At 43.2% G+C, this 71,878-nt stretch overlaps 3 protein-coding genes across 3 annotated transcripts; 1 reads left to right on the top strand and 2 right to left on the bottom strand.

The window, feature by feature from the left end:
- Positions 1-20,052: 20,052 nt before the first annotated feature.
- On the bottom strand, positions 20,053-42,056 carry LOC311129590 (succinate--CoA ligase [ADP-forming] subunit beta, mitochondrial). The gene is made up of 11 exons (XM_084161932.1): positions 41,957-42,056; positions 40,355-40,541; positions 36,095-36,194; positions 35,829-35,991; positions 33,238-33,366; positions 32,537-32,675; positions 27,523-27,684; positions 27,259-27,401; positions 25,054-25,174; positions 23,665-23,753; positions 20,053-22,968 (listed from the first exon to the last, which is right to left on the bottom strand). Exons 1-11 carry the CDS (start codon positions 42,038-42,040, stop codon positions 22,894-22,896), a joined length of 1,392 nt encoding a protein of 463 aa, XP_084018058.1. The 5' UTR covers positions 42,041-42,056; the 3' UTR covers positions 20,053-22,893.
- A 173-nt stretch (positions 42,057-42,229) lies between these two features.
- LOC311129387 (mediator of RNA polymerase II transcription subunit 4) lies at positions 42,230-46,921 on the bottom strand. Its single transcript, XM_084161671.1, has 7 exons — positions 46,837-46,921; positions 45,874-45,940; positions 45,285-45,455; positions 45,096-45,153; positions 44,902-44,988; positions 44,522-44,653; positions 42,230-44,359 (listed from the first exon to the last, which is right to left on the bottom strand). Exons 1-7 carry the CDS (start codon positions 46,905-46,907, stop codon positions 44,187-44,189), a joined length of 759 nt encoding a protein of 252 aa, XP_084017797.1. The 5' UTR covers positions 46,908-46,921; the 3' UTR covers positions 42,230-44,186.
- A 135-nt stretch (positions 46,922-47,056) lies between these two features.
- LOC311129876 (integral membrane protein 2B-like) lies at positions 47,057-64,404 on the top strand. Its single transcript, XM_084162396.1, has 6 exons — positions 47,057-47,360; positions 61,826-61,957; positions 62,173-62,385; positions 62,519-62,629; positions 62,838-62,988; positions 63,429-64,404. Exons 1-6 carry the CDS (start codon positions 47,280-47,282, stop codon positions 63,515-63,517), a joined length of 777 nt encoding a protein of 258 aa, XP_084018522.1. The 5' UTR covers positions 47,057-47,279; the 3' UTR covers positions 63,518-64,404.
- Positions 64,405-71,878: the final 7,474 nt, after the last annotated feature.

Raw genomic sequence — 71,878 nt, 5'->3', positions numbered from 1 at the left:
CACCGCCCGGGCAACGAAGGAGTGGCTTCGTAAGAAGCATTTCAAGGTCCTGGAGTGGCCTAGCCAGTCTCCAGATCTCAACCCCATAGAAAATCTTTGGAGGGAGTTGAAAGTCCGTGTTGCCCAGCGACAGCCCCAAAACATCACTGCTCTAGAGGAGATCTGCATGGAGGAATGGGCCAAAATACCAGCAACAGTGTGTGAAAACCTTGTGAAGACTTACAGAAAACGTTTGACCTGTGTCATTGCCAACAAAGGGTATATAACAAATTATTGAGAAACTTTTGTTATTGACCAAATACTTATTTTCCACCATCATTTGCAAATAAATTCATAAAAAATCCTACAATGTGACTTTCTGGATTTTGTCTGTCATAGATGACGTGTACCTATGATGAAAATTACAGGCCTCTCTCATCTTTTTAATATAATAATAATAATAATATAATATGCCATTTAGCAGACTCTTTTATCCAAAGCGACTTACAGTCATGCGTGCATACATTTTTGTGTAAGTGGGAGAACTTGCACAATTGGTTGCTGACTAAATACTTTTTTTCCCCACTGTATGCAATGACTCTATTGTTGTTATTTAATTTCTATTAATGTTTAAAAATACACTACATTACCAAAAGTATGTGGACACCTGCTCGTCAAACATCTTATTCCAAAATCATGGTTATTAATATGGAGTTGGTCCCCCCTTTGCTGCTATAACAGAGGCAGCCTCCACTCTTCTGGGAAGGCTTTCCACTAGATGTTGGAACATTGCTGCAGGGACTTGCTTCCCTTCTGCCACAAGAGCATTAGTGAGGTCGGGCACTGATGTTGGGCGATTAGGCCTGGTTCACAGCAGCATTCCAATTCATCCCAAAGGTGTTTGATGGGGTTGAGCTCAGGGCTCTTTGCAGTCCAGTCTAGTTCTTCCACACCGATCTCGACAAACCATTTCTGTATGGACCTCGCTTTGTGCACGGGGGCATTGTCATGCTGAAACAGGAAAGGCCCTTCCCCAAAGTGTTTCCACAAAGTTGGAAGCACAGAATTGTCTAGAATGTCATTATTCTAGACGTTTCTAGTTTCCCTTCACTGGAACTAAAGGGCCTAGCTCGAACCATGAAAAACAGCCCCAGACCATTATTCCTCCTCCACCAAACTTTACAATTGGCTCTATGCATTGGGGCAGGTAGCGTTCTCCTGGCATCTGCCAAACCCAGATTTGTCCGTCGGACTACCAGATGGTGAAGCGTGATTCATCACGAGCTTTACACCACTCCAGCCGACGCTTGGCATTGCGTATGGTGATCTTAGGCTTGTGTGCGGCTGCTCGGCCATGGAAACCCATTTCATGAAGCTCCAGACGAACAGTTCTTGTTCTGACGTTGCTTCCAGAGGCAATTTGGAACTCGGTAGTGAGTGTTGCAACCAAGGACAGACGATTTCTGTGAGCTTGTGTGGCGTACTACTTCACGGCTAAGCCGTTGTTTGTCCTAGACGTTTACACTTCACAATAACAGCACTTACAGTTGACCGGGGTAGCTCTAGCAGGGCATACATTTGATGAACTGACTTGTTGGAAAGGTGGCATCCTATGACAGTGCCACGTTGAAAGTCACTGAGATCTTCAGTAAGGGTATGCCAATTGTTGTCTATGGAGATTGCATGGCTGTGTGCTTGATTGTATACACCTGTCAGCAACAGGTGTGGCTGAAATAGCCAAATCCACTAATTTGAAGGGGTGTCCATATACGTTTGTATATATAATTTTTCTTCCATTTTCACATTATAGTATTTTGTGTAAATCGTTGACAAAAAATGACAATGAAATCAATTTTAATCTCGCTTTGTAACATGAAGAAATCCAAGTGGTCTGGAATTTTTGCAAGACACTGTATTTAGAGATCCTAAAATGGAGGAATTTTAAGTACAAAGAAAGGACCCCTGCTTACCTGGTGCAGAGCTGGCCAGCGACAAGGCTGGAACCCATGGTGATGCCGTTGCATAAAGACTTAATGAGGAAAAAAGACAATAACATTTATTATGACACCATAATCATACAGAATATGCGAACCACAAAAAAAAAAAAACTGGCCTTATACACTACCTATGTTTTATCTTTGTTCTCTCAAGTGTTGCCAGTGTTTTCTCTCTTGATACAGTAGTGACATTCTTGCCCTGAGTGAAGTAAAGCTATAGGAGAGCTTTTGATGGTTGCTCTTCAAACATAATTTCACACCAAGAATCTCTAACATTAAGTGTTTTAATAGGGCATTGGGCCACCATGAGCCACCAGAACAGCTTCAATGCACCTTGGCATAGATTCTACAAGTGTCTAGGAACTCTACTGGAGGCATGCGACACCATTCTTCCACAAGAAATTCCATAATTTGGTGTTCTGTTGATGGTGGTGGAAAACGTTGTCTCAGGCGCCACTCCAGAATCTCCCATTAGTGTTCAATTGGGTTGAGCTCTGGTGAATGAGACAGACACACAGACACACACACACACACACACACACACACACACCACACACACCACACACACACCATTTAAACCCCATATGCTCCTTTGAGACCCCTCTTCAGTCACTGAGATCTATTCTTGCCATGGTAGCCAAAATAATGGGCAACTGGGCATGACCCTAAGCATGATGGGATGTTAATTGCTTAATTAACTCAGGAACCACACCTGTGTGGAAGCACCTGCTTTCAATATACTTCGTATCCCTCATTTACTCAAGTGTTACCTTTATTTGAGCAGTTACCTTTATATTCCCAACACTCACTTCAAAAAGCTTCAGAAGATTGATCTCCCAGTTATCAGACAGACACCATTAGCTACAGTAGCATCTTCCATTTTAGATGCCATCTCTTTTACACAATCTGACTGCTGCACCACTATAGTCAGGACTGCGACCTTTTCACGAGCTGAGAATAGACTGTCTGACATTTACTCCAGAAATTGTCTCTCACAGTGTTTCTAATGTGTGTGAGTGTGTGTGTGTTTGTGTGGCTTCACTTCTGCATGCATGTCTGCATACTGTAGGGGCGAGAGAGAGAGAGAGAGAGAGAGAGAGAGAGAGAGAGAGAGAGAGAGAGAGAGAGAGAGAGGTGAAAACCCACCTGTGGACAAAAACACATTCACAGAGAAATCCTGCTGTGATGTGATTCAGTTAGAAGTAATCCTCTCCCCAGGAGCACTAAGGTAACAAGATGTCTCACACAAATTACAGCATGGAGAAGAACAAACGCATCATAAAGGAAGAGCCTCGCCAGGCATCATAAGTGGGTGTGTGTGTACTCCAAAATGACTTCTCCCAGGAAGTTATTGAAAATGCTGCTGTTTTGGCGTGGAGCAAGAGGGGGAGAACTGTGGGTGGGCCTCCACTGGTGGAGTGTGTGCGGGCATGCATGCATGCGTGTGTGACGAGTTAGTGTGAAGGCTCTATCTACTGGCAATTTCACACATCCATTTACTGCTGTTTCATTGTGGAGGAGAGAAAAATGACTCTCTCCAGAGTGAGTCATCATCTCATAGACTTTCTCCAGAGAATAGCTCTCTTCCTCCTGTTCGAAGACAAGGATATAGAGAAAAGAGAAAACAACAGTACTTTTCACAAGAGACTAGAATTGTTTACAGAGTACACATACACTGAGTGCAATGTTCCCTCTAAACTGCAAAACTGCCACGCAGCACCCTGGACTGCTGCAGAAATATTAGCCTACAGAGAGAAGCACTAGATTGAACTTCACTCAACTTTTTAGAGCAGTGGTCACCAACCGGTCAATCGCCAAACATTTCTGTAAAAATCCCAACGATAAAGCCTTGTGTTCCTATTTTCTGTATTTGTCTCGGGCTGTTGGCGGTAGGCACACCCGATTCAGCTGCCCTGTGCGCCGGGTAGACAACTGTTGCCATTTCATGTGTCTGAAGGTACAAACTCTGCCTACCCGGCGGGCCCAGAGAGCAAATCAAGTGCACTATAGGCCTACCACTGGCCAATTAGATGGCTCAAATTACCATGTCTGCAGTAATGTAGCAGGCATAAAAGAAAGCTACAGCAAAATTGATAATGTGAGATTTCAAAACGTTTAAAACCATGACTAGAGAGAGACTTTCAACGAATACAGCAAAGACCTGCTGTTTTTATGAGTGAGTTCTTACTCAGCATTGTCAACACTTTGTATTCAACACTTTTATAAGCCATAAAATGCACGTTCTTCCTATTTACACTCAGCGCTACAACAAGCACTGCAGCAGTAATGAATGAGTAGGAAAGTCTATCTATAGGCTTGCATTGTTGTTATTATTAGCAGCTTGGGTCTTTTTTAATATTGAGGAATATTTAACTTTCTCTTTTGATAGGAGTAACAAAAGGAATTTGTGCATGAGGCAGAAATAATGCGGTGCGACTCGAGTTATTTAAATGTATGCTCACTCATCTGTGCCTCACAAGTAATACAACAACAGATCTATTACCGGTGTGATCATATAGCCTACCTCAAATTTTGAAATATATATTTTTTTAAATGGCCCGAACAACAATGCATTGGCAGAGCAATTCAAGCAAAGCCAATATGCGGTGATAATGTATTGGGCCTATAGCTTATTGCACAAACCTCATTGCTACAGTACTGTTTTTAATTGGTTAATGTTGCATAGGCTTTTGTTTTTTAAGTCATGATAAAAAGAAATCTGAGCAGTAGATCTCGGCTTGCATTTTGACTCAGAAAGTGATCTTGACTCAGAAAAGGTTGCTGACCACTGTTCTAGAGTTTTCTCTGTTAACACTATCAACAGTTCCCTTTACTGTGGCAATTGGGATCTAATCAACGCAATATAAGACACTTTCAATGCAACATACCTGTCACGGATCCCCGGTACTGCTGCTCATTCCGTTCACCAGTTCCGGAGGTCTACGTCTCCGGCTTTCTAGGCGTCACTGACATGGATCATTACCACCAACCCCGACTGTCTTGTCTCATTACGCACACCTGGTTCCCATTCCCCCTGATTAGTATGTGTATATATGTGCCCTCTGTTCCCCATTGTTCTTGTCGATTATTGTCTAATGTCCGTTGGTCTCGTGAGTGCCGTGTATTGTGCGCTTGTTGTTTACAGGTACCGTGTATTGTGTAGAGGTTACATCTCGCTCTTTGTTTGGGTTACATCCCTTTGGTATATATGTATGTGTGTGTGTTAGGTGGCGTAAATAAAACCCCTAATACATATTCCTGCGCCTGTCTTCTAATCATTAAACAACGTGACAATACCAAAACAAACTACGCAAGATATTTTGTTGTAGGCAGAACATATCAGAGTAGGATTCTATTGCATTGACATGCACGACTCAGCCCGTACTCTACACAGACATAAACAATCAGAGCTGCAGTAGGCCTATACAGCAAGCAATGCAGATGTAAAAGCACGGTGGCTAGGAAAAACTCCCTAGAAAGGCAGAAACCTAGAGAGGAACCAGGCTCTGAGGGGTGGCCAGTCCCCTTCTGGCTGTGCCGGGTGGAGATTATAACAGTACATGGCCATTAAAGCCAGATTTTTCTCCAAGCTGTGAATGGGCAAGACAAAAGATTTAAGTGCCTTTGAACAGGGTATGGTAGTAGGTGCCAGGTGCACCGGTTTGAGTGTGCAAGAACTGCAACTCTGCTGAGTTTTTCAAGCTCAACAGTTTCCTGTGTGTATCAAGAATGGTCCACCACCCAAAGGACATCCAGCCAACGCATTGGAGTCAACATGGGCCAGCGGTTTTGACACCTTGTAGAGTCCATCCCTCTACGAATTAAGGCTGTTCTGAGGGCAAAAGTGGGTGCAACTCAATATTAAGTTTCAGCTCAAGAAAACACTTGCTATTTACTGGGGTGGGGGCTGGTCCAAAATAGGGGAAGGTTGTCAAACTTTTTATTTTGTTTTGGGGAGGGTTGTGTGTTTTTTTATTGGGCACAAATGGTTTACATTTGCTCTTTTGCAGGTTTTACTAGATTATTTATTCCATCCTATCCGAACTTCCTCATCCCCTTGCATGTGCCTCCCCAGAGAGGAAGCAGTGAAGCGAGGGATAACTGGGCCCAAAATCTATCTTCTCCAGCAGGTGGCTTTTTCATATTTTTTTCACTCGCCAAGCAATTTTTTTTGTTTCGTTTTTGTGTTTTGTATATATATATATTTTTAACCCCTTTTTCGTGATATCCAATTGGTAGTTACAGTCTTGTCCCATTGCTGCAACTCCCGTACGGACTCGGGAGAGGCGAAGGTCGAGAGCCATGCGTCCTCCGAAACACAACCCTGCCAAGCCGCACTGCTTGCTTAACCCGGAAGCCAGCCGCACCAATGTGTCGGAGGAAACACCGTACAACTGGCGACCGTGTCAGCATGCATGCGCCCGGCCCGCCACAGGAGTCGCTAGAGCGCGATGGGACAAGGACATCCCGGCCTGCCAAACCCTCCCCTAACACGGACGACGCTGGGCCAATTGTGCGTCGCCTCATGGGTCTCCCGGTCGTGGCCGGCTGCGACACAGTCCAGGATCTAACCCAGATCTGTAGTGACGTCTCAAGCACTGCAGTGCCTTAGACCGCTGCGCCTCTCCGGAGGCCAAGTGAGGAGTTTTTGTATTGAGGTCAATGAAAGAGTGTCGAATTTGGTTAACAAAAATGTAACGGCTTATTTGCTACGTGTGGCTTATTTGATCGAACAGAAGTTTCATAATGCTTAGCTTGTTATGAGTGTACTAATGTACAGTGCCTTCAGAAAGTATTTATACCCCTTGACTTATTCCACATTTTGTTGTGTTACAGTCTGAATTTAAAATGAATTAAATATTTTTGTATTTCTCACCCATCTACACAAAATAGCCCATAATGACAAAGTGAAAACATGTTTTTAGAAATGTTTGCTAAATTCTTAAAAAATAAATACAGAAATATCTCATTTACATACATATTCACACCCCTGAGTCAATACATGTTAGAATCACCTATGGCAGAAATTACAGCTGTGAGTCTTTCTGGGTAAGTCTCCAAGAGTTTTGCACACCTGGATTATTCTTTAAAAGATTCTTCAAGCTCTGTCAAATTGGTTGTTGATCGTTGCTAGGACAGCCATTTTCAAGTCTTGCTATAGATTTTTAAGCCGTTTTAACTCAACTGTAACTAGGCTACTCGGGAACATTTCAATGTCATCTTGGTAAACAACTCCAGCCTTGAGTTTTTGGTTATTGTCCTGCTGAAAGGTGAATTTGTCTCCCAGTGTCTGTTGGAAAGCAGACTGAACCAGGTTTTCATCTAGGATTTTGCCTGTGACTAGCTCTACTCCATTTCTTTTCATCCTAAAAAAATCCCTAGTCCTTGCCAATGACAAGCATACCCATAACATAACACAGCGGGGTGGTGGCACAGGAATCCTCATCTCTCCCAAGTGGACATTCTCTCTTTTTCCCCTGACCCATCTGTCTATCTCCTCATTTGAATTCCATGCTGTCACAGTCACTAGCCCATTCAAGCTTAACATCCTCGTCATTTATCGCCCTCCAGGTTCCCTTGGAGAGTTCATCAATGAGCTTGACGCCTTGATAAGTTCATTTCCTGAGGATGGCTCACCCCTCACAGTTCTGGGTGACTTCAACCTCCCTACGTCTATCTTTGACTCATTTCTCTCTGCCTCCTTCTTTCCACTCCTCTCCTCTTTTGACCTCACCCTCTCACCGTCCCCCCCTACTCACAAGGCAGGCAATACGCTTGACCTCATCTTTACTAGATGCTGTTCTTCTACTAATCTCACTGCAACTCCCCTCCATGTCTCCGACCACTACTTTGTATCCTTTTCTCTCTCGCTCTCCTCCAACACTACTCACTCTGCCCCTACTCAGATGGTAATGCGCCGTCGCAACCTTCGCTCTCTCTCTCCCGCTACTCTCTCCTCTTCCATCCTATCATCTCTTCCCTCTGCTCAATCCTTCTCCCTCCAATCTCCTGATTCTGCCTTCTCAACCCTCCTCTCCTCCCTTTCTGCATCCTTTGACTCTCTATGTCCCCTATCCTCCCGGCCGGCTCGGTCCTCCCCTCCTACTCCGTGGCTTGATGACTCATTGCGAGCTCACAGAACAGGGCTCCGGGCAGCCGAGCGGAAATGGAGGAAAACTAGACTCCCTGCGGACCTGGCATCTTTTCACTCCCTCCTCTCTACATTTTCTTCATCTGTTTCTGCTGCTAAAGCCACTTTCTACCACTCTAAATTCCAAGTATCTGCCTCTAACCCTAGGAAGATCTTTGCCACATTCTCCTCCCTGCTGAATCCTCCTCCCCCCCCCCCCCCCCTCCCTCTCTGTGGATGACTTCGTCAACCATTTTGAAAAGAAGGTTGACGACATCCGATCCTCGTTTGTTAAGTCAAATGACACTGCTGGTCCTGCTCACACTGCCCTACCCTATGCTTTGACTTCTTTCTCCCCTCTCTCTCCAGATAAAATCTTGCGACTTGTGACGGCCGGCCACCCAACAACCTGCCCGCTTGACCCTATCCCCTCCTCTCTTCTCCAGACCATCTCCGGTGACCTTCTCTCTTACCTCACCTCGCTCATCAACTCATCCTTGACCGCTGGCTATGTCCCTTCCATCTTCAAGAGAGCGAGAGTTGCACCCCTTCTCAAAAAACCAACACTCGATCCCTCTGATGTCAACAACTACAGACCAGTATCCCTTCTTTCTTTTCTCTCCAAAACTCTTGAGCGTGCCGTCTTTAGCCAACTCTCTTACTATCTCTCTCAGAATGACCTTCTTGAGCCAAACCAGTCAGGTTTCAAGACTGGTCATTCAACTGAGACTGCTCTTCTCTGTGTCACGGAGGCTCTCCGCACTGCTAAAGCTAACTCTCTCTCCTCTGCTCTTGTCCTTCTAGACCTGTCTGCTGCCTTTGATACTGTGAACCATCAGATCCTCCTCTCCACCCTCTCCGAGCTGGGCATCTCACTCTTGGATTGCGTCCTATCTGACCGGTCGCTCCTACCAAGTGGCGTGGCGAGAATCTGTCTCCGCACCACGTGCTCTCACCACTGGTGTCCCCCAGGGCTCAGTTCTAGGCCCTCTCCTATTCTCGCTATACACCAAGTCACTTGGCTCTGTCATATCCTCACATGGCCTCTCCTTTCATTGCTACGCAGACAACACACAACTAATCTTCTCCTTTCCCCCTTTTGATAACCAGGTGGTGAATCGCATCTCTGCATGTCTGGAAGACATATCAGTGTGGATGACGGATCACCACCTCAAGCTGAACCTCGGCAAGACGGAGCTGCTCTTCCTCCCGGGGAAGGACTGCCCGTTCCATGATCTCGCCATCACGGTTGACAACTCCGTTGTGTCCTCCTCCCAGAGTGCAAAGAGCCTTGGCGTGACCCTGGACAACACCCTGTCGTTCTCCGCTAACATCAAGGCGGTGACCCGATCCTGTAGGTTCATGCTCTACAACATTCGGAGAGTACGACCCTGCCTTACACAGGAAGCGGCACAGGTCCTAATCCATGCACTTGTCATCTCCCGTCTGGATTACTGCAACTCGCTGTTGGCTGGGCTCCCTGCCTGTGCCATTAAACCCCTACAACTCATCCAGAATGCCGTAGCCCGTCTGGTGTTCAACCTTCCCAAGTTCTCTCACGTCACCCCGCTCCTCTGCACACTCCACTGGCTTCCAGTTGAAGCTCGCATCTGCTACAAGACCATGGTGCTTGCCTACGGAGCTGTGAGGGGAACGGCACCTCCGTACCTTCAGGCTCTGATCAGTCCCTACACCCAAACAAGGGCATTGCGTTCATCCACCTCTGGCCTGCTGGCCCCCCTAGCACAGTTCCCGCTCAGCCCAGTCAAAACTGTTCGCTGCTCTGGCACCCCAATGGTGGAACAAGCTCCCTCACGACGCCAGGACAGCGGAGTCACTCACCACCTTCCGGAGACACTTGAAACCCCACCTCTTTAAGGAATACCTGGGATAGGATAAAGTAATCCTTCTACCCCCCCTTACCCCACCCCACCCCCAAAAAAAATAAACATATTGTAAAGTGGTTATCCCACTGGCTATAAGGTGAATGCACCAATTTGTAAGTCGCTCTGGATAAGAGCGTCTGCTAAATGACGTAAATTTAAATGTAAATGTAAATGTAAATGCAGCCACCACCATGCTTGAAAATATGAAGGGTGGTACTCAGTGATGTGTTGTGTTGGATTTGCCCCAAACATAACGCTTTGTATTCAGGACATAAAGTTAATTTCTTTGCCACATATGCCACATTGCAGTTTAAGTTTAGTGCCTTATTGCTAACAGGATGCATGTTTTGGAAAAATGTTATTCTGTACAGGCTTCTTTCTTTTCACTCTGTCATTTAGATTAGTATTATGGAGTAACTTCAATATTGTTGATCCATCCTCAGTTTTCTCCAATCACTGCCATTAAACTCTGTAACTGTTTTAAAGTCACCATTGGCCTCATGGTGAAATCCCTGAGCGGTTTCCTTCCTATCCGGCAACTGAGTTAGGAAGGACGCCTGTATCTGTGTAGTGACTGGGTGTATTGATACACCATCCAAAGTGTGTAATTAATAACTTCACCATGCTCAAAGGAATATTCAATGTCTTTTTTTTTCTTCATCTACCACTACCCTTCATCTACCCTTCTTTGCGAGGCATTGGAAAACCTCCCTGGTCTTTGTGGTTGAATCTGTGTTTGAAATTCACTGCTCGACTGAGGGACCTTACAGATAATTGTACGTGTTGGGTACAGAGATGAGGTAGTCATTCAAAAATCATGTTAAACACTGTTATTGCACACAGAGTCCATGCAACTTATTATATGACTTGGTAAGCTAATTCTTACTCCTGAACATATTTAGACTTGCCATAACAAAGGGGTTGAATACATTTAAGCTTTTCATTTTTAATTAATTTGTAAACATTTCTAAAGACATCATTCCAGTGACACAAAATCTAAATGTAATCCATTTTAATTTCAGGCTGTAACACAACAACATTTTGAAAAAGTCATTGGGTGTAAATACTTTCTGAAGACACTGTAAGTACGGCACATGACATCGAGGCAACTTTGAGAAAAAAACACATATCGGAGTTGTGCCTGTTGTTCAGACGCGTATAGCAATCTCATTTGCTAGAATGGTCCCACCTGATCTTGCCTCCTACGATGGCCTTCCATTTTGTAAGACATTTATTTTCATTGTTAGAGTGGCCGCTAGAGTATCTGGTCAAATTGATCATCTGTGGCCTCCCCTATCAAGGTGTTTTGGTCGTTGAACTGTCTATCCTGCCCTCTGGCCACCATTCATACGGGGGACCAGTATGAAAAATATATATATTCACTCACTAACTGTAAGTCGCTCTGGATAAGAGCGTCTGCTAAATGACTAAAATGTAAAAAGAGGATGATCCCATCAACTTTCTATAGACTAGGCCTACTACATTTATTTCTCAACTTTCCTAATATTAAGCACATTGTTTATCTTTACAACAGGAGTATAGCCTACCTGGCTGGCATGAAAATGAACCACAGGAAAAGCATCCTCCATTCGCTATTTAAGTGCATAGATGACATTTATTTTTTTCCCGCTGCCTCTGTTTCGAGACAGGTGCATGATAATGGTCCATTCTAAATCAAAACAAATTTCACACATATATATTATCACTTGTGAATGATGCCCAGCATAAGAAACTGCCTTTTTTTGTGTGCGACTTTTTCGAATCATAGTCGTACACCTCATGTAGCCTAGCCCATAGGCCTATATGTTTTGACAAGGTTTGTATCACAAACCAAATAACTTCTTAAAATTAAGCACATTAATCCGCTTTACAAGGGATTTAGAGCCTAACTGGCATACATAAGCAGCGTGTGAGTTTCAAGTTTGGGGAAGATCATTTTCACCATAGAAAATAGTCCCAGACTATGTTTGGAATATTTATTTCTCGCACAGAATAGAAAAGGCTGTCCTTTGTACTATGGGGGATAGTAGATTGACATAGGCTAGTGCTTTTGCTGTTCGTTAGGCCTACTCATCTTGTTGGCTGACGAAAAGTAAATGTGGACAGTTCTTCCAATATCTTCAATATGCACCTCGTAATTGGATAAAGACGCACGCAGTTGCGTCCCTGATGTGTCTGTCTTCACTTGTAGCCTGTGAGAAAGACCCGATCACGTGATGGAGAGCCATGTGAGTGAGAGGCGCTTCGGATTGCACAGAACTCAGGGAGAGGGGCACAACGCAACACTTCGGGCCAAGGGCACAAAAGGCATGGATTCTTTTAGGGTGCATTACGGCCACAAAAGGGATGCCGCTGTGAAATTCGAGGTGTTATCAAGTGCTTGTCAAATTGTGAATGAGAGACTAATGAAGTGTGTACAGCCTGCGCAAAAAAACAAAGCAGAGCTTATGCCTTTCAAGCGACTTATTTCAAATCATCATTAGAGTCGCATCATGCAGCCTTACAATGTATTAAAAATAAAAAGCATATAGCCCAACGTTTGTAGAACAACTAAAGTTACATTAATAACTCTAAATTAAGCATATAGGAGTACCTATTTCTTTGTTAACAGCTCAACACAGAATAGCTGCATGTGCGCACTCCCTCAAATTGTTTGGAGAAAATATTTATATTTTATTCTGCTTTGTTCAATTGTATTCTTCATACTATAAAATAATATAAAATAATGCCATGGAATTCTAAGCAAATCTTGTCTGCTAAATGAACTAGTGTAGCCCACAGCCATTTGGCATAGCCACATCAGGACAATGCTATTCTGTTCTTCTGAAATAGACTACATTGTCTTCATATCATGCTTCTTTAGACCTGTCTATAATAATAATAAAATAATGGATTTATTGTGAAGGTGTAGGCTATTATACATGGATTTATTAGACTTTTAAAATGTAGATGTTCCAAAGGTCTGCATCAGTGGCTTGTAGGCTATGTGTGGAAGGAAGGAGATGCTAAATGTGTTTATGTTAATTGATCAACAGTTATTTGCTTGACAATCACCGGCTGACGAAGTTTCGTGACCGCCACAGCCCTAGCTATGGACCAGCCAAAACAAGCTTGTAAGAATTGTACTTAAACCCCCCCCCTCATACTTATCTGGAGGTTGAGCATTTTAAGCAGCTAGGCTGGCTATCTGTGGAAAAAATAGTAGTATTAATTCAAAATGCGTTTTTCTGGATTTTTTGTTGTTGTTATTCTGTCTCTCACTGTTCAAATAAACATACCATTAAAATTATAGACTGATCATTTCTTTGTCAGTGGGCAAACGTACAAAATCAGCAGGGGATCAAATACTTTTTTCCCTCACTGTACAGACACATTACATAGATACAGACACATTACATAGATACAGACACATTACATAGATACAGACACATTACATAGATACAGACACATTACATAGACACAGACACATTACATAGATACAGACACATTACATAGACACAGACACATTGTATCGCTTGTATCTATGTAATGTGTCTGTGTCTATGTAATGTGTCTGTGTCTATGTAATGTGTCTGTATCTATGTAATGTGTCTGTATCTATGTAATGTGTCTGTATCTATGTAATGTGTCTGTATCTATGTAATGTGTCTGTATCTATGTAATGTGTCTGTATCTCTGTAATGTGCCTGTATCTCTGTAATGTGTCTGTATCTATGTAATGTGTCTGTATCTATGTAATGTGTCTGTATCTATGTAATGTGTCTGTATCTCTGTAATGTGTCTGTATCTCTGTAATGTGTCTGTATCTCTGTAATGTGTCTGTATCTATGTAATGTGTCTGTATCTATGTAATGTGTCTGTATCTCTGTAATGTGTCTGTATCTATGTAATGAGTCTGTATCTATGTAATGTGTCTGTATCTATGTAATGTGTCTGTATCTCTGTAATGTGTCTGTATCTCTGTAAATAAATCAATCAATCCAAACTGTGGTGCCACCATTTGGTGAATGGAAAGAGACTTTTGCTACAAAACACCAAAAAGTTTGATGACATTCGGAGATTGTCAACCCTTAGATACTGGGCAGGGAGGGATGTATTTTCTGTTTGTTGAGATTGACATAGTCTATTTATTGTGGTGTTGAAAACGCAAACCATGATATTGAAGCGCCCGAAGTCGGTATGCTTTGTTTATTGGTTGTGTGATGCATTGGCATAGAAACCTGTTGGTGGAAAATTCATTGCATATATTTTATAGAATAATACATATGGCATCAAAATGTAGAAAATCTGCTGATCAAAACAAGCTGATCATTGTCTGCAGCCGGCTCTGATCGTAGTGTAGGCCTAATGAAACAGGCAGGAAGAGTGAGCTCGTCCGTGGTGGTCGGTGAACCTTCAACCTTCTGGCCCGTAGCCCTGCGTGGCATCAACTGTGCCACAAAAGCATGCTGTAGTGGCAAAGTCAACATCCACGTTCATAAACACAGGGTTGCTACAGTTATTGAGTTAGTTATTCAAGTTCATTCTATGAGGGCGGAGGGTTTGCAAAATGTTTTACAGTACAAGGGGAGTGTCATGCGAAATATATTTGTAATGTTGTGGAGGGGGGAGCATTTTTTTATGACACCTTGAGTTGGACCAGCCATCCAGACTAAAACATTGAGACTGATACGTTACAACACACCTTGTCTCCTTAGTTGTGGGCCACACACCCTATCTGCCCATCAGAGGAGACTGGTGGGAGGAGCTATAGGATGACAGACTCATTCCATAGCTGGAATGGAATATATGGAATGGTATCAAACACATCAAACATGTGGAAACCACGTTTGACTCTGTTCCATGTATTCCATTCTAGCCATGACAATGAGCCCATCCTCCTACTAGCCTCCTCTGCTGCCCACCCACCCACCCATTCTTGACAGAAAGGGTCAGATTGATGCCCTTTATCACACATGAATAAGTGAACAGGAGGAAACGCTCTGCCCCATCACTCATCCCCAGCAGTTTGCCCATAGAGATGTAAACACTCCTGTCATATAGCACTGGAGATGGGGAGACAGACACACAGAGGGAAACAGAATGGAGGAGGGAGAGATTGAAAGGGAAAGTGAAAAAGAGAGAGATGTGTGAGAGGAGAAGAGAGGTGAAGAGGAGGAGAGAAAATAACTAGAACAAGACAGTGAAGGAGGGGACATTCTCACTCCCTCCCAGCCACTAAGATGCAGAGTTAGTACACCATGTACGCACAGTGAATGAGGTTTGACTGACGGCTATGAGTAACCCACATGAAGGATTTGACCGCTCTTCGCACCCTGGCATACCCCTCTGGGAAAGCAGTCTAAATGCCATCTCACATCAAGCTCAACCTGCTGACTAGGGCACATCTCCATAATCCTCCTCACAGAGCGCGGTGTGCCAAGGAACAGAACAGAAGGCTGGTGACCAGGCTTAGGATTACCACTGAAACCGGGAGACAGGGAAAGAGCTCTTCTACCTCAACCCAGCTGGTAATGGCGTAGCCGGCAGGTGTTTATCCTAATGGGAGAAAAGACAGATGTAACAACTGCTTCTCCACGCCCTCAGATAAGGACAACCAGTTTAGGACCTAATGTTCTAAGGTGTCTGGGTTTATTTTGTTTAGTTGAATGCACCAGCAGACAAGCAGGGATAATGCCCACCATTATCTACTTAATGGTGCTTTTCTTTGCTGAGTTGCTGGTTCAGACAGTTTAATAAAAGTGTTTGGGAGATATTTGTCTACATTAAGTGTGTTCATAGTCTTGATCTGTTCTTGGTACACAGCACCAGACACAGGAAGGTCAATGTATTAAAGTTTGTTAGGAGGGTGATATCAGCTAACTGGATAAGGTAAGGCAGATAGAACACAACCATATATTTACTTATATCTATAACTGCTTTACAATATCTATACATTGCAAAAGAAATGTCTGCAGTCAAATAATGATATTCCCATTAAAGATGATCAACGTTTTGTGATGCTATTGATGAGCCCAACACAGCCCGAATGTTACGAAACAAAGTAAAAGTCTGTGTGTGTGTGTGTGTTTGTATTTTATTGATGAATGTACTGCATTGTTGGGGGAGCCAGCACCTAAGCATGTTGCTGCTTAACTGTGAATGTGACAAATATATTTCATTTGATGTAAAATGCTATAGACATTTTACATGATACCCAAACCCGATGCATTTGTTAACATTCATGTTCGTTGTGTTCAATCAACTTCACATGGAAATGAGACAACTCATTTATTTTACATCAATGGCTGTTTATACTGGCAGCCACTGTCACATGTATGAAGCCATGAGAGACATGCCCTACCTTTAAAATATGAGAACATCTCCATAATTCTTGCCTTCTGTCTTCACATATTCTAATCCGGAATTTGAACAGGTTTATAAAGGACAGACATATATATATTTATATCAGGGTCCAGGCAGAGTCCAGTCTTCATAATGATCACTGTAATCAACTCAACTGCTAGAATTGATCACACAGTGTGTCTTTGACGCAGTCAGTAAACAATATCAAACTAACCCTACACAGCTCTTTAAGCCCTCATTTTCCTCCACAACCTTTAAAGTGTTATAAAAGACCCACTCCAGCAATCAAACCCCCATTACCTTGCAGCCAACAAGACCTTATTACAGTACGGTATAACAACTGAGTCCACCCACACAGTGATATCCCACTGGGTCACAGCCATTAGCTCCTGCCCTTTGAAGGTTCCAGACCCACAACAATCAAATCCGACACCCCCTCTCTACGAGGGTACAATCAGTGCCCTGTCTCCACAACATTATTTGAGGTAATGTTGCAGTGATTCAGCTGAAAACATCAAATCATTTCAAGCTCTAAATGAAAATTATAAATGAATCAGTAATGAGTGTGGACATCTGTTTGATTTGTTTTTCTTTCAGATAAGAGAAGCAGAGGCATGAAAAGTTTAAGAAAGATTGGATAGGTCAAGTGTACTCTTCTTCCTATTCTACCAAAAGTAGAGGTGTGGCTATACTCATTAAGAAACTACCCCTGAGTTGACATTTCTAAATCTTATACAGTTGTAGTCAGAAGTTTACATACACCTTAGCCAAATACATTTAAACTCAGTTTTTCACAATTCCTCACATTTAATCCTAGTAAAAAATTCCCTGTTTTAGGTCAGTTAGGATCACCACTTTATTTTAAGAATGTGAAAATGTCTGAATAATAGTAGAGAGAATTATTTATTTCAGCTTTTATTTCTTTCATCACATTCCCAGTGGGTCAGAAGTTTACATACGCTCAATTAGTATTTGGTAGCATTGCCTTTAAATTGTTTAACTTGGGTCAAATGTTTCGGGTTGCCCTCCACAAGCTTTCCACAATAAGTTGGGTGAATGTTGGCCCATTCCTCCTGACAGAGCTGGTGTAACGGAGTCAGGTTTGTAGGCCTCCTTGCTCGCACACGCTTTTCAGTTCTGCCCACACATTTTCTATAGGATTGAGGTCAGGGCTTTGTGATGGCCACTCCAATACCTTGACTTTGTTGTCCTTAAGCCACAACTTTGGAAGTATGCTTGGGGTCATTGTCCATTTGGAAGACCCATTTGCGACCAAGCTTAAACTTCCTGACTGATGTCTTGAGATGTTGCTTCAATATATCCACATAATTGTCCTTCCTCATGATGCCATCTATTTTGTGAAGTGCACCAGTCCCTCCTGCAGCAAAGCACCCCCACAGCATGATGCTGCCACCCCGTGTTTCACAGTTGGGATGGTGTTCTTCGGCTTGCAAGCGACCCCCTTTTTCCTCCAAACATAACGATGATCATTATGGCCAAACAGTGATATTTTTGTTTCATCAGACCAGAGGACATTTTCCAAAAAGTACGATCTTTGTCCCCATGTGCAGTTGCAAACCGTAGTCTGGCTTTTTTATGGCAGTTTTGGAGATGTGGCTTCTTCCTTGCTGAGTGGCCTTTCAGGTTATGTCGATATAGGACTCGTTTTACTGTGGATATAGGTACTTTTGTACCTGTTTCCTCCAGCATCTTCACAAGGTCTTTTGCTGTTGTTCTGGGATTGATTTGCACTTTTCACACCAAAGTACGTTCATCTCTAGGAGACAGAACGCGTCTCCTTCCTGAGCGGTATGATGGCTGTGTGGTCCCATGGTGTTTATACTTGCGTACTATTGTTTGTACAGATTAACGTGGTACCTTTAGGCATTTGGAAATTGCTCCCAAGGATGAACCAGACTTGTGGAGGTCTACAAAAAATGTCTGAGGTCTTGGCTGATTTCTTTTGATTTTCCCATGATGTCAAGCAAAGAGGCACTGAGTTTGAAGGTAGGCCTTGAAATACATCCACAGGTACACCTCCAATTGCCTCAAATTATGTCAATTAGCCTATCAGAAGCTTCTAAAGCCATGACATCATTTTCTGTAATTTTCCAAGCTGTTTAAAGGCACAGTCAACTTAGTGTATGTAAACTTCTGACCCACAGGAATTGTGATACAGTGAATTATAAGTGAAATAATCTGTCTGTAAACAATTGTTGTAAAAATGACTTGTGTCATGCACAAAGGAGATGTCCTTACCAATTTGCCAAAACTATAGTTTGTTAACAAGAAATTTGTGGAGTAGTTGAAAAACAAGTTTTAATGACTCCAACCTAAGTGTATGTAAACTTCCGACTTCAACTGTATGTAAGTGGTGTAAAAACTATTCCGAGAAATGTTCAGAGTTGTCGCTTAATGGATAATTTGATAAAGATAAGGTTAACCTCTACGGGATCGGTGTACTGTATACGGGACGGTTGAGCTAACGTGCGCTAATGTGATTAGCATGACTGTTGTATGTAACAGCAAACTTTCCAGGACATAGACATGTCTTATATGGACAGAAAGCTTAAATTATTGTTAATCTAACTGCACTGTCCAATTTACAGTAGCTATTACAGTGAAAAAAAAACATGCTATTGTTTGAGGAGTGCACAACAACAAAAAACGTATCACGGCAACTGGTTTGATACATTCACCTCTGAAGGTAAATAATGTACTTACATTCAGTAATCTTGCTCTGATTTGTCATCCTAAGGGTCCCAGAGATAAAATGTAGCATAGTTTTGTTTGATAAAATCAATTTTTATATTCAAATGTAGGAACTGGGTTCTACAGTTTGAACCCCTGCTGTCTCTGGCTCCACACCCACCCCGCCCGGCCATCTAGATGTGTGAAAGTTAGTGTATAAGCTAATGATCCATCATGTATGACATTCCTGGGAGTGTGTAAACTTACATTTTGTATTACCATATCATTGTTGTATGTTCTCTATAGTTATGCACTTGAAATTGTATCAATTGACCAATTCGGCACATTTGGGCAGACTTGATACAAAATAGTCCAGTATTGCGATGTTTCACTGGATCAATCTGAAACTTTGCACACACACTGCTGCCATCTAGTGGCCAAAATCTAAATTGCACCTAAACTGCAATATTATATTGTGGCCTTTCTCTTGCATTTCAAAGATGATGAAAAAAAAAATGTGTTTGTATTATCTTTCACCAGATCTAATGTGTTATATTCTCCTACATTAATTTCACATTTCCACAAACTTCAAAGTGTTTCCTTTCAAACGGTATCAAGAATATGCATATCCTTGCTTCAGGTCCTGAGCTACAAGTAGTTAGATTTGGGTATGTCATTTTAGGCGAAAATAGAAAAAAAGGGTCAGATCCTTAAGAGGTTAAAGCATTGTATGACTGTCTAAAGGCTCTATACTTATTCTTATGCAACTGAAATACATGTAGATTCTGGCATGTAGAAAATGTTGTAAGAATCTAACACTACTATGCGAATGTCAACAGAATAGAAGCTAATTTGGCGTCACATGAGCCTGGTCATTATTTATATTTGTGCTTGAGCAATTCCTCTGTTGTTTTTGTTGTCATGACTAATGCCAAACACAACCCAACTAGCCATAAGAGATGTAAACACATCTTTCACATTGTCAGTACAAGTACAGCAAAACTAAAACAAGATAACAAGCACATTTGGTGTTCTCTGTATTTATTATATTTATTTATTTATTTTACTCCCCAAGAGAAGCATAAATATTTTATAGAAGAGAACAGCGGTCTCGTTATTTACAAGATATAATAAATGTCTTACAACTCACAATAAGTGTGTTTCTGTGTTCTGAGGGCTGGGGAGTAACATATATAGAGGAGGAAGAGGGAGAGAGAGGGAGAGAGATATGGAGAAATAGAGAGAAGACAACTACAGTACAATCTTTTAACAGTTGAGTGGACACTGTCCACCTCCATTTTTGATGTCATATGAAGTACCTGAACAGAGTGAAAAAGGTTGTTCCTGTGACATGGTGGCAGACTACAGATATACTGTGGCAAGCTCTTATATAGGAGACCCTCCTATAGAGGGGATGGAAGAGACAAATACACAAACATGCAGTCAACCAGATAGGCAGTAATTTAGATATCACACACACTAAACACTCACACAAACAACTATTACTAGTTCAGGAGTAAAGGAGAGTACTCCAATGCTTTTATCCAGGTATTAGTCTGTTCTGATTCTGGCGAGAGAGACTATCCACTATTCAGCTATCCATTTCAAATTGCATGGAGATGAAATTATTGACATAAGAGGTACTCCTAACAGACATTTACATTCCATCGACTCTTTTCTTAGCTCAAGTGTTCGCCAAGCATTGGACCAGTGTCACAACCTAGCAGCTGTCATTACAGTGGGCAACTCCCCTTTAAACCCCCCTCATTCTTACCCCATCTCCCATTCTCAGACCACTCAACACAAGGCACTCCTGTAGGGGCAGATAGGAGATTTAAAGGGGGGGACTATGACTGACTGACATTGCATCCAGCAGTAACCCTCTCTAACCCACTGATCCAGGAGAATGAATCCTGTACAAAACCCCTCACACCTGGAGGGGAGCCTGCTCCTTATTGGTCGCCACACACCTCAGTCGACGGTTACCCCTTTAAATGCCCCCACCTGCAGTCATTAGTCCTCTTTCAACCATACCAGCAAGGAACCCAAGATATGTGTTTATTGACTAAGTATTGCAAGAATGTGGTGTGAAAATTCTCTTTAGCATTGTTGTAAATGTAACATAGACACTGAGTGTACAAAACATTAAGAAAGCCTGCTCTTTCCATGACAGACTGACCAGGTGAATCCAGGTGAAAGCTATGATCCCTTATTGATGTCATTTGTTAAATCCACTTCAATCAGTGTAGATGAAGGGGAGGAGACAGGTTAAATAATTATTTTTAAGCCTTGAGACATGGATTGAGTATGTATGCTATTAGGAAGGTGCAACTCAATATTAGGAAGGTGTTCTTAATGTTTGTACACTGTGTAGTTTGTATTTATCTCTTAACTAAGTGTTTAATTGATGGCTAATTGTATAGCATGCTCTTGCAGACATACCCATTGCGTTGCCTCCTACCCAGATTTTTAACTATTTTTCAAAGTGGAATTAGCTGTACCTTCAGACCCCAAGTTCCAGTAAATAGATATAGAAATACCACTCTCTCCCAGAAAAGAGCAAGGTTGGGGGTTTGTGCATTATAAGTAGTGCTATGCATTGTGGGAGCTGAGGGAGAGAGGTGGGTGGGCAGAGGTGTGAAGAGAAAGTAACCAAAACCCAACCAAAAAAATAATAATACTGGACTAATCTGGAGGAGCGCCCCCAGTGTCTGATCTGATAAGTGTGCTTGAATAAACAGACTAGCCACAGTAGGAAGCCCTGACACACATAACAAAACAGAGTGATGAAAGTAGATTAGGAGAGCTACCTGCCAAGACGCCTAGTACAGGTAACTGCCAAGACGCCTAGTCACTTTACCCGGTCTTCATGTACATGTCTACCTCATGCCTTGTACCTCTGCACATTGATCTGGTACTCCCTGTATCTAGCTCCATTCTTGTATTATATTTTATTCCTCATTACTATTTTTGGAGGGATGCTACGCCATTCTTCCATGAGAAATTCCATAATTTGGTGTTTTGTTGATGGTGACGGAAAACGCTGTCTCAGGCGCCGCTCCAGAATCTCCCCTAAGTGTTCAATTGGGTTGAGATCTGGTGACAGATAGACACACCATTTAAACCTCCTATGCTTCTTTGAGACCCCTCTTTCAAAGTCACTGAGATCTCTTCTAGACATGGTAGCCAAAATAATGGGCAACCGGGCATTTTTATACATGACCCTAAGCATGACGGGATGTTAATTGCTTGATTAGCTCAGGAACCACACCTGTGTGGAAGCACCTGCTTTTAATATACTTTGTATCCTAGCCTGATGACTCACACTAAATTATTCTGCTGCTCTGTCGTTCGCTACATATTACAGTCAGACTGACATCATTAAAGTAATTTGTGGTGACAAGGGGTATTGTACAAAACAAAGGAATCAGCGATTGGATCGTCTCTAACCAATCAGAGTATGAAAGTCAATTACATTTTCAAACCGCCGCTTTACACACGTGTGTTCTGGCTCTGGCCCAACTCATCGGTTTCTGGACCAATGAGACGGCCCTGAATGTGTTCGCATTTGGAGAAGGGTAGGGAAGGTACTCATATCCAGACTCATTGCGGAGAAGAAACTAACGTCCGTGGGTGCATTTGTATCCCTCATTTACTCCGTTTCCTTTAATTTGGCAGTTACCTGTATGTGTGTGTGTATTTTGGAGTCTTGCCACAGAGAGAGAGAGAGAGAAACAGAACTAACAGAGAGAAGTTGGTGGGCTGTGTTGTATTGGAGTATTCTCTCAGTAGTGAGAGGCTCTTCTTGCTGTTCAAGGGTGGGGTGTCGGGGTTCAGATGGGGTCGTAGGGTCAAGGGGCGTGGCTTAGAGTGGAAGCTGGAAAGAGATGTCAACATGAGCCTCCTGAGCCAGCGACACAATTTCAGAAAGCTTTACAACCTGCAAAGAGAGGAAACAGAGAGGAGGAGAGAGAGAAAAGTTTAAACACAAGCACAGCAGCAGGGTGAGTTGTCTCATTTAAAAACAGACAAAAACACTAAAAGTGAATAGTTTTAATTGCGGGGGGTTGTAACTGCCTCAGGGTGGTCATGCCAAGCTGCCATTGTGCTGGCTAACTGATACTTGTCTCTTTGGGGAGTAGAACACTCTAAAAACAAAGGAGAGCGAGTGGAGAGATGGTGAGAGTCAGTGAGAGCCAATCCAGACTAGTGGTAGAGGGAAAGATAGATGGAGGGGAGAGATAAGAGGAAGGGGGCCTCTGCTCTGACTCAATGTCACTGCTGCTAGCTCTGCCAGAAGTCAAAGCCATAAAACTCAGGCAGTGTCACTTCAGCCAGTCAGCTGCGTTTAAACTGTCACTATACCCTGACGGTGTCAATTGACACACACCGCGCGCACACACACACACACACACACAACCTACCCTGCTGGTGCCCCTTGTCTCACACACATGTTTACACATTGCCCTCAGATAGACCTCATTGCTCTTGACCCTCACAAACGGTGCCTGACATACCTTTTCACATTCACACACTTCACATAGACCTAGTGTACCACACACACACCACCCTCCATAACCCAGACAGGGTGCTTAGAGGGGTAGAGGTAGAGAAAGGGAGAGAGGTGTGTGTGTACCATTCTAGCTGCCTCGTCCAGATCGTCACAGGCCAGGAGCTTCAGTGGGCTAGCGGCGATCAGAGCTTTGGCATCGTCCACTCTGGATCCTGAAACACAGCAGAGCAGCAGTCCCTCTTTAGCCTCGATCTTTTAGAAAGCACTTTGGTTCTCTTTTATATAGCTTTTTATCTGCACTATTAGTGAGTTAAACTCATCAATTGCATAATTTCAGTCCTATTATATTTCCCAAACATGAATGATGGCGTTTGGTATACTGTACATGTGGTCTAGATTACATTTTATATTAGAGTAGGTGATTATTCTTGTTATGGACATTTGTCGTGCAGCATTGCACACATACAAGTAGAATGACCTTCAATATACATGCAAGGCATGAATGCAGGCGACTGAACAAACCATAGGCTAGATCATTGGAATAATAACCCTGCATCATGATTACAAAAGCATTCCATCAAAATAGCAGACTAAATAAATTAGAAGTTCATTATAAGTAACTAAACCATTTGTGAAGGCAATCATTTTAGTCCAATTACATCTAGTTTATGAGTGATTGAGTTCTGTATAACTTCACACATTCTATACATCCCTGTGTGTTTCAAAACGTGCCCAGAAGGGAGAGGCTGGAATAAGGCTGGGAGCTACAGGTTCCCACAGCGCTGGTTGTGTGCATGCATGCGTGTGTGTGTGTGTGTGTGTGTGTGTGTGTGTGTGTGTGTGTTAGGGCTGGGAATTATACGATACAATATTATCGTGATACTTAGGTGCCGATATGATATGTATTGCAATTCTCACGATTCTATATTTATTGCGATTCAATACTATGATTTTATTCCGATTCGATATTCCAAACATATTGCTCACCATATGTCTGCTGCAGAGAGACAAGAGAGCCATGAGAAAACGAGTTTATCAGTCATGGAAATAAAAGTGCTGAAAACAAATTGGTACCTTATTTAAAAAGAAGATAGAGAACAAGCTATGAAGGAAAAATACTGCAGTTCTGGTGCAGGCACAGCCAACTACCAAGAAAAATAATATTGCGATAGTGAAAACGATATTGTAAAAAATAATATCCCGATATGCAACTGTATCTATTTTTTGTCCCCCATCACTAGTGTGTGTGTGGGGAAGTATTAGAAGACCCTAATCCTGACAGACTGCTTGCTCTTTGACCTTTAAAAGGCCACGCTCCACTGTCGTCCCCTCCCTCTCTCCCAGCCCAGTGTGTGTGTGTTTGTGTATGTACGCCAAAATGGCAGTGCAGTAGCCTATGACTACATAACAAAGCTAAAATAGTTTTCACTGTAATTACCACAGGGTGGTCTTGCCAAGCTGCTATTGTGCTGGCTACCTGATGCTTGACTGTATAAGGGAGGTCAGTCTCACCTTGTAACCGCACCACAATGGGGATCTTCAGGTCCAAGTCTGTGACAGCCATGATGATGCCCTGAGCGATGATGTCACACCTCATGATGCCACCGAAGATGTTCACAAGGATGGCCTGCACCTGAGGACCACAAACAAAAGACGTTGACCATGAAAGCATGACCGAAGATATTGACCATAGAAACAAGACCAAATACAAAGCAATCACAAATCCATACAGGAACAATAACAAAACCAAACCTAAAAACTCCTATAAAATCAACATCACACTGTAAATGTAATGTGTATTATAAAACTATAGTGGTTTAAATGAACACTTATAAATACAACACCATTACTGTGGCTCCAAACCCCCAGTGGATAATAAACCACAGACGCCATTAGGACCACACTAAGCAGGTGTCAACACAGAGACAGTGATAGGAAATTAGCCACAAATCTCCCATGAGAGAGCTTTTAACCATCTATCAAAAACCTACTCGCACCCATCAATGAATGAATCACTAACTGTATGTCACACAGCAGGTGAGAACCCTCCCTGTACTCTCATAGGTGTTCCCTCTAAAGTCCTCCTCCATTAAAAATCCCCCAGATAAATGTCACCCCTTTTTTTTTTTCTTTCACCTTTATTTAACCAGGTAAGCCAGTTGACAACAAGTTCTCATTTACAACTGCGACCTGGCCAAGATAAAGCAAAGCAGTGTGATAAAAACAACAACAGAGTTACATATGGGGTAAACAAAACATAAAGTCAAAAATACAGAAAATATATATACAGTGTGGTCGAATGTAGTAAGTTATGGAGGTAAGGCAATAAATAAATAGGCCATAGTGCAAAAATAGTTACAATTTCGTAATTAACACTGGAATGATAGATGTGCAAAAGATGATGTGCAAATAGAGATACTGGGGTGCAAATTAGCTAAATAAATAACAATATGGGGATGAGGTAGTTTGGGCTAATTTCAGAATGGCTGTGTACAGGTGCAGTGAACGGTAAGCTGCTCTGACAACTGACGCTTAAAGTTAGTGAGGGAGATAAGAGTCTCCAGCTTCAGAGATTTTAGCAGTTCGTTCCAGTCATTGGCAGCAGAGAACTGGAAGGAATGGCGGCCAAAGGAGGTGTTGGCTTTGGGGATGACCAGTGAGATATACCTGCTGGAGCGCAGACTACGGGTGGGTGTTGCTATGGTGACCAGTGAGCTAAGATAAGACGGGGATTTGCCTAGCAGTGATTTATAGATGACCTGGAGCCAGTGGGTTTGGCGACGAATATGTAGTGAGGGCCAGCCAAAAAGAGCGTACAGGTCACAATGGTGGGTAGTATATGGGGCTTTGGTGAGAAAACGGATGGCACTGTGATAGACTACATCCAATTTGCTGAGAAGAGTGTTGGAGGCTATTTTGTAAATGACATTGCCGAAGTCAAGGATTGGTAGGATAGTCAGTTTTACGAGGGCATGTTTGGCAGCATGAGTGAAGGAGGCTTTGTTGCGAAATAGGAAGACGATTCTAGATCTAACTTTTGATTGGAGATGCTTAACGTGAGTCTGGAAGGAGAGTTTACAGTCTAACCAGACACCTAGGTATTTGTAGTTGTCCACATACTCTTAGGTCAGACCCGCCGAGAGTAGTGATTCTAGTCGGGTGGGCGGGTGCAAGCAGCGTTCGGTTGAAGAGCATGCATTTAGTTTTACTAGTGTTTAAGAGCAGTTGGAGGCTACGGAAGGAGTGTTGTATGGCGTTGAAGCTCGTTTGGAGGTTTGTTAACACAGTGTCCAATGAAGGGCCCATAGGTTCCACCAGTAGTAAAGCCCACCCCCAAAGTGAGCTCTCCTGCTGATATCTTCAGGTAACTCCAGCAATGTCTGTCAAAAGATGCACCTACTAACTAGGGGATGCATGTACTGAAAAGTTACTTTATACAACCGTAACCTTCCTGAAGATCCAAACATCAGGAATTCCTAATTAATCCCTACCCCCTAACTCCATCAAAACATCAATAGCATCAACTGCAGGCTGCTCATGATCCAGATACCCAGCCGTCCCGTTCCAGTTGGGGTTAGAGGTCAGGGTGAAGGACTGTGGAACACATGACATCTGGGCCTATTGGTGCCACAGTGAGAAGTGTGTGCCTACTGCAGCTTAATGCTTCTTCAAAGACAACCAGAGATGATAGGTGTGTCCCCCACTCCCAGTCCTTACCTTCCTGTCAGACGTGATGAGTTTGAAGGCCTCCATCACCTGGTGGGCTGTAGCTCCGCCCCCCACGTCCAGGAAGTTGGCGGGCGTGCCACCATGGAGCTTGATGATGTCCATGGTGGCCATGGCAAGACCAGCCCCGTTCACTACACACACACAGAGAATATAGAGTGAATACACAAAAAACAAAGATTTCTATCACTACTGCTACTACAAAGCTAGGTGTGTGGTGCTGTGAACCAGTGGTGGGTGTGTTGTGGCGCTCACCCAGACAGCCGATGGATCCGTCCAGGCCAATGTAGTTGAGGTCAGCCTTGGCTGCCTGTCGGTCCCTGGCGTCCTCCTGGGTCCAGTCCTGCATGTCAAACACCTTCTTCTGGCGATACGCTGCATTCGAGTCAAAGTTGATCTTGGCGTCCATGCACATCACTGTCAGAGGGACACACAGGAGACAGAGGCTGAGCCCAAGATGGCTGACATCATCGTTGGGCGACAAACCCAATGACCCTGTAACTTCTTTACGACAGCCAGAGGCAGATGTCCGTTTATACTTTGAGGGGACATTTTCCAATGCCTGGTCCAAGGTGCAACAGAGTATCTATACTGAACAAAAATATAAACACAACATGCAACAATTTCTAAGATTTTACTGAGTTACAGTTCATGTAAGGAAATCAGTCAATTGAAATAAATTCATTAGGCCCTAATCTATGGATTTCACATTACTGGGAATACAGATATGCATCTGTTGGACACAGATACCTTAAAAAAAGGTAGGGCCGTGGATCAGAAAATCAGTCAGTATCTGGTGTGACCACCATTTGCCTCATGCAGCGCGACATCTCCTTCGCATAGAGTTGATCAGGCAGTTGATTGTGGCCGGTGGAATGTTGTCCCACTCCTCTTCAATGGCTGTGCAAAGTTGCTTGATATTGGCGGGAACTGGAACACGCTGTCGTACATGTCAATCCAGAGCATCCCAAACATGCTATATGGGTGACATGTCTGGTGAGTATGCAGGTCATGGAAGAACTGGGGCATTTTCAGCTTCCAGGAATTGTGTACAGATCCTTGCGACATGGGCCCATGCAGAAACATGAGGTGATGGCGGCGGATGAATGGCACAACAATGGGCCTCAGGGGCTCGTCACGGTATCTCTGTGCATTCAAATTGCCATCGTTAAAATGCAATTGAGTTTGTTGTCCGTAGCTTATGCCTGCCCATACCATAACCCCACCACCACCTCTGTTCACAACGTTGGCATAAGCAAACCGCTCACCCACACGACTGCATTATGCTGTGTGACAAAACGACACATTTTAGAGTAGCCATTTATTGTCCCCAGCACAAGGTGCACCTGTGTAATGATTAGGGCTGACCCCATTTAGTCGACTTGTCGATTGTTTGGTCGATAGGCTGTTGGTCGACTGAGACTTCTTTAGTCGAGCAGTAGCAAAATACATTTAGAAAAATCATGGTGTGGCTTTATAAATCATCCATATACACTACCAGTCAAAAGTTTATACACACCTACTCATTCAAGGGTTTTTCTTTATTTTTACATTGTAGAATAATAGTGAAGACATCAAAACTATTAAATAACACATATGGAATCCTGTAGTAACCAAAAAAGTGTTCAAACAAATCAAAATATATTTTATATTTGAGATTCTTCAAATAGCCACCCTTTGCCTTTATGACAGCTTTGCACACTCTTGGCATTCTCTCAACCAGCTTCATGAGGTAGTCACCTGGAATGCATTTCAATGAACAGGTGTACCTTCTTAAAAGTTAAGAAATTCCACAAATTAATGTGTTTGAGCCAATCAGTTGTGTTGTGATAAGGTAGGGGTGGTATACACAAGATAGCCCTATTTGGTAAAAGACCAAGCTCAAATAAGCAAAGAGAACAACAGTCCATCATTACTTTAAGACATGAAGGTCGGTCAATATGGAACATTTCAAGAACTTTGAAAGTTTCTTCAAGTGCAGTCGCAAAAATCATCAAGCGTATGATGAAACTGGCTCTCATGAGGACTGCCACAGGAATGGAAGACCCAGAGTTACCTAGGCTGCAGAGGATGAGTTCATTAGAGTTACCAGCCTCAGAAATTGCAGCACAAATAAATGCTTCACAGAGTTCAAGTAACAGGTACATCTCAACATCAGCTGTTCAGATGGGACTGTGTGAATCAGGCCTTCGTGGTCGAATTGCTGCAAAGAAACCACTACTAAAAGGACACCAATAAGAAGATGAGACCTGCTTGGGCCAAGAAACACGAGCAATGGAGATTAGACCGGTGGGAATTTGTCCTTTGGTCTGGAGTCCAAATTGAGATTTTTGGTTCCAACTGCCGTGTCTTTGTGAGACGGTGTGGGTGAACGGATGATCTCCGCATGTGTAGTTCCCACCGTAAAGCATGGAGGAGGAGGTGTTATGGTGTGGGGGTGCTTTGCTGGTGACACTGTCTGTGATTTATTTAGAATTCAAGGCACACTTAACCAGCATGGCTACCACATCATTCTACAGCGATACGCCATCCCATCTGGTTTGGGCTTAGTGGGACTATCATTTGTTTTTCAACAGGACAATGACCCAACACACCTCCAGGCTGTGTAAGGGCTATTTTACCAAGAAGGAGAGTGATGGAGTGCTGCATCAGATGATCTGGCCTCCACAATCCCCCGACCTCAACACAATTGAGATGGTTTGGGATGAGTCGGACGGCAGAGTGAAGGAAAAGCAGCCAACAAGTGCTCAGCATATGTGGGAACTCCTTCAAGACTGTTGGAAAAGCAATCCAGGTGAAGCTGTTTGAGAGAATGCCAAGAGTGTGCGAAGCTGTCATAAAGGCAAAGGGTGGCTATTTAAAAAATCTCAAATATAAAATATATTTTAATTTGTTTAACACTTTCTGGTTACTACATGATTCCATATGTATTATGTCATAGTTTCGATGTCTTCACTATTATTCTACAATGTAGAAAATAGTCAAAATAAAGAAAAACCCTTGAATGAGTAGGTGTCCAAACTTTTGACTGGTACTGTAGATCTACAGAAATAAGACAGATCCTGCTTCTGTTGCCTGTTTGAGTGTTTGTTTAATAGCCTACTGATTCCGTGAGCACCAAGCATCACAGCCACATGTCGTTAGACCAGCCTCTCTGGTATTATTTATAATTGATTTAGTGTTATTTACACGGTTCCAAATTATCAGAAAAATTATATTTATAATAATAACCCTAATTTTCCCTTGATCTCCTTATTGTTATTATTACTATTATTATGATCATCATTATAATAATAAGTAATGTCATTAGTAGGCTTAGTATAGCAGCCTTGTATAACCACCATCGAGCTGTAGGCCTAAGAGCGCATGCTGTTTAGTTTTAATACCTTAACTTACTTAGGCCTATATTTCAATTTAAATAGGCTACTGTATCAATCAATAATTTATTTGTTCCTGTCATCACACAGCATACGAGCCATTCATGATTTTAAATGCAATCAAACATTTTAGTTTAAAAATAAAATAACAAAATCGACCATTGAATAATTAGCGTAAACAATAAATAGGCCTAAACCGTTCCATTTCGGAAATCGCATTCACAACTGTTTTTAGTCTTTGCTGTAATAAAGGCTTTACAACAGACTCTCTGGTACGCTTATAATTTACTGTTGTTTACATTGTTCTAAACGGTCAGAAAAATTATATTCTAATCTAACAGCACCTGTTTGGCACACATAGTATGGACGCAGCGCTTGCTCCTTACCTTCTTTTTCTTGATCTCCAGTATTTTCCACAACTAGTCACATTTATTCCACATATCTGACTTCCCGTCTACTTCCTGAGCAACCAGTAAACATTCCCCATTTTGAGTTTATTTGTCACGTCCTCTGCATCCATTTTGCTGTCACATATGTTACGGTGTTCAGAGTTTGTTATAACCAATTTATTGATGTGATTATGATATGCTATAGGTCACGCCCTATTGGCGATGCATACATGTGTCACGTAAAGAGAGCAAGGAATGAGGGAATAGGGAATGTTTTTCTTAAACAAATTAGGGTTAGAAATGGCTATAATTATGTTGCAGCTTCAGCAACACGGACAGCGTGATACACACTGCTGATGTTCTGTGGTGGTCGCTGCAGCAGGGAGGAGAGAGAGACAACGGGTGCTAGTCACATAGTCACTCGCTGTCTTTTTTAACACAGAAAGTCTGAGCCAGGCCCGGCACAATCAAATCAATAGCGGTTGGACTCACTCTAGTAATTTGTGTGTCTTAATTATTTCATTAAACCATGTGCTTAAAGCATCAGACAAGCTCAGTGCATATAGTTGATTTGATTAAAACACATAAGATGTGTCTATATATGGAAAAATACACCTTTTAACGTTTCAACCAATCGATTGGTCAAAATAACTCTTGGTCAACTAAGATTATTTTTTAGTCGGGGACAGCCCTAGTAATGATCATGCTGTTTAATCAGCTTCTTGATATGCCACACCTGTCAGGTGGATGGACTATCTTGGCAAAGGAGAAATTGTCACCAACAGGGATGTAAACAAATTTATGCACAAAATTTGAGAGAAATAAGCTTTTTATGCATATGGACAATTTCTGGGATCTTTTATTTCCGCTCATGAAACCAACACTTTACATGTTGCGTTTATATTTTTGTTGAGTATAGTTCTGTGACATAGCTTTACTGTGTAACCTTGGTTGGCTGTACTGTACATGTCAAGGACATATCTGGGTTGGTGACAGATAAGACAGAGACCACTACAGATGTTTGCTGATGTAGTAGGGTCAAAGGGCCAGCATAGGCTATTCCTGCTGTCAATCAACACTCCTGGTATGTATGGGGTTGGTCAAGTCAGCCCATAACCACAAGATCATTCAAAGTACATATCAGCACTGGAACGACTTACATTTCAAAGTTAAAATAGGGCCTCATATGTTACCCTTATCAGCCACCATACTCTACCATGTATGGCTATGATGTTGAAGACGGTTGGTTGTGCAATAACACCACCATTCCTTCAGTACTATGGGGTTTAGCTGCCTAATTGGCCCATCAGTTAAAAGTGCAGTGATTCACACTAGGGTTTTTCACTGGGAGTGCGTTAATGAGAATGATTGACAGTGAGTCATAGATCAATGGGAGAAGCCTTCAACCAAGCATTTAACACTGACTGGCAACACGCTCTCACCCAGCTCTTAACACTGGCGTGAATAACAACATCACTGGGAACGAAAAGCAAGTGTGTGTACCCTGGCCAGAGGCGTCCTCCACCATGGGGTTGATCTCCAGCATGGAGGCGTCGTACTTCATGAAGACGTTGTAGAGCTTGATTATGTTAGCAGCTGCGTCGTCGATCAGAGCAGCAGGGAAGCCCATCTTTGTGGCAATCTGGAGAGAGAGAGAAGATAGAGGGAGCGAAAGAAAGAAATGTATCAATATCAGTTCTTCAATCTACAGTGTTTCTGTAATTTCTTTCTACTTTAGCAACATTTACAAATCTATTACCAGCTTGTAAAACACTCTTGAATTCAATTGAAGGTAAGAGGAGTTGAAGGAGAGGAGGAACGCCTGACAATGAGGGGTAGAGTGAATGTGAGAGAGACGTTGTCAGGTCATGGTAACATTGCAGGCATTCTAAGTGACATGTAATGCGTGAGTTGGCATGTTGAGTGAGCATATCGAAGTAAAAACCTGACTTTTAAAGATATTACACTGTGTGAGGGGACATGCCTAACTAATAAGGTTCTGAGGCCCTTGTCTTTAGAGAGAAACTCAAGACAGACCTAATATGAATATAAATGTTGCCGCAAGTCGTTTGTTTAAACGTGTACCAAAATAGCTTTAAATTCAGGTCGAGTATTGTTTATTTCCCAGAATGTGTAGTGTTTCCTGTGATCTAAGAGACAAAGACAAATCAAGAGGTATTTTTACAACCCGATCTCAAATGTACCGAAACAGCTTGTTCCATCTTGATTCCCTCCATTATGTCAATTGGCTCCTTCACGATGGCGTCGGGATTCTCCGCTGCCACATCCTCGATGTTCACGCCCCCCTGAGAGCTGCCAATCAACACGGGGCCCTGTTCAGAGGGAGGGGCCGAGAGATTATGAGCACCAATCATTTTACACATTAATTGAGTGGCAATCATACTCAAAAATAGCAAACGAATGGAACATAGGTCTCACAGCAAATCAAATAGGTTTTGTCACATGCTTCGTAAACAACAGGTGTAGACCAACAGTGAAATGCTTGCTTACGGGCCCTTCCCAACAATGCAGAGAGAAAAATATAAAATAATAACACGAGGAATAAATACACAATGAGTAACGATAACTTGGCTATATACATGGGGTACCAGTACCGAGGAACGAGGTAATTGAGGTAAATACAGTTGAGGTCGGAAGTTTACATACACCTTAGCCAAATACATTTAAACTCAGTTTTTCACAATTCCTGACATTTAATCCTAGTAAAAATTCGCTGTTTTAGGTCAGTTAGGATCACCACTTTATTTTAAGAAAGTGAAATGTCAGAATAATAGTAGAGAGAATGATTTATTTCAGCTTTAATTTCTTTCAGCACATTCCCAGTGGGTCAGAAGTTTACATACACTCAATTAGTATTTGGTAGCATTGCCTTTAAATTGTTTAACTTAGGTCAAATGTTTCGGGTAGCCTTCCACAAGTTGGGTGAATTTTGACCCATTCCTCCTGACAGAGCTGGTGTAACTGAGTCAGGTTTGTAGGCCTCCTTGCTCGCACACGCTTTTTCAATTCTGCCCACAAATTTTCTATAGGATTGAGGTCAGGGCTTTGTGATGGCCACTCCAATACCTTGACTTTGTTGTCCTTAAGCCATTTTGCCACAACTTTGGAAGTATGCTTTGGGTCATTGTCCATTTGGAAGACCCATTTGCGACCAAGTTTTAACTTCCTGACTTGAGATGTTGCTTCAATATATCCACATCATTTTCCTTCCTCATGATGCCATTTATTTAGTGAAGTGCACCAGTCCTGCAGCAAAGCACCCCCACAGCATGATGCTGCCACCCCTGTGCTTCACGGTTGGGATGGTGTTCTTTGGCTTGCAAGCATCCCCCTTTTTCCTCCAAACATAACGATGGTATGAAAAAAAAAAAGATGTATGCACTCACTTACTATAAATCGCTCTGGATAAGAGCGTCTGCTAAATGACTAAAATGTAAATGTCATTATGGCCAAATAGTTCTATTTTTGTTTCATCAGACCAGAGGACATTTCTCCAAAAAGTACGATCTTTGTCCCCATGTGGAGTTGCAAACCGTAGTCTGGCTTTTTTATGGCGGTTTTGGAGCAGTGGCTTCTTCCTTGCTGAGCTGCCTTTCAGGTTATGTCGATATAGGACTCGTTTTACTGTGGATATAGATACTTTTGTACCCGTTTCCTCCAGCATCTTCACAAGGTCCTTTGCTGTTGTTCTGGGCTTGATTTGTACTTTTCGAACCAAAGTACGTTCATCTCTAGGAGACAGAACGCGTCTCCTTCCTGAGCAGTATGATGGCTGCGTAGTCCCATGGTGTTTATACTTGCGTACTATTGTTTGTACAGATGAACGTGGTACCTTCAGGCCTTTGGAAATTGCTCCCAAGGATGAACCAGACTTGTAGAGGTCTACAATTCTTTTCTGAGGTCTTTTGATTTTCCCATGATGTCAAGCAAAGAGGCACTGATTTTGAAGGTAGGCCTTGAAATACATCCACAGGTACACCTCCAATTGACTCAAATGATGTCAATTAGCCTATCAGAAGCTTCTAAAGCCATGACATCATTTTCTGGAATTTTCCAAGCTGTTTAAAAGGCACAGTCAACTTAGTGTATGTAAACTTCTGTGATACAGTGAATTAATTATAAGTTAAATAATCTGTCTGTAAACAATTGTTGGAAAAAGTACTTGTGTCATGCACAAAGTAGATGTCCTAACCAACTTGCCAAAACTATAGTTTGTTAACAAGAAATGTGGCGTGGTTGAAAAACGAGTTTTAATGACTCCAACCTAAGTGTATGTAAACTTCCGACTTCAACTGTATGTACATATATGTAGGGATAAAGTGACTACGCAACTGGATAGATAATAAAAAGCAGCAGCAGCATATGTGATGAGTCAAAAGAGTTGTGCAAAAAGGGTCAATGCAGATATTAAATAGTTAACCTAATAGTAGCTGGGCTATCATAAATAAAATTAACAAACGATTGAATTGATCCATTGGTCTTCAAATTCTCAATGACAACTGATGTCTCATCCTTTTGAGAGAACAGAACTACAACTGCATACAGCTGGACAACCAAGTCCCATGGAGCACACGCATTTCCAACATGTCCATGGCAATGTCCTTTACCACTACGCCATCTAGTGGTACCATCAAACACAACACTTTCAACATTCGAAATCAAGAATAACACAGCTGCCCAATTTGTCAAATTTGACGGCCTGACCCAGAATGGCGGAGCGTGATTTGTCAGCTGTTGTCACCAGAGAGGCGTGAAAGGGCGGGAATGACCTCACCTGAAAGGATCTCTCCATGGTGATGGCGAAGTAGTACTCCCTGCGGGGGTACCTGCGCTCACAGATGAAAACCTGGTTACAGATACGGCCCTGCTCGCCTGTCTGCTTGGTGTACAGCTTACGACCAATCATCTGAGAGGAGATGTCCCGGGCCTCCTCTGGCCTGTAGGAGAGTGGAAGAGAGACAGAAGAATTTACACATTGCCACATTCAGACAAGAGTAGAAATGTGGGTGCAGTTTGAGAGGAGATGTCTCTGACACTCACGAGTAGACAATCTTCACTCCTCCCTTCAGACCTCCCTCGAAGGTGCCTTTGCCTCGGCCTCCAGCCAACACCTGAGCCTTCACCACCAGATCCTTGGTGCCTAAGACACACACACACAGAGGGAGAGAGAGCGAGACCGTAACAGTTACAGGACATGCCCAACATTCCACTGCCATTTACACACACACACCGATAATAATGCAGACGTACAAACTGCACAAAACATTGTCAGTGCAAACACTATCTAACACAACCTTCCTAGCAAAGGCATGCACTCATGGCCCTAAATGACTAGGCTACTTCTGGACATTGTCAAGTTAATCTGTATCCACAACCAGAAAACGATGTGTTAGCATCAAGTAAGCTACATAGTGAATGGAGACATTGTTCTACATCATGTTTAGCCATACTCATTACCACAGAGGAATTCAGTAGGGCAGAGATGGTGACTGCGCAATTCAATTTAACTTTATTGATCTAGTACAGTAACATATTAACAAAGTTAGACAACAATACACTATTACAGTTAGTTACAGAGAGTAGGCTACCTAAAAATGACATGCCTAAAACCTCTATGTAAACACAGGACTACAGTCTGAATCAAATTAAACGATTATCCCTAGTCCAGAGCAATGCCATTTATCAAAAAGGCTAGTCCAAGAGTAGGGTTGAATGCTGTAACAGAATAAAACAATTAATAAAAGTCCCATGATGGTAGTGACTGCCCATTACTGCTTATCACTTATTAACCATTGTTTATTCACATTACTAAAAATAAAATCTTAATTGTTGTATATATTACATTTGTTTTATTTGATGACTTTATTATTTAATTCCAAGTCATCATCTCATCTCTATAGAGCTGCTGCCTATGCTGTCTGACAAAATCACTATTTTAGTAGTTCTTCAAAGTAAATAAGGCATACTTTTATGACAGCTGAATACCAACTATCAATCACTTAGATCATGTATTTTCAGGTAGAGATACTGTATCTTGCGAAGCAACTATTCTCTATCGCGCATTCATCTCTTTTCTCTCTCTCTGTCTGCCCCACAATAACCTAACATAGCAGGCGTAAAAGAAACCCACAGATCGGACAAGTAGGCACCCAATGGATTACAGTCATTGTAGTTGTTGTTTAAAAAACGAACAATATCAGACATTCTGGTTAATCGCTCAGCACTTTTGCTCCGTCAAACAACAATGAATAGGCCTATTGTATTTAGAACACACTACTCACTCACTACTACCTGGTCTGACATCAAAATCAAATGTTATTTGTCACATGCACTGAAAACAACAGGTGTAGACCTTACCGTGAAATGCTTACTTACAAGCCCTTAACCAAAAACGCAGTTTTAAGAAAATAGAGTTAAGAAAAGATTTACTAAATAAACTAAAGTAAAAAATAAAATAAATAAAAAAGTAACACAGTGGCTTGCGAAAGTATTCACCCCCCTTGGCATTTTTCCTATTTGGTTGCCTTACAACCTGGAATTAAAATTGATTTTTTGGGGGGTGTATCATTTGATTTACACAACATACCTACCACTTTGAAGATGCCAAATATTTTTTGGGGTGAAACAAACAAGAAATAAGACAAAAAAACAGAAAACTTGAGCGTGCATAACTATTCACCCCCCCGAAGTCAATACTTTGTAGAGCCACATTTTGTAGCAATTACAGCTGCAAGTCTCTTGGGGTATGTCTCTATAAGCTTGGCACATCTAGCCACTGGGATTTTTGCCCATTCTTCAAAGGCAAAACTGCTCCAGCTCCTTCAAGTTGGATGGGTTCCGCTGGTGTACAGCAATCTTTAAGTCATACCACAGATTCTCCATTGGATTGAGGTCTAGGCTTTGACTAGGCCATTCCAAAACATTTAAATGTTTCCCCTTAAACCACTCGAGTGTTGCTTTAGCAGTATGCTTAGGGTCATTGTCCTGCTGGAAGGTGAACATCCGTCCCAGTCTCAAATCTCTGAAAGACTGAAACAGGTTTCCCTCAAGAATTTCCCTGTATTTAGCGCCATCCATCATTCCTTCAATTCTGACGGTTTCCCAGTCCCTGCCAATGAAAAACATCCCCACAGCATGATGCTGCCACCGCCATGCTTCACTGTGGGGATGGTGTTCTCGGGGTGATGAGACGTGTTGGGTTTGCGCCAGACATAGCGTTTTCCTTGATGGCCAAAAAGTTCAATTTTAGTGTCATCTGACCAGAGTACCTTCTTCCATATGTTTGGGGAGTCTCCCACATGCCTTTTAATGAACACCAAACGTGTTAGCTTATTTTTTTCTTTAAGCAATGGCTTTTTTCTGGCCACTCTTCCGTAAATCCCAGCTCTGTGGAGTGTCCGGCTTAAAGTGGTCCTATGGACAGATACTCCAATCTCTGCTGTGGAGCTTTGCAGCTCCTTCAGGGTTATCTTTGGTCTCTTTGTTGCCTCTCTGATTAATGCCCTCCTTGCCTGGTCCGTGAGTTTTCGTGGGCTGCCCTCTCTTGGCAGGTTTGATGTGATGCCATATTCTTTCAATTTTTAAATAATGGATTTAATGGTGCTCTGTGGATGTTCAAAGTTTCTGATATTTTTTTATAACCCAACCTGATCTGTACTTCTCCACAACTTTGTCCCTGACCTGTTTGGAGAGCTCCTTGGTCTTCATGGTGCCGCTTGCTTGGTGGTGTTGCAGACTGGGGCCTTTCAGAACAGTTGTATACATACTGAGATCATGTGACAGATCATGTGACACTTAGACTTTATTTAACTAATTATGTGACTTCTGAAGGTAATTGGTTGCACCAGATCTTATTTAGTGGATTCATAGCAAAGGGGGTGAATACATATGCATGCACCACTTTTCCATTATTATTAATTTATTTGAATGAAGTTTTTTTTCTCCATTTCACTTCACCAATTTGGCTATTTTGTGTATGTCCATTACATGAATTCCTAATAAAAATTCATTTCAATTACAGTTTGTAATGCAACAAAATAGGAAAAACGCCAAGGGGTATGAATACTTTTGCAAGGCACTGTATAATGAGGCTATATACAGTGGGTACCAGTACCGAGTCAATGTGCAGGGGTACAGGTTAGTCGAGGTAATTTGTACATGTAGGTTGGGGTAAAGTGACTATGCATAGATAATAAACAGTGAGAAGCAGCAGTGTAAAAACAAATGCAAATAGTCCAGGTGCCCATTTGATTAATTGTTCAGCAGTCTTATGTCTTGGGGTAGAAGCTGTGAAGGAGCTTTTTGGACCTAGACTTGGCGCTCCGGTACCGCTTGCCATGCGGTAGCACGGCCTTCCTCTGACACCGCCTAGTTTATAGGTTCTGGATGGCAGGAAGCTTGACCCCAGTGATGTACAGGGCTGTACGCACTATCCTCTGTAGTACCTTACGGTCGGATGCCGAGCAGTTGCCATACCAGGCGGTGATGCAACCGGTCAGGATGCTCTCGATGGTGCAGCTGTAGAACTATTTGAGGATCTGGGAACCCATGCCAAATCTTTTCAGTCTCCTGAGGGGGAAAAGGCGTTGTCGTGCCCGCTTCACGACTTTCTTGGTGTGTTCGGACCATGATAGTTTATTGGTGATGAGGACACCAAGGAACTTGAAACTCTCGACCCACTCCACTACAGCCCTGTCGATGTGAATGGGGGCGTGCTCGGCCCTCCTTTTCCTGTAGTCCACGATCATCTCCTTTGTCTTGGTCACGTTGAGGGAGAGGTTGTTGTCCTGGCACCACACTGACAGGTCTCTGACCTCCTCCCTATAGGCTGTCTCATCGTTGTCGGTGATCAGGCCTACCACCGTTGTGTCGTCAGCAAACTTAATGATGGTGTTGGAGTCATGCTTGGCCACAGGGAGTACAGGAGGGGACTAAGCACGCACCCCTGAGGGGCCCCCGCGTTGAGGATCAGTGTGGCAGATGTGTTGTTGCCTACCCTTACCACCTGGGGGCGGCCCGTCAGGAAGTCCAGGATCCAGTTGCAGAGGGAGGTGGTTAGTCCCAGGGTCCTTAGCTTAGTCGGCACTATGGTGTTGAACGCTGAGCTGTAGTCAATGAACAGCATTCTCACATATGTGTTCCTTTTGTTGAGGTGGGAAAGGGCAGTGTGGAGTGCGATTGAGATATATACAGTACTTTCCGAACGCACTGTAATATAGGACTACTGCCAATTCAAAGTGTTCATCCTCAAGTTAGCCTACTCCAATTAATTTGCCCACATCCTATTAAGGCATGGCTTACCAATCTCCTTGGCAACAGAGTAGGCTTCATCGGGTGAGCTGGCAACCTTGCCCTCGGGCACACAGACGCCAGCCTCTTTGAGCAGGCCGATGCTCATGTACTCATGCAGGGAGAGGTTCCTCTGCTGCTGCTGAAGGTTGGGGGGCTGCTGCTGAGCCCCAAGAAGGCCGGAGGAACCACCCAGCACCTGGGGAGAGGGGAGGCGGAGGGGGATAGAGGAGAGAAAAGGTGATGGGGGGGGGGGGGGTGTACACGATGCAGTGACATGACAGTACCTACTCATATGTCAGGGGGAGAACATAGCACTCTGTGAAAGGACACAGAATAAGAATAGCCACACCCATACAAAACACTAAGAGGCCCATACACACAACAAAAAATGTGAAGTAGATGTGTGCAATACTGGAAGTTTGCAGATATGAAAGAGGAACACATCAAACATGTCATTTGGGCGTCAAATGAATAATTCTGTCAACATCAAACCCGTTTTTTCAAATCTAAAAAGGCCAACTTGGTTCCAAAAATGTCCCTTACAAATCTAGCTTTGTCCGTGCAAGTGAGCACGAACAGATGTGACAGCCTCAATGGCGCATATCCTCCATTCACCCCCCAGGGGCACCATGCACCCCAAAAATCAGAGGAGGCAGAAAGTATGTGAGGATGGCTGGGGGGCTGGAGAATTTAGAATTTTTTTCAAACACGTGAAACAGCTTTTACCTGCAATCTAGAGCCATAATAATTATACTTAATTCTATGTAAAAAAAAATATATATATATTTCAGCATATCTAAGCATACCTCTTGAGCTGTCTGTATCCTCCCGACTGTTGGTTCTTTTTTTAAAGAAACTAAATATGCTTCTCTGCATCTCTGCTAAAATCTGGGTAAAAGATCGAAAGTAATGTGAGTCTTATTCAGTACATTTAGTTATTGCCTTTCTAAAGTCTACCAACCTTGCCAGCAGGTATGCCAGTTAAGATGGTCAAGCTAGCCACTAACTTCATTGATAGCTTTAAATGGCTTCTTGGTAGCTAGTTATGAGGTTGGGAACCTATCTGGGCTAGCTAAAGCCAACTTCATAAAATTGCTTGGTGGATAGTAGTATTATAGCGAAGAAGAAAAAAAAAGGTTATTTTTTCATTATACAGGACAAATCTGATGGGGCACGTACCCCTGTGCCCCCTATGGGTATGACGTTCCTGGATCTCCCCCCCCCCGTCCTGACGTCTCTAGTGTATGACAGCTGTGTTGGAGGTCACTGTCTAAACAACTACTACTGTATGTGAGCGAAAAGCTCTTGTTAGCAAACACAAATCCCTGAACCCCCATAAGCTTGTTTTAATACATTGTTGTTTATTGATACATTCGTCTTGCCATCGCTAAAAAAGCAACGACGTTAGCTAGCGAGCTAAACATGAGCAATGTGGCTAGCTAGCCAACATAGCCAGTTCCCTAGCTACTACCTCAAAGGAGATGGGCGAATGTCAAATTTCACCCAGTCACTTCTCGGGGACTTCTTTGGACGTCGAAGATGGTGCAGCAGAAAAAGTATCACATGTACAGGCAGTCGGATTTCATAACGTTTTTCTCAATGTAGACTTACTTTGGATGCAGTGTTAAATGTCGATCTTGCCCCAGAATTTCTCAGGCTAGCCGACAGTCGGCCGCAAATCAGGGACGCCGCCATGTTCCCTTCTCAAGCTAACGAATTGGCCGCATGCGTAGTGACATACTAAACTGAGCGCCCCTTGCACAGGCTTGGCGCACATTCCATGGTCTTCACAATTTGAAGACAAGGCTATTAATACATACGGTCAACTGGACATTATATAATGCAAATGGTATTCTCTAAGATATGAGCACCACAAACGTATTTACTCAAAAGTGGTATTTATTTACAAGTTTGGAAAAACCTACAGTATATACAGACCTATTTACACATGGAGCAAACACTCAGTCAAACAAAAAAATACATTGATATGCCGATTTTCAATATAAAGAATATAAGGTGTGCTTGATGAAGCTTGGCCGACAAGTGTGAACTCGGGCGAGCTGAACCAAGTGCACCTACAAATTCAAAATCCACTCCTGGAGAGATGTTTTAACCAATAGCAGAGGATAAGGAGCACTTGGGTTCAAATCTGCAACACATTCTTTCAAAACAAAACAAAAAACTGTTGAAATTAAATACAGTTATATGTACTTTTCAACAGTATTCCCCATTGTCAGTCTCTAAAAAACATAAAAGAAACAAATGAAGGGTAGCCAGATTGACAACGAAAGGAATACGTCAGTGTTATCACTATCAGAGTTACGTAGTGCCAGACATTTCCCTGAACTGAATCAGCGTAACCATACAGTGGACTTTACAGAGAGACTGTACTACACTACATGACAAAAAGTATGTTGACACCTGCTCGTCAAACATCTCATTCCAAATTCATGGGCATTAATATGGAGTTGGTCCCCCCTTTGCTCCACTCTTCTGGGAAGGCTTTCCACTAGATGTTGGAACATTGCTGCAGGGACTTGCTTCCATTCAGCCACAAGAGCATTAGTGAGGTCGGGCACTGATGTTGGGCGATTAGGCCTGGCTCGCAGTAGGCGTGCCAATTCATCCCAAAGGTGTTCGATGGGGTTGAGGTCAGGGCTCTGTGCAGACCAGTAAAATTCTTCCACACCGATCTCGACAAACCATTTCTTTATTGACCTCGCTTTGTGCACGGGGGCATTGTTATGCTGAAACAGGAAAGGGCCTTCCACAAACTGTTGCCAAAAAGTTGGAAGCACAGAATCGTCTAGAATTTCATTGTATGCTGTAGCGTTAAGATTTCTCTTCACTGGAACTAAGGGGCCTAGCCTGAACCATGAAAAACAGCCTCAGACCATTATTCCTCCACCAAACTTTACAGTTGACACTATGCATTCTGGCAGGTAGCATTCTCCTGGCATCCGCCAAACCCAGATTTGTCCGTCGGACTGCCAGATGGTGAAGCGTGATTCATCACTCCAGAGAACGCGTTTCCACTGCTCCAGAGTCCAATGGCGGCAAGCTTTACACCACTCCAGCCAATGCTTGGCATTGCGCATGGTGATCTTAAGCTTGTGTGCGGCTGCTCGGCCATGGAAACCCATTTCATGAAGCTCCCGACGAACAGTTCTTGTGCTGACGTTGCTTACAGAGGCAGTTTGGAACTTGGTAGTAAGTGAACGCAACCGAGGTCAGACGATTATTATGCGCTACGCGCTTCAGCACTCGGAGGCCCCGTTCTGTGAGCTTGTGTGGCCTACCACTTCGTGGCTGAGCCGTTGTTGCTCCTAGACGTTTCCATTTCACAATTACAGTTGACCAGGGCAGCTCTAGCAGGGCAGAAAGTTGATGAATTGACTTGTTGGAAAGGTGGCATCCTATGATGTTGCCACATTGAATGTCACTGAGCTCTTCAGTAAGGCCATTCTACTGACAAAGTTTGTCCATGGAGATTGCATGGCTGTGTGCTCGATTTTATATACTTGTCAGCAACGGGTGTGGCTGAAATAGCTAAATCCACTCATTTGAAGGGGTGTCCACATACTTTTGTATAAATAGTGTATTAGATTGGGGATGACAGATAGTTTAGTACAAATGTTTCATCAACAAGCTGGGAAAAGAGAGGGTCAGAGTGATCAAACTCTGGCTTATCGTAAAGGTTATGGGTGTGATGGGTAGCTGGCTCTACGAGGTACTGGGAGTGTCCAATTCCCAGCACACAGTCAGCTGAGGATTCAGATATACACACACAGCTGGGCGGGCTGACGGACAGATGGACAGACACACACACACACACACTCAGTCAGTCCGAGTCGCTGCTGCTGCTGGATGAGTCTGTAGACATGGCTTCCACGTCGTCCTCGTTCTCCTTGTTGTGGCCGGGGGGCTCCAGCCCAAAGTCGTTGCCATGGTGAGGGGGGAGCATACCCACTGAGACGTCGGACGATTGCCAGGGGTACTGGGGGGTTAGCACATCTGAAGAGGGGAGGGAGGAAAGAGTATTTGAGCTGTGTGATAGGGTTACTATTATACAGTATAGTCCACAGAATCATATCAAACACACAGATCATAGGAGAATAAAAAAACGGTTGACTCCATTTGTAGAAGGAAGGAACCACACATACAACGAAAGCATACCTGGCAATCTCCCAGCAGCCAGTGCATCTCCAGGGAGGTGTCCGTTCACGCCATTGGTTGGCAGATTGCTCATGTGACCCAACATTCCACTGCGCATCTCCAGGTCAGTTGGGTAAGGTCTACGTGGATCACCTGTTATAAGGAATATGTCATCAAGTCAACTGAAGAGTAATTACAGTAGTATTGTGAATGCTAGTCACTGCTGTGATAGGGAATATTTTAACCTCAGCCACTATCACTACCAAGAGGAAATTCCAGTCTGAAGAGGAGGAACATGCAAGGAAAGGAGGATCTGGGGGAGGTAGGGATAGAAAAATTGGGGGAAAGAGGGCATCTAAGACAGCATACCAGAAGCACAAATGGGCAGAAAGAGGACAAACCTGGTACCCAGTTGAGAGGGGCACATACTGCATTGCTGGCACTGATCCTGTGGGCATATTTGATGATCTCTTCTGAGGAGATGCTCCCTGAAAGACAACAGTTATTTTAGTTTGACATCTATAATCTCTGGTGGTATTTATGTATCAGAAAGCTCTCCAGCTCCTCAGACGAATGCTGTGAAAATTAGGCTCACCTTTTCTGGCCTTATCAATAGATTTTAGCTTCTCCTTTGCTTGGTATACAGCAGTCGCCTAGAAGCAAAAAAAGGTTAGGTTGAATCAAAGTCATAAACAATGTGCTGTTGTGTTCCAATTTAGTAAAGGAGACACACTGTATAGTCTATTTAGGATTTCTTATCAGTCTCCAGCTCTGCTGTTCTCACCAGTATATGTTCAGCCTCCTTCAGCTGTTTCTGGAGCTGCTGGATGTCGCAGTCTCTCTTCTCCACCTCCTTCTCCAGGACCTGCATCTCCTGGTGTACCTTGCCCTGCTCCTGGGCCACCCTCATCAGCTCCTGGAACTCTCTGTCTCTCTGCACCAGCAGCTCCAGGATCTGCCCACAGCAAAATAACAATAATAATAATAATAATAATAATAATAATAATAAGCCATTTAGCAGACGCTTTTATCCAAAGCGACTTACAGTCATGTGTGCATACATTTTTACGTATGGGTGGTCCCGGGGATCGAACCCACTACCCTGGCGTTACAAGCGCCATGCTCTACCAATTGAGCTACAGAGGACCACACAAGCATTCAGACTTCTGACATCGACTGCACATTGTAACATATAGACTACTATTGAGTCAGAGTTGTGTTGAGAAAAGCAGTCTCAAAAACCTATTTCACAAAATACAAACTAAATGTGAGTGGTATAGTGCACACACATTTTATAATTGTGAATAGCTAGGATTGCAGATATTGTTGCTACATTTTGAAAATAGTGTTAGGTTGAATCAGATGCATGTTACCTGGGTGTCCTCGCCTCCTTGGGGGAGTTTTTGGCTCCTTGACAGTGCAAGCATCTCTATCAATTCCCTGAAATATGAGTAATATTGGGTTTAGTTGCCATGCATGATAATGGAGAGAAAACAGATGAACTTGAAAGATGATGCTTGACAGAGTAAGTGACCAACCAATAAATGACTGTCATCCATTGTGTTTGTAAAGATGAGCTAATAGCCCTCCTGACCATCCATTCAAAAAGTCCAACCTATAGTGGTGGGCCAGTCTGACTCCAGTAACTATACCCATATATTGTATATATAAATCTAACGTTATAGCCTATACAAATTGATCTGAATGGCGCCGGAGGAGATGGCTGCCGTTTTACAGGCTCCTAACCAATTGTGCTTTTGTGTGTGTTTTTTTGCGTTATTTGTGACTTATTTTGTACATAATGTTTCTGCCACCGTCTCTTATGCAACTAACCTGTGCCCCCGCACATCGACTCTGTATGTGTTATTTATTTTTACTTATCTATTTTTTTTAACTTAACACTTATTTTTCTTAGAACTGCATTGTTGGTTAAGGGCTTGTAAGTATTTCGCTACACCCGCTATAACATCTGCTAAACACGTGTATGTGACAAATAAAATAAAATGTGATTTGATTTGTAAGCATTTCACTGTAAGGTGACAAATACAATTTGATTTTAACAGTGGGTTCCCAACCTTTTTCGGTTACTGTCCACCAACTGAATTTTGCTCTGCCCGGAGTACACCTGATGTACCCCCTCATGTGCATTTGATCAGTAACCCTATGATCTCATGAGTCTTCTCAAGTATCCCCTGTGGATAGGCCAAGTACCCCACTGGCCTACAGCAGTACACTCAGAACACGAAACGTAGGAATTGTTGAATAAGCTACAAACTACATCATTTGAATGGCTGTTCAGGAAACAATTATTACGGGAAAAAATAATATATTCGTACCTGGATAACACTTCTAAATCGTCCAGTACCGATAATAACCGCTCTTTCGTAGATTTGTCAGTCACCGCCATTGTTGTTTCCACCCCACTGCGCAGAACAGGAAATAGAGCTGATATTTTGTTGTGTGGAAAGAAAGCTTGCTAGCGACGTCTGTTGGAAAGGAGTGAAAAGGCCTTCTGTTGGCGAAGTCACTGAGGCCAAAATAGAAAGAGGCGGAGCCACATCTATACTGAAGAACATAGTCTTCGCTGGAAGCTAATTAGGTGTTGTGCGCTCAGCTGTTGAGTTGAGGTGAATACTTGGTTGAGTCGGGCAGCACGAGCTGTGTGTGTTTATCTGCGACGTCGTAGGAGCTATCTACATCAGCAAGATTCCAAACAACTTCGACGTGCTAAACACACTCGCTCTGTTCTTTTGAAATCAACCAAAGTGCAAATTTGACGATGGTGAAGGTATCTTTTAATTCGGCCCTTGGGCAGAAGGACATGAAAAAGGACAGCGAAACCCTCATTCCCGAGGACAAGGTGAGTAAATACGACTCTGCGAATAGCTATCAAGGATAACAGTTGAACAGACACGGATGGCTAAATCTTCGATCACCTAGTTAGCTCCTTTAGCCATATCAGAGATTAGCCAGTACATTATATAGCTAGCTAATTGCCTAAATTAGATACATTTGAAAGTGAAAGTAATATTTGACAAAATGTGTCTAATTTAACGTTAGTTCTGAGACTTTTGCGTAATCAGCTCTCAACAATTCACTGACCACCATTATATAACGTTAAATTATAGCCTACAGGGGCTGCCAGTTATTGCTTTCTTTTCCCTTAATTGCAAATGGCAGGCTGACTGTCAATTCATGTTTTGAGTTTTGGAGATCAGCTGGGACTTGTTGGTCACTTGAAGCCTGCCCTTGTTTCAGTGTTCAGTCCCTGCTGCTTGCATTGATACACCCTCAACTGTTCTTTCTCATTCCAAGAACGGCAGTAGCGTTATGATAAGGGTTATCAACACGGAAATGTCATCATTCTGTTTGTCAGTGTTGGTTGGACCAAGAAGTGTACAGACACGTTAATTTCTAAGAACGGTATGATCCCAGGTCTGTAGAAATTATCTAAAATAAGAAACTTTGTCCACAGGGGGGACATTTCTCTTGGACATTGTAACTACACCATCTCAAAAATACATGAATAAATGGTATATGAAATATGCATGACCGAGGCCTACATGACACAATGCACATGCATCACATGCTCACAACTGATGGGAAGAGTTGGAGCTGTGAGACGGCACTCACTTATCATCAAATCCATGCCAATTGGGCAGGTTGCCCTTGAGAAGATGATGTGAAGTGGCAGGCAAGTCTGCATTGCAAATAACTCCATCTGTCTCCCCTCACTAACTCATACTATTCAATACATTTTTAAGTGCACAGTTCTGTCTATCCTTCCACCCATTCAGATTCTCCCATAGCCTAGATTGCTTCCCCTTGGGGAAATGTGTCTTGGGTCTCCCAACAAGCCCATCATTGTATTACATTTATCACAACACAAAACAATACAGGGTTTACATACAGTCAATATGGATAATGGAACCAATGTAACCTCCATACATTGGTCAAATCAAATCAAGCGTTAATAATACAGCACATTTCAGACATGGAATGCAACGCAATGTGCTTTACAGGAAAAAAAAAAAAACTGCACGACTAAAAAGCACCCTAGGGGAAAGCAAAGCTAAAAATATGTTTTAAGATCTCTTTTAAATATGTCCACAGTTTCAGCCTCTTCAGGTTCTCTGGCAGGCTATTCCAGAGGCTGGGGGCATAATAACTAAAGGCTGCCTCCATGCCTCTTGGTCCTAGGCTTTGGGGTAGTTAAAAGGCCAGTGCCAGAGGACCTGAGGGACCTACTGGGTAGATAACTTTAAAGCATGTCTGACATGTATTGGGATGCACAATTGTGGATTGATTTAAAAACCAATAGAAGAATCTTATAATTAATTCTAAAACTCACAGGCAGCCAGTGCAGAGACCTCAAAACTGGTGTAATGTGTGCTCTCCATTTTGGTCAGTACCCGTGTTGCAGCATTCTGTATGTTTTGCAGTTGACCAATAGCTTTCTTGGGTAGACCAGACAGGAGAGCAATACAGTAGTCAAGCCTGCTTGTAATAAAAGCTTGGATGAGTGTGTCTATCAGCCTGAAACCGAAACGGCTGCACCTTGGCAATGTTCCTCAGGTGATTAAAAAGCTATTTTGGTCACATTCCTGATGTGTGATTCAAAATGTAATTCATAATCTAAAATAACACCTAGGTTTTTTACCTGGTGTTTATTGCCTGTGAATTAAAATGTATGGCTAGATTCTCTCTGTGCTTTGGCTCCAACAATAAGTATCTCGGTCTTGTCTTGATTTAGCTAGAGGAAGTTGTGAGCCATCCAAGTATTTAAATCACTAATAGTCTAATAATTGATCCATGGAGCCAAAATCCTCTGGTGACACATGTAAAGTTGTGTATCATCTGCGTAGCAGTGAAAATCTATGCTGTGCTTTCTGATAACGCTGCCAAGGGGTAACATATCATTTATAAACTGAACAGTTCCGGACCCAAAACCGAACCTTGTGGAACGCCACATGATATGTATTTTCTCTGAGTTATGTTCACCAAGGGTGACAAACTCTCGACCAGTTAAATAGGTCCTAAACCTATTTCGAACTGGACCGTAGAGGCCAACCCTCCTCTCCAGTCTGTCCAGAAGGACATCATGGCCAACAGTGTCGAATGTTGCACTAAATCCAAGAGTACAAGGACAGAGAGCTGTTTGGCATCTGTGTTGGCTCTAAGATCATTTACCGCTTTAACTAAGGCTGTATCCGTGCTGTGGTGGGCATGAAAACCAGATTGGAATTTTTCAAAAATGGAGTTGGTACTTAAACAATTATTTAGCTGTTTGAACACCAATTTCTCCAGAATTCTACTTAAGAATGTAAGGTTGGAGATTGGCTGAAAATTGCGAAGAGCTGAATAATCTAGATTACTTTTCTTCAGAAGGGGTTTCACCATAGCAGTTTTTAGTGGAGTGGGGAAAGTGCCTGTGAACAGGGAGTGATTAACGATAGTTTGCACTTTTTCAGATATGCAACTAAAAACTGTTTTGAAGAACGTGGTGGGGATAGGATCGAGAAGGCAGGTAGATGTCTGTGTCAACCAGGGAAAATCAATCCATAGTGCCTTTGCGTGGTAGGCTAGGGAACATATCAAATATTCCCATCAGGTCTTGCTTGACTGATACCCAGCCTAATGTTTATTTTATCTCTGAAATATGCGGGGGTAGGATTTATCAGGCCATCAATGGTCAAGATGCGCTCTCAAGAATTATTCTGATTTTAATAGTGATCAAGTTAGAAAAATGAGCCCGTCTGGGCAATTTCTAATTGCCTTGTTATATATGCCCAAGCTGCTCTCTTAGAATATCATAATGGACCTGCAACTTTGACTTTCTCCATTTCCGCTCTGCCTTTCTGTAACTTTTCTTTTAGTTGATTTGTTTCCTCACTCATCCAAGGGGCTCTCTGTTTGGATGTGGCCTTTTTCAAATTTACAGGAGCTATGGCATCAATGGTTGCCCTTAATTTGTTATTAAAGTTATCAACTAAATCATCACAAGAGGAAGGCAGAATAGGTGATGGAGTATTGTTCATACACTCAATAAAATCTGTATCAACCTCATCAGCTACTATTTGACCCATCACCCTAAATCACCATAACTTTCTCATATTAGTGGGAGATTCCACCAACATCAGTGAGTTTCTGTGGTTTTCCTCTAGATTCTGAAATGTGTAATTGGACCTCTATCTTTTCTCATCTTGACCTCAAACTGTACAGAGATAGGCTTTTGGTTTTCACCTTTCCACACATTCTTAGCCCCTGGCCATATAGTCCTTCTGTCTCAATCTGTATAATCACACTTAAGTTCTTCCTCCCTGGTTTGAAGTGGTCTTTAACTAATGCTGCATTTTTCACCTGCAGGGGGTTTTCTGTAGCTTTGCCTAGTGGTTCCACATGCGTTTCTATGAACATCTTAAGACTTGATTCACTTGAGTAACCAAGATGAAGAAGACCCATCATTACAGTATGCTTGCTCCTTTGAACTTTTTGGGGTAATTATTTTGTTGACCATTATCTTGTTTTCTTTGGGAAGTCAGCGTTTTCATGCTGGCCAAACATTTATATCAATGAGTTTAAGTTTCGAGGTACAGCAAGAGGACCAAAGTAGCCTACTCCTGGGCCCAATAGGCAACATCCATTCAGGATTGTTCCTCAAGTGGCATTGAGGTTAACTAGGCATAGGCTTCATTCAAATAGCCAACATTTCATGGGCTTCATAGATGGGTTGGCTGACAATGGCACGAAAAGGATGCGCACGCATCGGTGGCCGAAAGGCTTGTGTGTGTTATGATTCTGAACGGTCAGATAGCTAGCAACAATGACAAGAAGCTGCCATGTGGGGAATCATAGGTGGCCTGTTTCTGGTCATTGTATCTTGTTATTGATACCATGTCTTGTTTTGACTGATTTCATGTCTATGCTAATATGGCAATTTGATAGCTAACCAATAACTGTAATGTATTTCAGAGACAACAAGTGCTCATTGTGCAAATGTATTTGTTTTCAAGAAACATTTGGAGACAAAATAGTTTACATGTTAACAGTCTAAGCCAGGGCTCTGTTCCTGTAGAGCTACCGTCCTGTAGGTTTTCACTCCAACCCTAATCTAGCACACCTGATTCTAATAATTAGCTGGTTGATAAGCTGAACCAGGTTAGTTATAACTGGGGTTGGAGCGAAAACCTACAAGAGGGTAGCTCTCTAGGAACAGGGTTGGAGACCCCTGGTCTAATCCAACCCTGTCTGTTTTGCCCAATAGTTGCGGTTTTGTTTCTAAATAACCAACCCGTCTATAAAATGGAGGGAGGTGTTTTCACAACACTTCCCAGTAGGCAGGATGAAGCTTCCCTGGCTGGGAAAGCCGTCTCAGGGAATGTGAAGGTCAGTGGCTGTAGCTCATCAGATGGCGTGAGAGATGGACAGTGGGAGGGACGGCTCTGTTCACACTCTGCCTGATTAACGGACGCAGAGTGATTTGGCAGCGGGCAGGAGACAGGGCAGCTGCACATGCCTTGTGTGTATCAGGGGTTCTGCCAAGAGCAAGCCAGAGTGCTGCTCTGCAACCACTTAACAGTTCACTAATATTATGTAAATATAGCCCAACTTCATAATTATACAGACACTCACACTAACAACACAGAGGCACCCTAGAATGTGGTAATATTATAGGGCCCTATAAAAATCCGCGTTGCGGATGGAATCACATTTTCATTTACGTCATTTAGCAGACGCTCTTATCCAGAGCGACTTACAAATAGATCACGGAATCCAGACATTAAAACGGAATTCAATATACATTTTTTTTATTAAACTTAGTAGGACATCAACTACATCTATTGAACTTAGTAGAAATGTCATTAATTTGCCCAAGATTATAATATGACATGAACAAAATGCATTAATTATTTGTATTTTCCTTCAGCTTTCTGAAGAGGCAACGGCACAGGAATGCCCCTGTCTGTGTTCGCATTTGTCTACCACTTTGTGTAGCTGTTAGTGATGATGCTAATGTATGACAACCGCCTTCTGTTAGATGGAAAGACTTTCCCAAAAACCTTTTAAATTAAATATTAACTACAAAGTAGCCTATGCCTACCTTGCAGAATGATCTCATGATTATTTGCATCAATCCAGTGGCCATTTTGTTTAGCAAACTCTGCAATCACATGAGCGCTACAGAAACACCGCTAACCAAGTAAAGGTCTGTGGCTGGTGCCCAGTTGAATTAAAGGCTAACTACACCCAAAATTCAAAATATTTTAGATTTTTCCCAGACCTCAAAAGTGGTCTCCTGATGTGGTTTTAAGAATTCTTGTGGACTTTAAAAATCTACAAAATTCGATATTCTGTTAAATATGATTTGTAGAGCAATAACCTTAAACGGAAACCTGAACAAAATGGAGAAAACAGAATTTGTGAAAAAATAAAACAGATTTTATAGGGCCCTATACTCCTATGCTAGCCACTTTCTAAACAAACAGGCTGCCCAGATGGCAGAAATTAATACAAAGTAGGATCAAATAATATTCAGAAGTTCATAGACTAGGCCTTGTTCTGTCTTATGCAAGGGATTCTTTCAGAGTAAAGGCCTATAGGACAGTAGAGCTGGCTTGGCTCTGAACTTCATCAGGCTCAGACAGCAAAGTGGTTAGCAAGGCTATCTTAAATAAGACCTGCTGGCAATACGTTCACTGAGCATTACTGAGGAGATATTCTGGGCATGTTGGGGTGGAGAAGGAAGGAGACGAGGATTTAGTTGCCTGTGCATGTTTATTTACATGTGCTTACTTGTGTGTGTACTGTGTTGCCTAGTTGTTGTGGGTGTGTCAGTTTATAGTATCGTGATTTTGGTTAATTCGAGTGGAAGCACGATGGTATGACCATGGTGAAGGCTTATCGGTCAGAGGCTTAAATTGGGTCATTGCGCCCCACAATCTCCCTCTCTCACGTGGACATATAGAGGCATAGCTCCCCAGCAGAACCAAGTGTGATGTGATTCTGAATTGTCTGGTCAAGAGCCCAGTCCAAAAACAACCATTTGATCTATCAGCAGACAGTTGGGGCCTTGTAGAAGAGAGTCAGATGGGGGAGGGGTGCAAATTGGAGTAGATGCGAGGGAGAGCAGAGGGGTAGTCTGGTACACAGGACTCACCCTGGCACTGCATGCTTATGCTGCTACCTCAGCCTGTGTTCTATGAGCCTGTGTGTTCTGAGAGGCTGTGTGTTCTATGAGCCTGTGTGTTCTGAGAGGCTGTGTGTTCTACGCGGCTGTGTTCTGTGAGGCATGTGGAGCCCTGGGGGATTACACCCTATTTGCTCTGATACAGACTCAGCCAGGGAGCTTTAGCCTAGTGCCTCCCACAAGGCGGTGACCACTAAAACTGGGAGAGATTAACCAACCAGCCGCAAGAGAAAAGGCAAGAAGAGGACAACCTCACCCACTCATTACATTCACTCCATTCAAGGTGCGCTACGCAGAAATCGCATAAACCATTTCCTGGTTGCTAAAATTCTAATAGTTCTCCTAATTTCAGTTTGTGACAACAAGCAAGTATTGTGTAGAGAATCATTGTACCATCTAAACCGCTGCGAAGTATCTTTTCCATAACCAAAAATATTGTTTTCAGCTGTTTTGAAGCTGGTGTACAAAACCGAAAGTAAGGGAAGCAAAAACAAAACTTAAGAACAGGAAGCGTAGAAATAGCACACATAGAGATCCACCACTTCTAAGACTTGCTTTCAATGAGTGACAGATCTATAACTATTTCTATGTGAATTTGGTCGGGTTGGCCGAAAAGTTACATATTGCAGCTTTCACTTCACTCAATGACTGACTGACAGTCTGTCACTCCATTTACCCCCCCCCCCCCCCCCCCCCCCCCGCCCCCCCCCCCCGCCACGCCACGCTGCTTATCTCTTTCAGAGTGAAGGATGAGGTTTCACAGACAATCCTTGAGTTACTGAAACTGTAGCTCTTCTTTTGACACAGTGATAGACTACCTGTCTCCAAGCTACTGAAACTCTACCTCTTTTCAGGGTATTGTTACATTCCTGAACATTAAAATGAAGACATTCTGTCAATGCAAAAGTAGAAAGGGAAGTATTTTCTCTCCTTGCTGGGAAAGAGGCATACTATAACAAAAAGGAATAGAAATTCAGAAGTTAAACAAATTATACTCATCTGTCATTTTGTCATTTTTTTAGATTGTAAATGCCACTGTAATACAGCACAGCTTGATCATGAAGACCATGTGTCAGTACCACTGAATTAGATATAGGCCTAGGTAGTTTGCATACTGGAAACTTGGCCACACCTGCTGTATCCTCGTCATCCGTGGCAGCAGCAGGTTGGGGAGCAAGTGTAAACTTGCAGGAACACACCTGAGGGACAGATGGGTCTTAGTCGGAACAGAGGGAGAGGCTAGACGACGAAGACAAGCCAAGGGATAGGAGGACTCTGACGCAACCTATTTCGTTTTCTTACAATAGGAAATGTGAGCAGCTGAGTTCACCCTCAAGGCCATAGGGAGAAAGGAGAGGCCACACCAACATTTTAAAACTCATAAATACACCCTCCCAACCCACGTAGCATATGGTGCCCTCTATACCATGTGAGACCACCACCATGATGATATTCAAAGGTAAAGCATACGTGTTTGTCTGTTGTGGCTTCTCCCTCCAAAGGGCTGAAGACCCAACAACACTTTGAAGCTCAAACACATAGCTCATGTGGTGTCTCGTACCATATAAGGATCGGAGCATTTATCTGCGAGGAAGCAGAAGTGTTAGTGTGTATTGGTTTCCTTGATATGGCTGGTTTGGACACACAGACAGAGCATTGATCATCACCCTAGCGTGACTGCAGCCCAGATGAAGAGCCAGTGGCCTGAGGGGGCTTGGCAGAGCAGCAGAGTGGAAGCCAACCTCTGTCTGAGCAGAGTGGGGAGAGTAAACATTAACAAAGTAAACATTTAACAAAGTATAGGCATTAGGAAACGATTAGGCTGCATACTGTAAAACACATCAAGTATTTTCAAGCAAATGCTGGAGAGTAAAATAATTGAATTGTAACTGTTTATCGACCCTTGGTCTTTATCAAGACCATTAGGTCTCTTTTTTTTCTTCTCTCCCTCTGATGAATATCTACTTGGATATCCCGTACCAGCTTCAATCCTCTGGGTGTGTGTATGTTCTAACCCTTCTCTCACGGAAATTGGGAAATAAACATGGTCAGAACAGAAGAACACAAAAGAGGAAGTGAATTGTAGCTGGCCGGAGAACAAAACTGAGACTAAATTCATTTGAGCGCAGCGGCCTTGCTGTCAGAGTTCAATGAGAGAGGAAACCTGAGGGGGGGTCATGGTATGAGAGAGAACTTTGATAAAGCCTCTTGCTCCAAACCGAGTGTATCCACACCGAAGACACTGGGGTGTTTCAGAAGTTCTGAAACCCATCGGTTGGCATGTTGGGTCAAGTTCATGGCTTCGTGCACATACTTACACTACCAGACTGGTACAAAACCATCTCTGAGAAGTACAGGAAGTAAGCAGTGAACTACCACAGCTAGAGATGTGATCACTCTGAGTGTGTTTTGGTGCGATGGTGTGAGATGTAGGCCCACCACATCATTTGAATCAGATGTTGTCATTGGCAGAGGCTCTGGTTGCTAATGAAGCAGAAGTTTCTGTTTTTAATGCATTTTTATACTAAACAAAAATATAAACGCAACATGTAAGGTGTTGGTCCCATGTTTCATGAGTTGAAATAAAAGATCCCAGAAATGTTCCATACGCACAAATCTTATTTCTCTCATTTTGTGCACAAATTTGTTTACATCCCTGTTAGTGAGCATTTCTCCTTTGCCAAGATAATCCATCCACCTGACTGGTGTGGCATATCAAGAAGCTGATTAAACAGCATGATCATTACACAGGTGGGGACACTAAAATGTGTAGTTTTGTCACACAACACAATGCCACAGATGTCTCAAGTTTTGAGGGAGTGTGCAATTGGCATGCTGACTGCAGGAATGTCCACCAGAGCAGTTGTCAGCGAAATTAATGTTCATTTCTCTACCATAAGCCACCTCCAACGTCGTTTTAGAGAATTTGGCAGTATGTCCAACCAGCCTCCCAACCGCAGACCACGTGTAACCACACCAGCCCAGGACCTCCACATCTGTCTTCTTCACCTGCGGGATGGTCTGAGACGAGCCACCCGCTGAAACTGTGGGTTTGCACAACCAAATAAATTCTGCACAAACTGTTTGAGAAGCTCATCTGCATGCTCGTCGTCCTCACCAGGGTCTTGACCAGACTGTAGTTAGGCGTCATTACCGACTTCAGTGGGCAAATGCTAACCTTCGATGGCCACTTGCATGCTGGAGAAGTGCTCTTCACGGATTTAATCCCGGTTGCAACTGTACCAGGCAGGTGGAAGACTTGTATGGAGTCGTGTTCGCGAACGGTTTGCTGATGTCATGGGGCACTCTGTTCACAACGTTGGTGGGGTTATGGTATGGGCAGGCATAAGCTACGGACAACGAACACGTTTTATCGATGGCAATTTGAATGCACAGAGATACCGTGAAGAGATACTGAGGCCCATTGTCGTGCCATTCATCTGCCGCCATCACCTCATTTCAGCATGATAATGCATGGCCCCATGTCGCAAGGATCTGTACACAATTCCTGGAAGCTGAACATTTCCCAGTCACCCATTGAGCATGTTTGGGATGCTCTGGATCAACGTGTACGACAGTGTGTTCTAGTTCCCGCCAATATCCATTCCATCAACTTCGCACAGCCATTGAAAAAGTGGGACAACATTCCACAGGCTACAATCAACAGCCTGATCCACTCTAAGTGAAGGAGATATCGTGCTGCATGATGCAAATGGTGGTCTCACCAGATACTTACTTCTGATCCACGCTCCTACTTTTTTAAGGTATCTATGACCAACAGATATTCATACAGTACTAGTCAAAAGTTTTGACACACCTACTCATTCAAGGGGTTTTCTTTATTTTTACTATTTTCTACATTGTAGAATAATAGTGAAGACCTCAACTATGAAATAACACAAATGGAATCATGTAGTAACCAAAAAAGTGTTAAACAAATCCAAATATTTTATATTGGAGATTCTTCAAAGTAGCCAACCTTTGCCTTGATGACAGCTTTGCACACTCTTGGCATTCTCTCAACCAGCTTCATGAGGAATGCTTTTCCAACAGTCTTGGAGTTCCCACATGTGCTGAGCACTTGTTGGCTGCTTTTCCTTCAATCTGCCGTCCGACTCATCCCAAACCATCTCAATTGGGTTGAGGTCGGGGGATTGTGGAGGCCAGGTCATCTGATGCAGCACTCCATCACTCTCCTTCTTGGTAAAATAGCCCTTACACAACCTGGAGGTGTGTTGGGTCTGGGTCATTGTCCTGTTGAAATACAAATGATAGTCCCACTAAGGCCAAACCAGATGGGATGGCGTAATGCTGTGGTAGCCATGCTGGTTAAGTGTGCCTTGAATTTTAAATAAATCACACAGTGTCACCAGCAAAGCACCATAACACCACCTCCTACATGCTTTACGGTGGGAACTACACATGCAGAGATCATCCGTTGACCCACACCGCGTCTCACACGGACACGGCGGTTGGAACCAAAAATCTCCAATTTGGACTCCAGACCAAAGGACACATTTCCACTGGTCTAATGTCCATTGCTCGTGTTTCTTGGCCCAAGCAGGTCTCTTCTTCTTATTGGTGTCCTTTAGTAGTGGTTTCTTTGCAGGAATTCAACCATGAAGGCCTGATTCACACAGTCCCCTCTGAACAGTTGATGTGTCTGACTTGACCAGTTCCTCTTACTGTAAGTCGAAGCCTATCCCTGGGAACTCTCCGCCTTCACTCAACAAAGGCAAAACCGCTCTGGCATTTGATCTCATGGGCGAGAGATTAGGAGTAAAAGCACCCAGAAATCCCCAGGAAATATTCATTTATTGCTATCTCTAGTAGGCTACATCACTTGCAGCCAAGGAGACCAAACAGAGTGAATAATGGGATGAATGTTTCTCTTTCTCCACCTTGCTCTTTCTCCATCTTGGTTTTTGCTATTAGCCTACGATCTTCCTGGAAACGCCACTGCTGCTCCCAGAGAGTTGTGTTGACGTTATTAAATTGAGGTCAGGCTGACTTACTTCTTGGGAAGGGCGAGTTGCTTGCGCTGTAGCTTTTCAGCTGAAGTTTGGTTGAGAATAAGGGCTCTTCCTTTAATGAGCTCTTTTGACCTAGAAACGCTGACTCATACAGTCATACCTTTTCATTAGTCGATTCATCAACTGTAAAGATGGGCTCAACAATAATGTTCTCAGTCAGCAAACTTGCTTCTTCGGAGGCCAACTCTAGAGCTTACTCTTGTTGAAATGGAGAGAAATTGGCCATCAGGGCTTTACTGAAGAATGTTAAGACTTTGGTGGTGGATAATGATTGTCCGCCAATGCCATTACCCACTCTCTCCCATTACCTTGGTCAGCTAGACCAGGGGTCGACCAATGCCTAGAAAACCCCTTCAGAAGGGGATATGCAGGTGGTGGAGGGGGACATGCTTTGGCATGTTTAAAGAAGGGAGACCTTATAGCTGGTCAGAGTCCATTAAGTCTGTGAAATCCCATGGTAGCTGGTTGTTAAACACCTTTGTTTGTTCTGTGTCCACCTGACTCACTCCCTCTGTCAACCTCAATCAGCTCAAAGTCTATGGCTGTGGATCCGAGCACTCTGCTGTTCTTTATAACCAGCAGTGCCTTTGGGCGGGTGGCAGTCCTCCATTTTTAGATAAGGGCTCTACGCTGACCTTAGGAGCACATGCGCCTAATTTGGAAAAAATGTAGGTGCAAACAAAGAAATGTATGAGCACAACAAAAAATATTTTAAGTATTAAAGCTATAATCATACATTTTTCTAGGCGAACTGGTGCTCCTAAAAGTCCAGGTCGCACAGCAAAATATTTAGGCACATTTGAGAGTAGAATGGTGGCACTATAGTATTGCACGGTATACCGAAACTTCGGTACTTTTTAAATACTAGAACATGAAAAATGGTTCAGTAGTTCAAAAAAAAAAAAAACACTGGGTACTTCTGTCAGATCAACTCTATCAGTGTAGCCGATGTCCCCCTTTTTAGCACGAAAGCACCGTGCCTGCTCCACTTAGCCTGCACTGGGAGTCTGGGCTGCATCATGTTAGCTCCCCACTCATGCTGCACCGACGTTAACACACTTGAATAATGTGACACGCCATGTAGAAATGTTGAAACTGTTCATTACTGTTTACAAAAAGTTACCGGTAGCTTCCAGCTTTGTAGGTTAACTTTTGTTGCTAGCTTACAGCTTAAGCTGTCTTCAATTCACTAACCTTGATACTTTGTTTGTGATACCTTAACGCAAAATATGCTGATTTCATAGATTGCCACCAAAACTTTATTCATTTACTTAATAGGTCTCTTTCATGTCGCTCCCAAAGATTACCTATTGCCTCAGCGAAATGACTGGGCGGCCCAGTCATGGCTAGTATATTTTATTTTATTTTATTTTTTGCATTTAAGCTAACCCTTTTCTTAACTTTAACCTAATTCTCCTAACCTGCTATGTTAATTCTCCTAACCTGCTACGAAAAGGCAAATCTGATGTTATTTTGTCAAAAGCTGGATCCCTTCTAGCCATGACCGGGCGGTCCTCTTGCCTCATGAATGACGTCATTACTGGTTAGACGGCGCACACTTTGATCAAATAAGCTACTTCTACCTATTTGTAAGTCGCTCTGGATAAGAGCGTCTGCTAAATGACGTAAATGTAAAAAAATGTAAATGTTCTATGCAAATGTTGTTGATCAGTACATAAGATAAGTCCCAAATGGAAGGGAAAATCTGGCAATACAAGATCAAGAACTCAATGCATGCACACATTCCTATTGAATATGCATTCACCTGTATTGTAAATAGGCCTAGGCTACATCTTGATTTACCCAGTTTATCAATAGAGATTTACCATTCAAAGAAATGATTACCATTATGTTATGTAGTTAGATTGGTAAAAACTAAGTCAAATTGATTGTATAATTGATTCATTAATGCATACATGGCTGTCTGAAAAATGTTGACGTAAAACATTTCTAATGTAGTGATATTTACATTTTAGTCATTTAGCAGATGCTCTTATCCAGAGCAACTTACATTAGCAATTAGGGTTAAGTGCCTTGCTCAAGGGCACATCGACAGATTTTTCACCTAGTCGGCTCGGGGATTAGAACCAGTGACCTTTCGATTACTGGCACAACGCTCTTAACCACTAAGCTACCTGCCGCCCTCAAAAGATGCCCAACTATTGAACAGAGCAATAGCTGAGTTTATCTGTCTGGATTAAGTGCCATTCTGTGACTTTGGTTAATATGCCTTCTTTTTTGTAGTGGTATCGTTTTGATATTGTTTTAGTATCGAGAATCGTGATACTAACCCTGGTAAAAAAAATCTGGTATCGTGACAACACCTCACTGTAGAGCCCTTTTAGATATTTTACCCTTCTCAAATTCCCTAACAATCAAAGGAATGAACTTGAGACTGAATGTATTAATTCAGAAGGATCATAAGACCAGCTTTATTACACCAAGGTCCAAGGATCAAGCAGGCTATGACATTACAAATTGACTAATCAATGACATCATTCACATCAAGGTATTGGGAATATAAATGGTCTACTCCCTACCCTCTGTTTTTCTGTATGTTCTCCTTCTACTCTCTCTACCTCTTTCTCTCTCTCCCTCATGTTGCTTATTTGTTTCTCTGATTTGCATCATGATGACTCACCCTGTTCTGTGCCTCTGGGGAGGATTCTGGAGCCCTCTTCATCCCTTACTCAAACACAGCCTTTGTTTGGACTCATCTCCCCCCCCCCCTCCTCTCCCAATGTGCTGCACCCTCTATCAACATTGAGCCCCACCTCTTTGTTTTGAACCAGGAGTGTTGCCAAAACTCTCATAACTAGTTTGGGTGCCTGTGCCCATCACTCCTACACTGCCTGGAAGCAAGCAAGTGAGGGTGAGGGGGACAAGGAAAGTGAGAGAAATGCATGGTGAATGGCGCGAAAGGGCAGGGAAAGGAGAGTGTAGAGATGATGAGAAGTAAAGAGATGAGGATTGAATGACTTGGAAACATCTGTGGTGAACTGTGCTCTTGACATGAAGAATTAAAATCTGTTCTTTGTCACATTTCAAAAACAATAAATAGTTCCTGTGTCTCACATCCTCCCTCTTCTCTCCGTGTTTCTCCAGGATCCGGAGGTGGCTCTGCCGGTGCGTCAGCAGTCCAAGGCCTGGTGCTGGTGCATGTGCCTGGGCCTGGCCCTCATGCTGTCTGGCGTGGTGGTGGGAGGGGCCTACCTGTACAGGTACTACATCCTGGAGGTGAGACTGGACTACTCAGACCCCAGCGTCTATCTATGGCTTACTAAATGCACTATAGCTGGCTTGATTCTAATGTAATTTACACTTTTTTTGAATAAGTTATTGTATTTGAATACAACATAATTCAAATTTGTATTTGACAAAAGAGACATGATGCTAGAAGGGTAAATAAGTGTAAATATAAACGTTTTGCTGTGTTTCCTCCCTTCTAACAGGAGGGCCAGGTGTTTGTGTGCGGGGTGAAGTACCGTGAGGAAGACATGATGATCCTGGAGGAGGAGGACGTGGAGGTGGACCTGCCCTCCAGATTCAAGATGATCCAGGAGAACATCCGCGTACTGGAGGACCAGGAGGTGGCTCTCATCAACGTACCCGTGCCTGAGTTCGACGACAGCGACCCTGCCGACATCGTCCACGACTTCCAAAGGGTAAGAGTCCGTATTCCTGAATTAGACCACTGCGCCACTCGGGAGTCAATCCAGACCATGGATTGTCTGTGTTTAGTGGAGTTCCATGAGGTTGTTCTCTGACTGAGTTTGTTCTGTTGGCTCCTCTCCACAGAGACTGACTGCCTACCTGGACCTGTTCCTGAACAAATGCTACGTCATCCCCCTCAACACCTCCATTGTCATGCCTCCCAAGGACTTCCTGGAGCTGTTGGTCAACATCAAGGTAACAGGAACTGCTTTATGAATTATGTTACAATAATGATGGTAATACATTCGATTTCTTACGCACTTGTCTGGACACCCAATGTAATCTTATACTATTTTTATAATGATGTAAGACCATCTCGGTGATAACAAATGTTTTGAAATTAACCACCCAGTAGCACTAGGTCATGATACTAATGATATGTTATTCAATGTTGTACCCCCAGGCTGGTACCTACCTTCCCCAGTCCTACTTGATCCATGAGGAGATGGTGGTGACTGAGCGCCTGGAGGACGTGGAACAACTGGGATACTTCATTAACAACCTCTGCCAGGGCAAGGACACCTACAAGCTGGAGCGCAGAGACAGGATCCTGGGTCAGTACACACAGACCTGTTTAAATACACACACATGCGCATATACAACACGCATGTATATACATCACACCTCACACACGCACACTACATAGTTGTTTGGACAAGTTAAGAATCATGCGAACATGCCCAAAGGTAAAGGGCTTCTCCTACATTCAGCCTTCTTTGCATGAGATATCGACTGACTGCTCTAAGCACACAGTTAGACCTCACATACCTTATACACCTCTCACACAAAGATATGCATGTATTCGCGCGCACACACACGTCTTATAAAACTACCACATGGGCATTGCGACATATCTGATTCATACCTTTCCAAAATGATGTTTTCCCAAGTCTTGTAGGAGCCTGTATGAACAACCAACCACCATTGTGGCAGCTCATAATGGTTTTTATCAGGTGTAGATCAGCATTTAACCTCTCCATCCCCCACATTACAGGTATGCAGAAGAGAGAAGCTCTCAACTGCCACAAGATCCGTCACTTTGAGAACAAGTTTGTGGTGGAGACCTTGATCTGTGAGCCCTAGTGACGTCGTTGTGGCCGTGGGAAAAGTGGCACATTGTCTCTATACAACCTCGCTTCATTTTACTGGGAGCGCAGTTGGAGATTTGTAATTGTAGATTTCTCTGTTTTAAATGTTTCCATTTGTTATTTTACTTCAAGTAGTTTTGTGTGCAAGAGAATTGTAATGTGAAAAGGGGCAATTAGTCTCTACTTAAAACATGTAAAAAAGGGTAACAGTCAGTAGCGTGTATTTGTTTTTATTATGCACGGACACAATTCAACAAAAGACAGTAGGGTTCTATTTTAGGAAGGATCTTTTCGAGGGCGGGACTGCTAGCTTGTCAGAAATGTAAACCTCACTAATGATTTGAGATCTATGTTTAGTTTACTGGGATCAAAAACAGGGATTAAGGGTTGAATTGACGCAGAACATGTATGGTATAGACTTAATTAAACAATCATCTAATTGTATTTTTTAATACAGAAATGAAAATGTGCAAAGGCATGGCAAATGGATACTTTTGTACCACTGAACCTGGTTTTAGAAGGGACTATTCCAGGGAGTTTTCTAGATTTTATATTTTAATTGTCTGCTGTAACTATTAATATACTGCAAATATGATTTCTTAACTGTAAAACATCTTAAGATAAGAGTGTGGATAAATGTTTCTTTCATCTAGCTTTAAGAAAACATAAATCAAGACAATTGTCTAAAGAATTAAAATCAGAAGGTTATTCATTCTTATACAACAGTAACACTTTTATTTCACCTGTTTTTTTGTTTTCTTTCTTTCTTTCTCCAAATGTACCAGTTTTTGATTTTTTTTTTTTTATCACTCGTACTAATTTGTATATAACCTCTAAAGATTATGACCAACACCACAATAAATCTTAAACCAGTAATACGGATATTCTAGTTTGGCCAGTGTGTTCCTTAATGCCACATTTTACTCTGACAGACCACACAGAGATGCTGGTCATAAAGTAGATTGCAACCCCACCCCCTTTGGCAGGATTTTTATTTATTTATTTCACCTTTATTTAACCAGGTAAGCCAGTTGAGAACACGTTCTCATTTACAACTGCGACCTGGCCAAGATAAAGCACAGTAGTGCGATAAAAACAACAGAGTTACATATGGGGTAAACAAAACAAAGTCAAAAATACAACAGAAAATATATATACAGTGTGTGCGAATGTAGTAAGTTATGGAGGTAAGGCAATAAATAGGCCATAGTGCAAAATAGTTACAATTTCGTATTAACACTGGAATGATAGATGTGCAAATAGAGATACTGGGGTGCAAATTAGCTAAATAAATAACAATATGGGGATGAGGTAGTTGGGTGGGCTAATTTCAGAATGGCTGTGTACAGGTGCAGTGATCGATAAGCTGCTCTGACAACTGACACTTAAAGTTAGTGAGGGAGATAAGAGTCTCCAGCTTCAGAGATTTTTGCAGTTCGTTCCCGTCATTGGCAGCAGAGAACTGGAAGGAATGGCGGCCAAAGGAGGTGTTGGCTTTGGGGATGACCAGTGAGATATACCTGCTGGAACGCATACTACGGGTGGGTGTTGCTATGGTGACCAGTGAGCTAAGATAAGACTGGGATTTGCCTAGCAGTGATTTATAGATGACCTGGAGCCAGTGGGTTTGGCGACGAATATGTAGTGAGGACCAGCCAACAAGAGCGTACAGGTCACAGTGGTGGGTAGTATATGGGGCTTTGGTGACAAAACGGATGGCACTGTGATAGACTACATCCAATTTGCTGAGTAGAGTGTTGGAGGCTATTTTGTAAATGACATTGCCGAAGTCAAGGATCGGTAGGATAGTGAGTTTTACGAGGGCATGTTTGGCAGCATGAGTGAAGGAGGCTTTGTTGCGAAATAAGAAGCCGTTTCTAGATCTAACTTTTGATTGGAGATGCTTAATGTGAGTCTGGAAGGAGAGTTTAGTCTAACCAGACACCTAGGTATTTGTAGTTGTCCGCATACTCTAGGTCAGACCCGCCGAGAGTAGTGATTCTAGTCGGGTGGGCGGGTGCAAGCAGCGTTCGGTTGAAGAGCATGCATTTAGCTTTACTAGTGTTTAAGAGCAGTTGGAGGATACGGAAGGAGTGTTGTATGGCATTGAAGCTCGTTTGGAGGTTTGTTAACACAGTGTCCAATGAAGGGCCAGATGTATACAAAATGGTGTCGTCCGCATAGAGGTGGATCCGAGCGTCACCAGCAGCAAGAGCGACATCATTGATATACACAGAGAATAGAGTCAGCCCGAGAATTGAACCCTGTGGCACCCCCATAGAGACTGCCAGAGGTCCAGACAACAGGCCCTCCAATTTGACACATTGAACTCTATCTGAGAAGTAGTTGGTGAACCAGGCGAGGCAGTCATTAGAGAAACCAAGGCTATTTAGTCTGCCAAAAAGAATGCAGTGATTGACGGAGTCGAAAGCCTTGGCCAGGTCGATGAAGACTGCTGCGCAGTACTGTCTTTTATCGATCGCGGTTATAATATCGTTTAGGACCTTGAGCCTGGCTGAGGTGCACCCATGACCAGCTCGGAAACCGGATTGCATAGCGGAGAAGGTACGGTGGGATTCGAAATGGCTGGTGATCTGTTTGTTAACTTGGCTTTCAAAAACTTTTGAAAGGCAGGGCAGGATGGATATAGGTCTGTAACAGTTTGGATCTAGAGTGTCACCCCCTTTGAAGAGGGGGATTACCGCGGCAGCTTTCCAATCTCTGGGGATCTCAGAAGTTACGAAAAAGTGGTTGAACAGGCTAGTAATAGGGGTTGCGACAATTTCGGCGGCTAATTTTAGAAAGAAAGGGTCCAGATTGTCTAGCCCAGCTGATTTGTAGGGGTCCAGATTTTTCAGCACTTTCAGAACATCAGCTGTCTGAATTTGTGTGAAGGAGAAGCGGGGGGGGGGGCATGGGCAAGTTGCAGCGGAGGGTGCAGAGCTGGTGGCCGGGGTAGTGGTAGCCAGGTGGAAAGCATGGCCAGCCGTAGCAAAATGCTTGTTGAAATTCTCGATTATTGTAGATTTATCAGTGGTGACAGTGTTTCCTAGCCTCAGTGCAGTGGGCAGTTGGGAGGAGGTGCTCTTATTTTCCATGGACTTTACAGTGTCCCAAAACTTTTTGGAGTTAGTGCTACAGGATGCAAATTTCTGTTTGAAAAAGCTAGCCTTTGTTTTCCTAACTGATTGTGTATATTGGTTCCTGACTTCCCTGAAAAGTTGCATATCACGGGGGCTGTTCGATGCTAATGCAGTACGCCACAGGATGTTTTTGTGCTGGTCAAGTCTGAGGAGAACCAGGGGCTATATCTGTTCTTAGCTCTGAATTTTTGAATGGGGCATGCTTATTTAAGATTGAGAGGAAAGCACTTTTAAAGAACAACCAGGCATCCTCTACTGACGGAATGAGGTCAATATCCACCCAGGATACCCAGGCCAGGTCAATTAGAAAGGCCTGCTCGCTAAAGTGTTTTAGGGAGCGTTTGACAGTGATGAGGGGTGGTCGTTTGACCGCGGACCCATTACGGATGCAGGCAATAAGGCCATGATCGCTGAGATCCTGGTTGAAGACAGCGGAGGTGTATTTAGAGGGTAAATTTGTCAGGATGATATCTATGAGGGTGCCCATGTTTACAGATTTAGGGTTGTACCTGGCAGGTTCGTTGATAATTTGTGTGAGATTGAGGGCACCTAGTTTAGATTGTAGGTTGGCCGGGGTGTTAAGCATATCCCAGTTTATGTCACCAAGCAGTACGAACTCTGAGGATAGATGGGGGGCAATCAGTTCACATATAGTGTCCAGGGCACAGCTCGGGGCTGAGGGGGGTCTGTAGCAAGCGGCAACAGTGAGAGACTTATTTCTGGAAAGGTGGATTTTTAGAACTAGAAGCTCAAACTGTTTGGGCACAGACCTGGATAGTACGATAGAGCTCTGCAGGCTATCTCTACAGTAGATTGCAACCCCACCCCCTTTGGCAGTTCTATCGAGACGGAAAATGTTGTAGTTGGGGATGGACATTTCTGAATTTTTGGTGGCCTTCCTAAGCCAGAATTCAGACACTGCTAGAACATCAGGGTTGGCGGAGTGTGCTAACGCAGTGAATAACTCAAACTTAGGGAGGAGGCTTCGGATGTTAACGTGCAAGAAACCAAGGCTTTTACGGTTACAGAAGTCAACAAATGATAACGCCTGGGGAGTAGGAGTGATACTGGGGGCTACAGGGCCTGGGTTAACCTCTACATCACCAGAGGAGGAGTAGAATAGGGATATGGCTAAAGGCTTTAAGTACTGGTCTTCTAGTGCGTTGGGTACAGAGAAAACAAGGGGCCGATTTCCGGGCGTTGTAGAATAGATTCAGGGCATTATGTACAGACAAGGATATGGAAGGATATGAGTACAGTGGAGGTAAACCTAAGCGTTGGGTAACGATGAAAGAGATAGCATCACTGGAGGCACCGATTGAGTCGGTCTCCGCGTGTATGGGTGGGACAAAGGAGCTATCTAAGACAGGTTGAGCTGGGCTGGGGGATCTACAGTGAAATAGTACAATAAGAAATAACCGAAACAGCAATAAGCAAGGCATATTGACATGGGAGAGAGGCATAAAGCAATCACAGGTGTTATTCGAGAGAGCTAAGACAACAGCTGGTAATGGCGACAAAGTTTGGGCTGAGGCTAAACATAAACAGGATGCAGTACCGTATAAAGGAACAGTACAGCAGGCATCAGCTGTATAGCTGAGTTATCATAAGGTCCGGTGAACAGCAATAGGAGAGTTCGGAGGTAGTTTGGGGGCTGCTATAGCACTGGTGAGCAAGAGGCCATGGCTTGCGTGTGCTAGCGGGCCGGGGCTATCAGATGGATCTTCGTGGTCGACGTCGTAACGGGAAGCCTGTTGAAACCACATCAGACGATTTCGTCGGCAGACCAGTCGTGTTGGATCGGCGGGGCTCCGTGTCAACACTAGGAGGTCCCGTCCGGTTGACAGAGAGGTAGATAGCCGGGAGAAGGGCCTGGCTCGAGGCTAGCTCAAGGCTGATTAGCCAACAACAACATCCATTTGGTTGCAGCTAGCTAGTTGCGATGATCCGGTGTTAAAGGTCCAGTGATTCAGTGATTCCGGCAGAAGAACCGATATGTTCTGGGTCGATAACGCGCTGTGCAGACAGTGCAGACTGGCCAATAATAGTCCAGGCTAGAGCTGGATTACATGGAGTTTGTCATATACAGTGCATTCAAAGTATTCAGACCTCTTGACTTTTTCCACATTTTGTTACGTTACAGCCTTATTCTAAAATGGATCCAATTACTTTGACAAAGCGAAAACAGAAATACCTTATTTACATAAGTATTCAGACCATTTGCTATGAGACTCAATTGAGCTCAGGTGCATCCTGTTTCTATTGATCCTCCTTGAGATGTTTCTACAACTTGATTGGAGTCCACCTGTGGTAAATTCAATTGATTGGACGTGATTTGGAAAGGCACACACCTGTCTATATAAGGTCCCACAGTTGACAGTGCATGTCGACGGAATTGTCCGTAGAGCTCCGAGACAGGATAGTGTCGGCACAGATCTGGGAAAGGGTACAAAAAAAATTCTGCAGCATTGAAGGTCCCCAAGAACACAGTGGCCTCCATCATTCTTAAATGGAAGAAGTTTGGAACCAGCAAGACTCTTCCTAGAGCTGGCTGCCCGGCCAAACTGAGCAATCGGGGGAGAAGGGCCTTGGTCAGGGAGGTTGACCAAGAACCCGATGGTCACTCTGACAGCGATCCAGAGTTCCTCTGTGGAGATGGGAGAACCTTCCAGAAGGATCTCTGCAGCACTCCACGACTCGGGCCTTTACGGTGGAGTGGCCAGACGGATGCCACTCCTCAGTAAAAGGCACATGACAGCCCGCTTGGAGTTTGCCAAAAGGCACCTAAATGACTCTCAGACTAGAAGAAACAAGATTCTCTGGTCTGATGAAACCAAGATTGAACTCTTTGGCCTGAATGCCAAGCGTCACGTCTGGAGGAATCCTTGCACCATCCCTATGGTGAAGCTTGGTTTCAGCATCATGCTGTGGGGATGTTTTTCAGTGGCAGGGACTGGGAGACTAGTCAGGATCGAGGGAAAGATTAATGGAGCAAAGAACAGAGATAACCTTGACGAAAACCTGCTCCAGAGCGCTCAGGACCTCAGACTGGGGCGAAGGACAACGACCCTAAGCACACAGCCAAGACAATGCAGGAGTGGCTTCGAGACAAGTCTCTGAATGTCCTTGAGTGGCCCAGCCAGAGCCTGGACTGGAACCCGATCTAACATCTCTGGAGAGACCTGAAAATATCCAACCTGACAGAGTTTGAGAGAATCTGCAGAGAAGAATGGGAGAAACTCTCCAAATGCAGGTGTGCCAAGCTTGTAGTGTCATACCCTAGAAGACTTGAGGCTGTAATCTCTGCCAAAGGTGCTTTAACAAAGTATTGAGTAAAGGGTCTGAATACTTATGTAAATGTATTATTTCAGTTTGTAATATTTTATAAATTTCAAACATTTCTAAAAAACAGTTTTTGCTTTGTCATTATGGGGTATTGTGTCTAGATTGATGAGGGGAAAAAACAATTAAATCAATTTTAGAATAAGGCTATAACGTAACAATGTGGGAAAAGTCAAGGGGTCTGAATACCTGCCGAATGCACTATAAAAGTATAGATGCATTTCTTTAATACACTACATTTGGCAGCCTCATCCATTCCTGTCCTTATATGTCAGCCTTATTCATGTGAACATATTTGCCACTTGTTTGAATGTAGTCATGCTGGCTTCGTCTCTGTTGTCATTGGATCGTGTTGACTGTACACTCTGTCTATTTTGTGTGGTCGCATTTGCTTACGTTTGCTCCCATAGCAGTGTCTCATCTCTGATAGCTAAATGTGATGGCGTATCCGTTGTCGTGCATTATAACTATAAGCCCTGTTATATGATCTTAGTGGAAATCTCTCTGATTAAGATCCTAATGAGTTGGACCTTGCAGAAGGGTGTCATGGGAGAGACGCAGATGGGTTCTGCTGGTTCACCTTCACACCGACGTACTCAAGGTGATGAGGGGCCTATGGATTTTTCTACAGCATGTAGAGTACATATGCTTTTTTGAGCACCTTTTTGATATTGTTTTAAATAACCAATCCTTACTTTCTCTCATTTTAGTTAGTCCATGTTTGGACAATCTTTTTACATTTCTCTGAATTACCAAAATTCTATGACTTACACTCCCATCTTGAGAACATCCTGCTTTCTCTGTCACCCTGTTCTAAACACACACACACATACAGATGGCAGGGGAACATGTAGACCGGCGACAAGAGACCGAAATAGAAGTTGTCAGACTCCTGTCGTAAGCTAGTTCCCTCTGTGAGGAGGGAGATGCCAGCCATCAACTATGCTGTCAGCCCAGAGTAGGAAGACTTCCTGTCATAAATGTATGAGGCCTGCGCTGAGTCACTGATTCATGGAATATGCTCTTTGAATTCTGTTGCCTGGTGAGGATGAATGATTGAATGGCTCCTATATACACTGCTCAAAAAAATAAAGGGAACACTTAAACAACACAATGTAACTCCAAGTCAATCACACTTCTGTGAAATCAAACTGTCCACTTAGGAAGCAACACTGATTGACAATAAATTGCACATGCTGTTGTGCAAATGGAATAGACAACAGGTGGAAATTATAGGCAATTAGCAAGACACCCCCAATAAAGGACTGGTTTTGCAGGTGGTGACCACAGACCACTTCTCAGTTCCTATGCTTCCTGGCTGATGTTTTGGTCACTTTTGAATGCTGGCGGTGCTTTCACTCTAGTGGTAGCATGAGACGGAGTCTACAACCCACACAAGTGGCCCAGGTAGTGCAGCTCATCCAGGATGGCACATCAATGTGAGCTGTGGCAAGAAGGTTTGCTGTGTCTGTCAGCGTAGTGTCCAGAGCATGGAGGCGCTACCAGGAGACAGGCCAGTACATCAGGAGACGTGGAGGAGGCTGTAGGAGGGCAACAACCCAGCAGCAGGACTGCTACCTCCGCCTTTGTGCAAGGAGGAGCAGGAGGAGCACTGCCAGAGCCCTGCAAAATGACCTCCAGCAGGCCACAAATGTGCATGTGTCTGCTCAAATGGTCAGAAACAGACTCCATGAGGGTGGTATGAGGGCCCGATGTCCACAGGTGGGGGTTGTGCTTACAGCTCAACACCGTGCAGGATGTTTGGCATTTGCCAGAGAACACCAAGATTGGCAAATTCGCCACTGGCACCCTGTGCTCTTCACAGATGAAAGCAGGTTCACACTGAGCACTTGTGACAGACGTGACAGAGT

The sequence above is a fragment of the Coregonus lavaretus genome (genome assembly GCF_964263955.1).
Source record: "Coregonus lavaretus genome assembly, chromosome: 5".
NCBI classification, from domain to species: Eukaryota; Metazoa; Chordata; class Actinopteri; order Salmoniformes; family Salmonidae; genus Coregonus; species Coregonus lavaretus.
This window is presented reverse-complemented; position numbering and strand designations above follow the sequence as displayed.

What these genes read in the sequence shown, in the direction of transcription:
- LOC311129590 (XM_084161932.1), bottom strand. Translation starts at nt 42,040, where the DNA reads ATGGCGGCGTCCCTGATTTGCGGCCGACTGTCGGCTAGCCTGAGAAAT. An exon ending in AGATGGAACAAGCTGTTTCG is followed by an intron (nt 32,676 to 33,237) that starts GTACATTTGAGA and finishes CTCTCTCTCCAG; the next exon opens with ATTGCCACAAAGATGGGCTT. An exon ending in TGGACGAGGCAGCTAGAATG is followed by an intron (nt 22,969 to 23,664) that starts GTACACACACAC and finishes CTCTCTTTGCAG; the next exon opens with GTTGTAAAGCTTTCTGAAAT.
- LOC311129387 (XM_084161671.1), bottom strand. Translation starts at nt 46,907, where the DNA reads ATGGCGGTGACTGACAAATCTACGAAAGAGCGGTTATTATCGGTACTG. An exon ending in TATTGATAAGGCCAGAAAAG is followed by an intron (nt 44,989 to 45,095) that starts GTGAGCCTAATT and finishes GTTGTCTTTCAG; the next exon opens with GGAGCATCTCCTCAGAAGAG. An exon ending in GGCTGCTGGGAGATTGCCAG is followed by an intron (nt 44,360 to 44,521) that starts GTATGCTTTCGT and finishes TCCCCTCTTCAG; the next exon opens with ATGTGCTAACCCCCCAGTAC.
- LOC311129876 (XM_084162396.1), top strand. Translation starts at nt 47,280, where the DNA reads ATGGTGAAGGTATCTTTTAATTCGGCCCTTGGGCAGAAGGACATGAAA. An exon ending in ACAGGTACTACATCCTGGAG is followed by an intron (nt 61,958 to 62,172) that starts GTGAGACTGGAC and finishes CCCTTCTAACAG; the next exon opens with GAGGGCCAGGTGTTTGTGTG. An exon ending in TCGTCCACGACTTCCAAAGG is followed by an intron (nt 62,386 to 62,518) that starts GTAAGAGTCCGT and finishes TCCTCTCCACAG; the next exon opens with AGACTGACTGCCTACCTGGA.